Source organism: Mus pahari, chromosome 2 (genome assembly GCF_900095145.1).
Source record: "Mus pahari chromosome 2, PAHARI_EIJ_v1.1, whole genome shotgun sequence".
NCBI classification, from domain to species: Eukaryota; Metazoa; Chordata; class Mammalia; order Rodentia; family Muridae; genus Mus; species Mus pahari.
The window spans coordinates 29,280,799-29,347,494 of NC_034591.1; the positions used below are offsets into that span (position 1 = coordinate 29,280,799).

At 39.7% G+C, this 66,696-nt stretch overlaps 1 protein-coding gene, 1 non-coding gene and 1 pseudogene across 2 annotated transcripts; 2 read left to right on the forward strand and 1 right to left on the reverse strand.

Annotated features, from left to right (window-relative positions):
* Window positions 1–17,746: 17,746 nt before the first annotated feature.
* Window positions 17,747–18,357, reverse strand: LOC110316217 (annotated as a pseudogene).
* Window positions 18,358–21,726: 3,369 nt separating this feature from the next.
* Window positions 21,727–48,709, forward strand: C1galt1 (core 1 synthase, glycoprotein-N-acetylgalactosamine 3-beta-galactosyltransferase 1). Its single transcript, XM_021190521.2, has 4 exons — window positions 21,727–22,274; window positions 38,855–39,091; window positions 42,974–43,641; window positions 47,713–48,709. The coding sequence occupies exons 2-4, from the start codon at window positions 38,872–38,874 to the stop codon at window positions 47,914–47,916; spliced, it is 1,092 nt and encodes a 363-aa protein (XP_021046180.1). The 5' UTR covers window positions 21,727–22,274; window positions 38,855–38,871; the 3' UTR covers window positions 47,917–48,709.
* Window positions 48,710–56,306: 7,597 nt separating this feature from the next.
* Window positions 56,307–56,435, forward strand: LOC115063470. Its single transcript, XR_003843344.1, has one exon. It is a non-coding gene; the product is annotated as a small nucleolar RNA SNORA3/SNORA45 family (small nucleolar RNA).
* The last annotated feature ends 10,261 nt before the right edge of the window (window positions 56,436–66,696 follow it).

The following is a 66,696-nucleotide window of genomic DNA, read 5'->3' on the forward strand; positions in this document are numbered from 1 at the left end:
CCTACTAAGATGGCATTATCTTATCCATCTCATTACTAATAAGAGTGCCCCACAGAGAGGTCATGTAAGAGAACCTAGCCACAAAGCCAGTCACAAGTTCTAAGATTTGATCTCACATTCACCTAAATTCCAAACCTTGCTTATTCTACTTGATGCTCTTCTTCTATAACACATATGTAATTGAGCATGGTACTGAGAGCCTGGACCTGATGTGCAACAGTAATGAGTTCTTAGTTGGAGATTACAAAACTAGTATCAAGAAACAACAGCAACAATGAAGACAGTCACCGATCGGACACCAAGCCAGAGGAGAATACAAGGAAGCAGTTCAAGAGTCTATCAAAATGGTGTTGACCAGTCTTCTAAGAGCAGAGAGAACCCTAGCTGGACACTTCCCTATTCACAAAGTTCCTTCAAGAAACAATGGGATCTTTCCCATCCAGGGAATAGAGTAGAAGAAAAGAGTAAGTCACCATCTGTGAGTGACACTGGTGAGACCCGCTGCACAATCACCTGCAGAGTTTTAAGTAAATAATGTGACCTCTCCATATTTCTTCTCGGATCACAGTAATAACAATAATAACCCCAGCAGCAGTGACAACATAGCAGCCAATCAGTGCTGAGACATAGAGAATCTGCACTAAGTACTTGGCAGTGTTACATCGTTTGATCAAAGTGCTCCTTCAAGGTCAACGCTCTTGATAGTCTTATTTTATAAATAAGAAAGTCATGCCTGTGGAGCAATATGATTTAAGAAATTCAACTATTCTGCTGTTGATCTTAATTTTATTTAGCAGTGTTCTCATCAATTAGGAGATTTCTACTTTCATGGCTTTCTCATCAAATAACACTCTAGCTACTAGGCAATGATCTGTTACCTTTTAGATGTTTCGGATTCTTGTCCCAGCAGTGATGCAAAAATGTAATAACCAATTTTAAGTCTGCAAAACACAATGATGTCTGAGAAAGAAGCAAATCATGGAGACCATATGCAAAGAATTAAAAACACACACACACACACACACACAGTTGAATGCCTAAAGGGACATTTTGTTAAGCCATATGGTCATTTAGAGCTAAATTTTAATTGGGTGAAATGTAAGTAGTATTTTTTTGTGATTAATGATTTCCCTTTATCATGCTTGATATAATGTAGACTGGAGAAAGGAAGGCTCTACCAATTCAGGTCCCAAATAAGGGGCTTGGCAGCTCCTAGTGGCTTCTCTAGTCTTTTTCATCACTAGTCGTGAAAGAAAGACCTTTCTTCTCCAGAGGCAGACCCCACTGTTGCATCTCCATAAGAAGGCAGGCCTGCATGAGAACCTTGTGTATATAATACATTCATGTCACATTTTCCTGCTCATAGCAACTGTCTTCTTAGCATTCATCCTTTCTCGCTCTCACCCTTGTTTCTCCTCTCTTTCTTTTCCACTCAAGGGAAAAAAAAATCTATATCCAGATTATGTGAAGCTTGGTGAGACTGCAACTGATCATTTTGGCAAGTCTAAACTTATGCTAATATGTCATCCAAATCCTAAGTTCAATTAGAGACAGATAAGAGAGGGTTACCTAAAACTGCTTTAAACAGGAGCCTCAAGACAATAAAACACACAGGAACATACAAAGTTCCATTTCTATTGATATAAAATCTGTTTTGAGGTCTCTGTATATAATACAGTATTTTATTGATAATGAAAGATGACCATGACATACGTTGTAAAAAACAAACAAACAAAAAGACTGCAAAACTATATGTCATATAATTCTACTTTTGTTTTGAACATGAATATATAGCTGTTCAAAGATAGAAAAGTCATTGAAGATATGTTTAAAATTGATACTAGTTTTTTTCTAGAGCATCGGACTATAAGTAATCGATCTTATTTTTAAAGTTTCTCTAAACATAAGTTTTCTCTAGACATAAGTTGCTGCAAATTTTAAGTAAATGAAATGATTTTATGTTGTATTTGATACAAGGAATAGGGTTTTTTGTTTATTGGGGGGGGGATAAGAAATGATACTTAAATGTTATTGAATAAGCTTTTAAAGCAAACTTCAACAAGCACCAAAAAAACTCTAGATCAACTTTCTGGCTCAGCTACCATCATATGTACATCTTAGTTAGCTACAACACTCTGAAACAGTTTTCCTCTTAGCTTTAAGTTTTTTCTCTAAAAAAGTAACATTCTTTCACCACATTCTCAGTTCTGTGGTGGCCAGTGACAATGTGCTGGATTTCTTTTCCTTTCTATCTATATCTTGAAATGCGTTAACTTCCTTCCACTTATAAATTCATTTATCTGTATTTGGTCGAATATTTTTTACCTGTCAGCAGGCTCTTCTGTGTCTGCAGCACAGTCAGAGCCTCTCCGATGGCCTTTCCAAGGAAGCAGCTCTCCAGGGTAGTTTTCTCGGGGAATTACAGGCTGCATTCACAACAACTTTGATTTTTATGCAATTTATACTCTAAATAGTTCATGTATAAGAACCATGGCTTCATATTTTTCTTTACCATCATAAGCACGTTGTCTCACTATTTTATGAGAAAAAGAAGTCAGATGTTAGTATGATTTATTTATTTTTATAGTGGCAGTCTTGAATGCCTAAATATACATAGAGGTTTTGTTTGTTTGGTTGGGGTTTTCTTGGTTTTTTTGTTTTTGTTTTTAATTGTTCATGTATGTCTCAGCACTGAACATCCTGGATTCACACTTTCCATTGTCAGTTGTGATCTTGTGATACATCTGCGCTACTTTATTTCACAAGGCACTTGGTATTTCAATTGAGAGAAAAAGGGAAACATTTTATGCTTTGTTCTTTGCTTCCGTTTTGCCCCTTCCACTGTAAGTTCCACACAGCCCAGGCTTCCTCTTCCCATCTTTTATGTCACCTCTCCTCTTGAGGTTTATTTATTTATACTTCTCTTTAAAATGAATTTCAAAAGACTTTCCTCTGGTGATTGTAGAGTAGGTTGCTTAAGAACAACGTGAAAGTATTGAGAACACAAGCAGTGTGAGTTTTTAGGGCCAGGTTTCAGAAGAAGAAGGACAAGGGTTCATTGTTTTTACTCTTGAGACACTTGCCTACTTGAAAACAATAAACGAAAGGGGAAGAAATTGAAAAGAACATTGGAAGGATTCAAGAAGCCGAGAGAAAATTCAGGTTCTGCTTAACCCAGGGAAGAGGGGGTCCATAAAACACCCTGGTATTTCAATTGGGAGAAAAAGGGAAATATTGTATGCATCAGGGAAACTGAAACTGTAAGACCCCCAACTCAATGTGTTTTCTTAAAAACAAAACAAAACAAAACAAAACACCTTAGAAACAAAGCTCAGCATAGAGTTCTCTGTTCTTTCGCCTTCAGCCTGAGACACCGGTGACCACTAAAGCTGGCTCATCCCAATTGACCCACCCTGGTGCCTGACTCATTGTGTAAGGGACTAAGAATGTTTGCCAAAAGATAGCTTGTAACTCTTCCATAGGAGATGAGTTGTAATACATCATCCCCATTCTTATGATGTTTACTTAGTTTCCCCACCAAGAATGTTTGCCAAAGATAGCCTGTAACTCTTCCGTAAGAAATGAGCTGAAATGTTTACTCAGCTTCCTCATTCTTTGTGACCTTACCGCCCCCCACCTTTTCCTTGTTTTTTTGTTTTTTTTGTTTTTTTCCTTTAAAAGCTCTCAACTGCAACTGCTAGGGTTGATCTCCTATGAGCTTGACCTCAGCATGCTGATTTTTCCCTATTAAACCTCATGCACATTGCATCAAGAATGGTTTCTCTCGAGTTATTGGGGTATCGTCTCATCCCGGGACTTGAGCGAGGATCTCCCCGGGAACGGGGATCTTTCAAAACAAGTCCATAACACAGTGAGTGACTCAATCCAGTTCTGAAATCTGGCAATCCCTGATTGAGGTTTACCCCCCACATGTGCTGTGCTTTGAGAGTTTCTGTTGTTTGCTTCCTTTTTAGATCACGTTGTTACATTAGTTTTCACTTGATTTTTTTTTTTAATTTCTCCAATATCTGTAGTTTCATTGTTTTGTTTTGGGTTTTTTTTGGGGGGGGAGTGGGGGGAGATGCTGGCCAGCATATGTCTTTGCTAGTCTACCACATCTGTATTGGATACATTTCCTTTTTTGTTACTGGGATCAAATACTAGACAAAAGCAACTTAGGAAGGGTTAATTTGGTCTCATAGTTTGAAGGTGCCATCTGCAGTGGTGGAGGGACAGATGCGGCAGCTGGAGTGTGATGCAGTTGTTCATCTTGCATCCACACCCAGGAAGCAGAGTCACATAAATGCTAACATGCAGCTTGCTTGTCCTTGGTGATTCTCTCCTTGACACTGAAGATTAGCAATCACAAAAACCTTTTCTACTGTGTATAAACAAAATCAGGTGTGCTACACAGTTACGAAAGGGTTTCCTTAAGATGGACTGGGAGGCACCTCGGAGGGTGTTGTTGTTGTTGTTGTTGCTGCTAACACAAAGTAGGTAGGTAGGTTGATTGATCAATAGATGGGCTTCATACAGACCTAGATGCACTTTTTGTGAAGTGATACTCAGTTTCAGCGATCTGCCTCCGCTGGACTCCTCCCTCTGCCTCTGCTCAACTCCTCTCTCCGTCTCCCAACACTGTCTTCCTTCCCTTACAGGTCTGTGTTCACCTGGTATTTTTCATAACACAGGATAACAATAGCATTTCCACAATAAAGAGGTTTAGTTGGATTTTTCTGAGGATTTCTTTGAGTACTTAAACCACCCCACTATTTACTGGTCACTGTAGTTGCTCAGTGTCTGACTGAGAACTTTTAAATTCCATTCACCTGTATATTGGGGCTTGGAGCCATTTCCTGTCCAGTAATGTTCCCACAATAGTTGCTGAGACCCTCAGAGTAAGGTCCTCTCCGATTTAACTATTCGTTGGCAATTTCCATACTTCACTGTTCACACAACTCCGTTCTTCCCTCTCTGTCCAGAGGCTAACCCTATTGTGCACCCTGTATAGATTCAATGGTTGCCTGCGGTCTGGGCAGGCAAAAGCCTCTGGCATTCTGACAGTCATGGGGATATTTTTTTTTTCCAGTTAGTTTTCTGGAGAATGTGGTGATTATGGTTTTTGCTATTTTAGTTATTCACCGTGTTTTTAGGAGCACATTTGGGGTAATTTGTGATTTTGTCTCCACCTAAAGATGAGCTTTTTTTTTTTTTTTTTTTTTTTTTTTTTGGTTTTTCGAGACAGGGTTTCTCTGTGTAGCCCTGGCTGTCCTGGAACTAGATGAGCTTATTTTTAAACCTAGCAATCCAGTCCAAGTGGTCTCTGATACTGCACCATTCTATAATCCCGATTGTGCTTGTAATGCAGTTCTGGTTCTCTTAGCTAAGTGTTTATCATTTTCTATAATGGAAAGACTTTTTGTTATTTTGTTTTATTTTTTAAGAATAGTAAGCCCCTTTCTTGGAGTTCCCATATTTTGATATTACTTTCCTTTTCTTCCCCAACCTTTATCAAGTTTTGCCTTTCTTCGTTAGCTACCCTTAGTTAAGACTATTGAAGAAATTTCTTCAATCAGTGAGATTCTTCTTCCTTTAAAATCAGTTCATTTGGGAAATGCCTTAATGCTCAAAGTGCTCCTCTTAGGCACGATTCCTATTGCTCTCTATATTCCAGGAGTCCCAGCCAGAATGCCTCTTTTAATGTTCAGAAGACTTGATAAATTGGAAATGGTGTCCATGTGTTACTATTGAATTAACTTCATAGCACATTCCTTTCAAATGAAAATTGGAATATTCAAGCCAGTTACTCTCTCCCTGCTAGAGCTGAAGAGTGAAGTTTTTATAGTTCTCCAAAAAATGTAAAGCTTTTCCACTCTTTAGAATGCACGAATGACATCTTTTCTCTAAAGTCAGAAAATTTAAAATTTAAATGGGAGGCTAGAGTGAGGTTAGAGGAGCCATCTCTGACCTCCAGTGATTTACTGCAGAGCACTGTACTCGACTCTGATTAGTTTAATTAAGTCAGCATCCCAACACTCCATGAGTGTATGCCACAATTTGTGTTGCATGAAGGCAAATAAGTAATCGTCCTCCCAGGTGCACTAGACATAGCTCTAAGCTTAATTTTTTTTGTAATTATAAAAATTATAGAGGTACAGGTGTGTGTGGGGGGGGCATGCCTGAGCCAGTGTTTACCACATGAGGGCATATGTCTGTAGAAGCCAAAGAGGGCCAGATTCCCTGGAACTATAGTTACAATTTATAGAAGATATATAAGCCTGCTGTGGGTACTAGGAACCAAAGTCAGGTCTTCTAGAAGAGCAATGAGAGATCTTTATTACTGGGACATATTTCCAGCTCCTTAACTTTACTGTTTTACTGCTTCATAGCAGGTGGACTGAGCCGGCTAGTCAATCTACCTGCATCTCAATTTCCATATATGAGTGCAATAGTTCCTACATACTACAGCTGTGGTGAAAACTCTGTATCTAATATTGTAGATACCTTATGTTATATACACATATAAATGCATACACATATGTATAAGCTATATTTGTATGTAGTGACCCTTCTATATCTTTGGGTTCTATGACCATGGATTTAACTGACCATGTATCAAAAAATATATATTTTAGATTTTATTATTTTGTGTTAGTATGTATGTATGTATGAATGAATGGTATGTGTGTGTGAGCACACATGTCTAGAGGTTAGAGGACCATTTTTGGGAGTTGGGTGTCTTCTTCCACAGTAGATCCAGGAATTGAACTCAGGTAGGCAGCCCTACACATAAGCACCCTTATCTTATGACCCATCTTGCTGATCTTCCAAATATTTTAAAGTTCAAATGTACCACAGTTTGGGAGTAGGGAGATTGTTTTTACCTCTCTGTGTTGATTCGTCCTCGGAATGGATTTTCTGAGAGGTAAGGGTATATCTGTAAGATGATATGCTAGGTGCAGCCGTCACAGTTCCTTGAAAGAGCAACGAGTCCTATTTCTAAAAACTTTCACTGTAGCCCCTCCTATAGTTTGACATTGAGAATAATGGCATCTGTTGAGATTAAATGCCCTCTGTGTGTGTGACACCTGATTAGTGGATAAATCAGTTGTTAAGAATGCCATCCAGAGGTCTTGCAAACTTTATATGACCCAGCACAAGGGAAGGCCTGGGCCAAGTAGTGGGAGTGGGTGGGTAGGGGAGCAGGGGTGGGGTGGGGAGTATAGGGAACTTTCGGGGTAACATTTGTAATGTAAATAAAGAAAAAATAAAGAATGCCATCCAGAGACTGCCCCACCTAGGGGTCCACCCCATCTGCAGACACCAAACCCAGACACTATTGCTGAAGCCAAGAAGCGCTTGCTGACAGGAACCTGGTATGACTGACCCTTGAGAGGCTCTGCCAAGGCCTGACCAATACAGATGCGGATGCTCACAGCTAATCATCAGACTGAGCATGGGGATTCCAATAGAGGAGTTAGGGAAAGAACTGAAGGAGCTGAAAGAGTTTTCAACCCCATAGGAAGGACAATAACAACCAACCAGACCCTCAGAGCTTCCAGGGACTAAATCACCAACCAAAGAGTACACATGGAGGGACCCATGGCCCCAGCTGCTGATGTAGCATAGGATTGCCTTGTCTGACATCAGTGGGAGGGGAGGTCCTCGATCCTGTGGACACTCAATGCCCCAGTGTAAGGGAATGCTAGGACATTGAAATGGGAGTCGGGTGGGTGGGTGAGCTCCCTCACAGAAGCAGTGGGGAGGGGAAGGGGTTGGGGGTTTGTGGAGAGGAAACCAGGAAGGAGGATAACATTTGAAATGTAAATAAAATAACCAATTATATATATTATAATTTTTAAAATAATTTAAAAAATATATTATAATTATATGTTAAATATATATAATTTAAAATATATATTAGATAAAAATTTGCAATATATGTTATATATAGTATATAATATATATAATTTTTTTAAAAGAATGCTATATTGCAGTCTGGCATTACGGCACATACCTGTAATATCAACTACATAGCCAGATGTATCAACATCAAAACAGCAACAAAAATATATTTTACTGCATATTACATATACATTTAGTCTTAAATTATAGATAAAAATTTAAGATTAAGATTATAGGAAATAATAGAGTCTCCTTTGCTCATTCCCTAAAGAGGCCTGTTAAAACCGGGAAATTATTAACATCGTATTCTATTCAGACAAGATGCCATTTCCTAGAATTATGCAGGCTTGCAGTCCTCCATCAATTCACTGGCAGGGTCCAAACAGGAAGTGCGTTTGGAATGTCAGCATCTTCAGTATTACTTGCCTTCACAGGCGCAAGGGTCTAGAGCATGGCCCTTAGCTGGTACTGCTATTTTAGAAGGAACCAAAAAACTTTAGCATAGTGGTTCTCAATGTGTGGGCTGGGACCCTCCTGTGGGGGCACGACCTTTTCTCAGGAGTCATCTCTGACCGTCAGAAACCACAGATGTTTACATTATTATAACAGAAGCAAAATTGCAGTTAGAAGGGAGCAATGAAAAATTTATGGCTGAGGGTCACCATATCATGAGGATCGCATAAAGGATCACTGCACTAGGAAGACTGAGAACCACTGCTTTAGAAGGAAAGGACAAGCTAAAGGAACAGGTTACTGGAGAATGATTTGTTTTTAATAAAAAAAAAATTCTCTCACAATTTCACACATACATGTATATACATATTTACATATACATACACATACGCACACATATATATCATCTCATATCTCTCTTCCAGACCAAATAACCCTCCTCTTCTTTAACAACCTCTTCTACTTCACTGTGGGACTGTTGCTTCATTTAACTGGTATTGCCTACATAAACATGAGTGGGGGATTTGAGTAAAGGCAACTTACTAGTGGACGTACCACTAAAGAATATGACTGCCCCTCCCCTAGGAAGCTTTCACTGCTCCTCAGAATGGATTTGGGTCTTGTGAGCGGCCTGCCCATCTGTGGTAAGTACAGCAATGATGGCTGCAATCTTGAGCAGGTCTTGTACAGGTAATTACAACTGCGGGGTATGTGGGTACGACAGCTCCATCACGCCTAGAAGGCAGCAGCCGTCCGCAGCACTCCTTCCCAAGCTCTGGCTCTGCAGTCTTCTGAACTTTCTTCTGCAGAGTTCCCTGAGTTTTGGAAGGGTGACAGGGCTGAGCACTCCATGGTCACTCCTATCATCTCCGTGGCCCATTAGAAGTTTGCTTTCACGGTGAGGGGGCAGTGGTACTGAGGGCTCTATTTTGTTCCTGAATTCCTGGCTGACTAGAGGTAAGCAACCCCATTCTAACTTGCTTTCCAGTCATGGTGTACCACCTCATCTCAGACCCAGAAAAACAGACCCAGCTTCCTGTGAAACGAAATCTCTGTAACCGCGATCTACAAGAATCCATTCACCCCTTAAGCTTGTCGTGTCAGGTCAGTATTTCATCACAGCAACCAAATGCCCAACACACCACATTTTGTCTGTTTAGCTATCATTTGCTGGGCACTTAGGTCAGTTCTACCTTTGACCTTTTATGAGTACTGTCAGTGTGAACATTCATGGACAGATAGATCATCTTGCCCCTGCTTTCACTTTTTAGGAATTAATTAATATAATTAATTATTTAATGCTTTCACCTTTTAACACTTACCTTAAAATAAGAATTAGTGGATTGTATGGTGCTGTGCTCTGAACGTTTTAGTATCCATCTAACAGTGCACTTTTATTTTTTTAAAGATTTATTTATTTATTATATGTAAGTACACTGTAGCTGTCTTCAGACACTCCAGAAGAGGGCGTCAGATCTTGTTATGGATGGTTATGAGCCACCATGTGGTTTCTGGGATTTGAACTCCGGACCTTTGGAAGAGCAGTCAGGTGCTCTTACCCACTGAGCCATCTCACCAGCCCAACAGTGCACTTTTACAATACAGTGGAAAGTATATCCTAAACTTTGAAAAGTGGGGCCCAGTAGGCAGATGTAAGTCACTGGGGACAGCCTTTGAAAGTTGTACTGGCTCCCAGTTCATTCCTCACCTTTGTGCCTGATCCACTATGGGTGTGCTCTCCACCAGTCCCCACTGCCCTCCACTGAGGACTGAAACTTCTGAAATCAAGAGACAAAGGAACTTCCGACACCTTTAAGGTGTTAATGTCAGGTAGAACTTGTCACAGATAACACACAGAAGCAGACATGCTTCCGGTGTCCATTGGTTAGCTCTTATTCATTTTACACAGTGTCTAGACCACTGTATGTTCCTCCTAGTGACATACAAGTATTCCAACTTCTCCACTTCCTTGTTAAGCTTGTTGTTTTGTATATTTTTCCCTTATAGCTCTTTAGGGTGAAATAGTACCTCCTTTTTGTCTTTGATTTATATTAATTCAATGACTAAGGACACTGCGTATCTTTGCTGTGCTTATTGACTGTCTTTCCTCTTTGGAGGATGGTCTACTGTAGTCCCCTGCCCACTGATTGCTCAGGCTGCTCATGTTTTAACTCTCGGATCCAGTTTATCCATGCTTTGTTGGGGATTTTCCCTTAATATCCCATAAAGGATACTTGTATTTATAATCTCTTTTATAGGTTCTATTATAAGTTCATTGGATTATATTAGGTTGAATCTTTGCTGTCATTCACTCCATGGGTTTGGAGAGTTGTGTAACACATTATAGTATCATAAAGAATAGATTCCCTGCCCTGTTCCAAATCTTTTATATGCTACCTATTCATGTCACCTTCCTTTCCAACTCCCAGTGACCTTTGGTCACTCTGGATAGATTTTCCTTTTCTAGAAAATCATCTGGTTGTAATCATACAGCACGTAGTCTTTTGAGATTTTTCTTTTTACTTAATAGATTAAAGATTAAAGATTCCATTATGTCTTTTAGTATCTTGGCACCTTATTTCTTTTTACTGTTGAATAGCATTTGTACTAATACTGATATCATTTCTCTGACCAAGTGACCAACAGAAACAACCTAAGAAAGGAAAGGTTTATTTGGACTCATGGTCCCAGGGAAATTTCAGTCCATTGTGATAAAGCAGGGTGGCAGAATCCATTTGTGGGGATGGCAGGATATAGTAGGGACTCCTCACATGATGGTAGACCATAAAACATAGAAAAAAAAAAAAAAGGTCAAAACCAGGGTGGTCCTAACCTTCAAAGGCCTACCCCTGTGGTGAAAGACCTGCGTGGGGAGCCCTCCCCATTCCAGTCTCGAGAAGGTGGCACCCAAAAAACACGAATAAACCATCTTGATGTAAAAACACGAGGTAGTTTATTGGCGGAGCTCCGGGCCCATGCGTACCTCATGCAGGAGGTAGAGGCATTGACCATGTGGCTTGAAAACTAGGGGTTTTTATAGGGAGAGGGTGGGGGCTAGCAGGAATTGGTGCGGTTACACACAATTGGCTCATTTAAACACCAACACATTTGCAGAATGGTACACGTGTAAGTCAGCAGAACACCTGGTTCACATATGACTCCAGACTATCATCCCCAGGAATGTTTTTACAACGGCCTGCCTGGGCGTGCCCAGGCCTGTTTTACTGTGTCCTCTGCCTCAGGCTTCTAAGCTCACAAAACAACTCTCTGAACATAAGTTACATGAATCCCAGGCCTTAAATTTCATTTTAAATTTCATTTCCCTTCAGTGGTTAACTTGTATTAGGAGGTCCCACCTCCTAATGACCACATTAACTTGAGAAGGAAGTCTGTTTTATGCCTTCTGGAACGTTGTCCCAGAAGAAGCAGAGTTGCCACGGCTTTAAGACTGTTGCCTCTTTGTGTCTGACTCGCTGCCACCGGGTCAGCCTGTGGAGGAGAACACACGGGAAGGCAGTGAGATTAGCAGTCCTAAGGAAGCTCCCTTAGGGCTTTCAACGGCCTGGCTGGCTGCTGCGAAGAAGTCTGGACTGTTTGCTAGGGCTTCCACAAACCTGGCTTACCAGTCCCCAGCTTTCTGCTGTTTGTTTCTGCAGTCGAACAAGGCCCGGAAGCTTCCTCCTGTGCTGCTTGGTTGCCTTTAAGCTTCCAAGTTCTTCCTAAGCCTGTATTGTTCCTTAAACCAATGCTTTCTACTTCATGTCTCACATACGTTACGAAGAACTACTAACATTCCCTCCTAAATAAGGTGATTAGATATATGATTATATATTTTTTCATTTAAATAAAAATTTGTCAAGTTTTTTTTTGTTTAACTTATTTATGTTTATTGAGAAAGGATCGTCATGCAGAACCCAGGCTGGATCCCAACTCTCTCAATTCCTCTGCTTTCCCCTTCTGAGTACTTTTGACTACAGGAGTGATTTACTGTTCCTGGCAAAATATATGTGGAAGAATGGAAAAAAATCTATTCTAATTAATTTAACAAGAACAAACAAATTTTAAAATATATGCCTACTAGGGAAATGCAAGTAGGAAGAAAGTCTTCTTTATGGACGTGACCAATGTGCCCAACTTGTAGGAAAAACTTAGAGAAGAAGAGCTGAGGAATGGGGTACTTCTCAATGGAGGCAGAGAAACCCCAAAAGATACCTACTACAGGGCTGGATAAATGTCTTTGTGGGTAAAGGTGTTCCCTCCCAAGCCAGATACGCAGTGGAAAAAAGAGAAATGAGTCTTGCAAGTTGCCCTCAGACCCCCACATATATGACATGGCACATGGATGCTACCACACTAAAGCATACACAAGTGAAATCAATGTAATTAAATAAATGTGATAAAGTAAAGTCGTCTACTACAGTCCCTCTTTATATCTAAAAACACAAACTAAAAAGGAAACACAGTCCCCATGCTATGCATTGAAATTTGTGAGACTGTGTCAAGAGCAGAACCAGTCAGTTAGGCACATTATTGTTTCGCTTTCAAAACAGGATTTGAAGCACACAAAGTTCAGTGTCACCTGTTCCATTTACAGCAAACACATTCTGCTTCTGGTGAGCTACCAATGAAAACAGCCAAGGATTACCGCGGTTCTTATTCCAGGAAGCTAGACAATACAGCATAATGTCAGGGAGCCTGACCTGAGGAACAGAGGACACTGAGACTACGCGAGTTCCTGGTGCACTCGTGGCAGACTTGGCTTTCAAGCTAACACGTGAGTCATTGTCAGACAGCTGCCGGTGAGGGTGAAAGTATTTTCTGGACGATTTAGTCTACCTGGCCCACTGCCCTGTTCTCCACATGAGCCCCTCCTGTGTCAGTCCCTTCAGAAAGTGCACCAGCCTTTCTGATGCCAAGATTTTCTCAATGCCTTGGTAGATTTCTGAAGGCGTGGCTCTTACGAATTAAGATCATTTAGAACTTTCCAGAGGGGAGGGGGTGCTCTGTTGGAAGGATTCTGTCCCTGCACCTTGGTTTCCTCAACTTCATCTTTTGTTTCTGATTTTGATATTGCAAAGGGATACTGACGTTCTGTCTCTTTCTTAAAATGCATCTTCCTAGGCACAGATCACCCACAGCCACAAAAACAATCCAATGTTTAGTTGAGGCAGTAGTTAGATTTGCTGCTAAACGGATAGCTGAAAGGCAGAAGGCAAGAAATAAGAATAAAAGCCCGGGCTATACAGAGAAACCCTGTCTCTAAAATATTAAAAAATAAACAAACAAACAAACAAAAACAATAAAATAACTTTCTTTTACTCATTTCATGGTGGTGGGGCCTTCCTCATCTCTTCTCAGATATGGCCCCAAATTATTCGTGCAGATTCCCAGAAATAAGTTATTAAAATGTTCTGCTTGTGCATCATCCTAATTAGCATGATGAAATCTCATCCCGCTCCATCTTTATCTAGCACATCAGCAGTGTGCAAGCCACTTGCCCACTACACACTTTACAGCTATCATGTCTGTCAGATCACCACCACACGCACACTGCTCATCTTGAAGGAACCCTTTTTGTATTTAACGGTAGCTTCAGAATGCAAGGATAATGATGCTAACTCCATGGCTGCTCCTTTAAACGAGAGGTGGAAGTTCTTAGTAAGAGCAGAGACTTGCGTGCTGAGGTTTCTAAGGTACCATAAAATCGTGGGATGAAGACCAACTTTTAATAGCATGCTATTATAATTATTCTATTTTATTAGTTATTATTAATCTCTTACTATGCCTACTTTATAAATTAAAATTTATCATGACTATTTGTGGAAGAAACAGTATGCATATAGGGCTTGGTACTGTGTGCCATTTCTGCTGGGCACTGAAGGTCCTGAAACTTATTTTTTGTTGATAAGGGGAGTCACCTATTGAACAAAGCCAGGGAGACTGCAGAATTAATCCACTGAAAAAGAAGAACTTATATCATATCTGAAGGTTTTAGCTTACTCATTCTGAGGCTGTTACTTCTTACTCATGCCGATGCCAGGCACTTGGGGCTCAAAACCCGCCACCTTAACATTATTTTATCCCAAAAGAAAATAGGGAGTAAAACTTGGAGTAGGGAAACAGGTTTATTTGTAGTTTGGCCCAGAACCAGGGAGAAACGTTCTTAAAGAGTCCCTCCACTTTTCCCTATAGCAGCCACAATTTCACAGAAGCATGAAACAGAAGCTGGGACACCTGCATCTTTTGATTGATAAGATGCTCTCAGAACAGCGTGAAATCTCTTTCTGGGAGGGGGTGGTTCCTCCTCTGGCACCAGTGCTTTAGCTTCTCCTAGGGAAATCTAAACTCTTGGTATGTGTGGGGCTGTTGACTCCCGGTCCCTGGTGTATTATCACAATGCTACAGCACTGAGGACAGTCAACTGCATCAACTCCACCTAAACTGCATCAACACGTACATGCCTCTTTTCTTTTATTGGGTGCAGCTCTGTTCCAGAATGAACTCTTCAGACGGCTTAAATGTTTGTTTATGACTAGGAATATGTACACACCACTGTACAGCAAAGAAAGGCAGACACAGGACCTAGTTACAAATTAATTCTTGAAAAGAAAAAGCAGCCAGTCATAATTAGGTATTCTTTTTAAAGCACAATAAATTTTCAACAGGCTAATAAAGTGAAGTCTGCCACATAATAAATCATCATCCTGCCACCCAATTAAATCCAACCTGCTAGTTATGAATAGTTGTACAATTTGTACCAGTAAGTAAGATGCTTCCTCTTCAGGGAAAATCTCCATGTTATTCACGCACATAATATTTAATGATGATTTATTTTTTAAAAAGTCAACTTAATATACACTTGTAAAAGGAATTTATTTTGCTAATTTATTTTATGTGTTTGTTTGCTTGTCCGTACATCCAGCATATGCAGTCTCAGGTTGTTGTCACCAGTGAAAGGACAGGAAAAAAAAATGAGATTAAGGAGGGTTAGATTACTCAGGTAAAAGCATATACGTTTCAAGGATTGTATATACTATTTGCCGTATATTCAAGTCTGTGAATACCAGATCTCACTGAGGTTCTCACTTGATTTCTATGGGTTTATTTAAAAAAATTATAGAATGTAGATGCTAGGGAATCAAAGATAGTATGAGTATTGTAGAGAATGAGTATTGTATATCTACAGTATGGTAGATATACTCTACATCATTCAATGGCTTAGCCATTCAAGCAAATGACTAAACACTTGCATATATCCCAAGATTGTAGTAGATGCTACTACACCCAGCTCTTATGTACCTACTGTTGGACAACAAGTCATCCCAGCTTAGTGGTGTAAAACAACTATTTAAACATGGATTATCCCAGTTATTGTGGGGTAGAAATTTGGGAGCAACTTAGTTGGGTGATTCATAGTTCAGATGTTGGCTAGGGACATTAAATGACATGTGTCCAGTCATTTGAGGGTTTACTAGGACTGGTAGATCTGCTTTTAAGATTATTTCTATGGTTGTTGACTGTTATCCTTAATAACTTGATTACTAACTGAGGTGGCCTCTCAGTAAGTTGCCTCAGAAGTTTTATAACTATCATATGACAGTCTCTTTCCCCGGCAAGTGACTCAAGAAGAAGAACAGGAAGAATGCTGGCCTTCGTTGTTTAAACTCAGAGCTCTGAGCACTTATACAAGTCAGTAAGCACAGTCCAATGTAAGGGAAAAGGGATGTAGCCACACCCGTGGAAGACACATTATAGAATTTGAGGATGTATTTTACAGTTTCCTCATGAGTGGCTGTAAGTTAACTTAAGTATTACAAAATCATTTCTTAATCTATTTATTTTTATTTACTTACTTACTTACTTACTTACTCACTCATGTATTTTTTTGAGAGAAGGTCTTACTATGAAGCCCTGGCTGGCCAGGAGCTCTCTCTGTAGGTCAGGCTGGCCTTGAAGTCACAGAGATCCATCTGCCTTTGCCTCTTGAGTACTGGGATTAAGTGTGTGCCATCATCTCTGGCCGGGTTAATATGTTTAATATTGGGGTAAATTAAAAGTAAGTCTGTAGAGAATGCTGTACTGTTGTTTATCTACATTGTATGGTTCTTATTTTCATCTGGAATCTCTATGCAAAAATTCTCTTTATAGTGATGAATGAACGATGACCTATCTTTTTTTTTTTTTTTTTTTTTTTGGTTTTTTCGAGACAGGGTTTCTCTGTATAGCCCTGGCTGTCCTGGAACTCACTTTGTAGGCCAGGCTGGCCTTGAACTCAGAAATCCGCCTGCCTCTGCCTCCCGAGTGCTGGGATTAAAGGCGTGNGCNACCACTCCTGGCCCGACCTATCTTATTATATCAAGTAGAAACTGCATCCAACGTTTCTAACACAAACCCAATTAACAAAACTTTTGATAGTTGAGACTTGTTTTCCCTTGTGTAACAACAGTCCACAAGGAGGCAGGCCAGACCTGGAAAGGTGGCTCTCCAAAGCAAAAAATGAACCCATGTACCTTCCTTCCACTTCCAACAGCAATAATGGTGTCAGAAACTTTAATTATTATGTTGGAAAGATGGTTGCATCGATCTTTACATTGTCTGAAATACTTACTTTTTTGTTGCTATCACATAATACATGACAGAAATAACCTAAAGGAGAAAATATTGCCGGGCATGGTGGCACATGCCTTTAATCCCAGCACTTGGGAGGCAGAGGCAGGCGGATTTCTGAGTTCGAGACCAGCCTGGTCTACAAAGTGAGCTCCAGGACAGCCAGGGCTATACAGAGAAACCCTGTCTCGAAAAACAAACAAACAAACAAACAAACAAACAAAAAAAGGAATAAATATTACTTTGGCTTATGACTTTAGAGAGTTTGGTCTATGGTTGTCTGTTGCCTGGCCTCGTGTGCTTTACAACAGGACTGTACATTAGAGAATATTCTTTTTTTTTTTTTTTTTTGGATTATGGAAAGTACAGCGCAGAGGACGGGGTCAGGGAGACTTATGTCCCTCAAAGACACCCTCCAGCATCCCACTTCTTAAAAGGTGCTACTGCCTGCTTCCTACCACCTCACCATAATGCCTTATGTAATATTATAAATCCATAGAAGGAGTAGAACCTTCAGGATCTCATCACCTAAGGAAATGACTTCAAAGATGCACCCAAGAGTATGCTCCAGTAATTTCATGGTGTTCCTTTGAAAAACAAAACAAAACAAAAATATAAAAACAGAATTTATTTGGTGAATATACTTGCAGAGATCCCAACAGCTGCAACGGGCCATCAGCTAAAACCACATTTTTCTAGATGACAAAAAATGCTGCAATCACAAATTCTAGTTGTGGGTTCTGCACCATCATGAGGGTGGACTTGTACCCTACAAATGAGACTAGAATGTGGGTTCTTTTTTTTTTTTTTTAAATTTGACTTTTGATCTTTATAGTCCTTTCTGTCAGCCTCAAACTTGACAAGCCCATGCTGGCAGACATTCAAGAGCTCGACCAGGCCTTTCTGAACTGGCTCAACAGCCGGAAGTGCACCCGTGTCTGAATTCGCAAATTGATTTTGCTCTCTGAAGAACAGTGTGTAATTGCAAATTCCACTTCTGGGTTCCTCATGTTTAAGTACTGCAGACAGTTTCCTAGGGTATGGTCCTCCTTGCACAGTACAAATGTCACACACTATCTGTCCCAGCTGCCTCCGTCCACTTCCAGGGCTGTCTTCCTCTCGCCTTAAGCCATAGGGGTCTTCAATCATGATACTTTTCTCTACAGCTCCAGATCCTCTTCCACAGCAAGGAGCAGCTACAGGAAGCCCTCAGGTAGCACCGAAAAGGAGATTCTTCCCCAAGTCATGGGAGGGGGAGTGGGGGAGGGGATAAGGCCGGAAGAAAGAATCTTAAGTGTTCCTTAATCTAATCAAGCTGATCATCAAAGTTACCATCACAGCACCCCTGTTTGAGAAAGGGGATACATGTAGGTCAGCGTGCTTAAAGGACATTTCTTCCATAGAACTTTTTCTTATGTTCACTGAGGAACACATGGAAGACCATCAGTCACAACAGTCGGAAGAAGTAAACAAATTTAGCTGTATACATGGGCACCCTGCAAATAATCCCGGCTGCGCTAGAAAGGTAAAAAGGGTATTATTCAGACAACTAATAGCATCTGTCTTCTTATTCCAAGGAGCTTTGACATGCATTGAAATACTTTTTTGAGACATTAAATACCAGACAGACAACAACAATACTAGCTGGGATTTAATCTATGTTTTAAATAGCATAATCCAGTCAGCTTTTAGCCCCGAATATGAAGTGTATTTTCAAAAGTAATCATCTTTTCTAGTTGATAGTACTGAAAAATTAGCTGACATGAGTGTCATTTCTACCTTCAAGGAGATAACTACATGGTTGTACAAAGATAAGTTCATCAAGGAATTGTTTATATCAGTAAGGACTTGGGATATATCCTTTCATGAGAAAAGAATATGTGTCAAATATGCAATTTATGAACTAGTATGTGCTCTTGTGAGGTGTTTTTTATTTTACTTTTAGAGAAATGTCTAAAAGAAGACAAGACAGAATATTTTGATTATGACATTATTTCATCTTATATCTGTATAACTTATCTGCATTTTTGTTTGGCTTACATGCTTTGAATCTGTTTGCATATGCATGTATTGTTTTCATAAAACAGTGGCTCTTTAAAAAAAAAACACACCAAAAACTTAAGGAAGGGAGTGGTCATTTGACCACATTTGACCAATATTGTTTCTATTTCCATTCCTTTGTGCCTGTGATTTTGCTAAATAGGACTATGCCTAAACTTAGAACTTATCCTTGGGGGGGTGTTTCTTATCTTTGCTGAAATGATGCTATTCTTTAGTCATTATAACTCTTAATAGAATTCAGGACTCATAGAATTCTGAGGTTGGTTTTATATTTAGAACACTTGGACTTCCAGGCATTTATGCATGGCAAAAATTTTGTTTGTCTGTGTGTGGTGGAGTGTTAAGGTTGAGCAGGATCTGAGGAAGGGAGAAGGATAGAGCTAAGGATGCAGGAAGAGAAGTTGGAGGGCTGTAGTGGCTATTCCTGGTTGTCAACTTGACTATATTTGAAATGAACTACAATCCAGAATTGGAAGGCTCACCAGTGAACCTAATCTGGAGACTGGGAGATAGAAGTTTCTGATCTGGATCTTGATATGGAGATCTTGAGACACAGTGGTGATTGAATCCAGAAGATTAAGGCAGGGAGATCTCCGAGTCCAAGATCATCTGGGATTAAAGGTGTGGTGGCACACACCTTTAATCTGGGCTACACCTTCTGCTGAGGACCATATAAGGACATTGGAAGAAGGGAGTCTGGCTCTCGCTCTTTCGCCTTCTTGCTGTGTGGGACTCAGCAACTGCTAGATCCTTGGACTTCCATTCACAGCTACTACTGAACCATTGTTGGGATATGGACTGCAGACTGTAAGTCATCAATAAATTCCTTTACTATATAGAGACTATCTGCAAGTTCTGTGACTCTAGAGAACCCTGACTAATACAAGGGCCTTGGACCAGAGAAAGGGCACACTCACCTGCTCTTCTTTTCTGGCCTGGCCTGTCAGTTTCTCATTCTTTCCTCAATTTTCTCATCTGAAAAGACTACCTTTGGATTCAAATCACTAACTTTGTTTCAAGTTTTAAACTTCCTTTGGAAGAATGGGGGTGGGGGTGGGGAGTCGGGATTTATTGGTGTCGTTCAGTAGCTTCCTAAAATTACACAAGGAATGGTCATCACCTAGAACCCAGCCTACTATGGTTGGAATGTGGCTTTTCTTTCCCAAGACCCTGATCTCTATTATTATGTGTTAGAGGGCGAGGCTAAGTAAAAGTGTTGATTGTGTTAGGACTTTCCCCTTACTTACCCAACGGCTCAATTCATTTTTGTGACTAATGGATTAAAGAATGAATGGGCTATTCAGTGACTGCTATAAAATCGAATTCGGCTAGGTCTCCAATATACTGTTTCCTGCCGTGATATCTGGCTGGTTCAGGACTTGATAAACAAAAATCACCACATGCAGCTCCTTGTCTACAATCATAACGAAAACATACCTGTTCTTTACAACTTAGCACCTATAATATTAGAGGCAGAAAGTGGATTCAGATAAAGCTTAAGTGTCTTATTTCAAAACCTTCACTCTTTTTTTGTTTTTGTTTTTGTTTTTGTTTTTTATTTTTTTTGAGACAGGGTTTCTCTGTATAGCCCTGACTGTCCTGGAACTCACTCTGTAGACCAGGCTGCCCTCGAACTCAGAAGCCCACCTGCCTCTGCCTCCCAAGTGCTGGAAAACCCTCACTTTTAATAGCTATGCTGTGGTGTGCTCAGAACTGCCTAGTTTGAACATTTATCAAGAAGGGCCCAGTGTTTCCATCCCGGGGCCTGGCCTTGCAGATGATGGTTAAGGTCAGTGGTCTCTAGATCTTCCCTTCCCTGCTGCCTCAACAGGTGGCAACCCACTTCTGTTGCCGCAAAGATAGCTTCCTGGTACACAGGACCTTTGCCAAAGCAGGGCAGACGAGTTTGCAAAGCTCTTAAGTATTTGCCCAGTGCAGAACAGAAGTAAACACATTCCTCCAAGGGGCTTTCCATTATCACTATCTGGTTACACAGCACTCTTCATTACGCCAAATCTCTTGTTATTAAGGATAGAGGGATGCTGTGAGGGGAAAAGAAGCAAAAAAAAAAAAAAAAAAAGAGGCTAAGATTGGGTTAGGGTCTGCGTGACGGGAAGGTTTGTTCCACAGACCACAGATTAAAAGGCAGCTCTCTACTTGTAGACCCTGCCAATTTCGCTCTCTGCTTTCCTGAGAGAATTAGAACATCCAACCTCTTTTTTTTTTTTTTTTTTTTTTTAGGTTTTTTTCGACACAGGGTTTCTCTGTGTAGCCCTGGCTGTCCTGGAACTCACTTGGTAGACCAGGCTAGCCTCGAACTCAAAAATCCGCCTGCCTCTGCCTCCCGAGTGCTGGGATTAAAGGCGTGCGCCACCAAACCTCACCAGAAGGGGGCTGAAAAACCTTCGGCTCCGGGAAGCCCGGACTTCCCTCCGCAGGAGGGCGGGGCAAACGCCCGGCGACCAATCCCCGCATCTGCACGTCGCGGTGTCCCCGCCCACTCTGCCCAGGCCCCGCCCTTCCCCGGGGCTGCTGCCGCTGCCGCTGCCGCTGCTGCAGCCGCGACGTCAGCATCTCCGAGACCCCTGGGTGGCGGCTGCGCTGTAGGCGGGCCGTGGCCCAGGCGGCGCGGCGGGGAGGGGCGGAGCGAGCGGCGGGAGCGAGCGGCGGGAGCGCGCGCCGGGCCCGCCTCGGCCGCCGGCGCCGGGAGATGAGCTGGGCGGCCGCGGGCGGCCCAGGCTAGCGGCCCCTGCCCGTGCTGCGGCGGGCCAGGGCAGCGAAGGTCGCGGGGTTAGGGGGAGGTCGTCCTCCTCCCCGCCTCCGGGAGGGGCGAGAGGGAGCCGCGGCTGATGTCAGGGACGACGGGCGGAGGCGCCCGAGGGCTGCGGGTCCCGGGGCTCGGCTGCCGGCGGCGGGGCGACTGAGGGTACGGGAACGCCGTCCGCGTCCGCGCCGGCGCGGCCAAACAGGTGTCTCGGGCGGCGGGCGAGCGGCCGCCTTCGCGCTCTCCGCGGCCCGGCGTGTCCGGCCCGAGGCGCCCGGGGCGGGCCAGCGCCTAGCGGTCCTGCCCGCCGCCCCGCCCCGGCCTCCGCGCGCCCGGCGCCCGCCAGCTGTCTGCACTCAGGTGCGGGCACCTTCCGGCCGCTCCAGTCCCGAGTGCCTGCCGCCGTTGGACCGTCAGCTTGGTCGATTTGGTCGATTATGGTTGGAACTTTCCCTGCCCTTCGTTGATTGAGTGAACCAGCCAGGTGTGTTGGGGGCTTGCTACGCGCAGGAAAAAAAAAATTTTTTTTTTAAAATGTGGTTTGTTTATTTTTCTTTCCCCTTTGGTAACAAAGTGTGATGGCTTTCCTAGATGTTGGCTAGTTAAACTGCTTTGACTTTAGATACTCTTCTAAATTAACTAATTTAAGAGTGAGGATCGGGGATTAATGCTTTTGAGCTCGGTCCACACTCTTCTTACAAGTGGCGTGGAACTTAGGATATTCTAAGATCCCTCACTTTCTGGATTTTTTCTTTCTTTTTTTTTTTTTTTTTGCCAATCTAGATCTTTGTATTCACGGTATTGCCTTTTAGTACATACTGACTAAAAACGTATTCTGAATTTAAAAGTTACAAAGTTAGAACTAAAGTGCTTCAGACTGAGTAGGCAATGTGAAAGGGACAGAAATATAGGAATTTGCAGGAAGTTGAGGATAGACCACAGTTAGCTCAGCCTGGATGCCAAGAAAAAATGCTGTGCACACTACAAGTTGTTTGATTCTGGCGGAAGTTTGGATTTGGAAGTGGAAACTTGAGTTTTTAGAAAGTATTTAAACGGTAGTTTTCCAGTCCCATATCAGATAAATGTCAAATGAGCCTTGTGCACACGTTGCTGTGTGCTGTAAGCATTGTATAGCATTTCTGCCAGCCTTAGTATATATTTTTGTCCAGTTTAAATGAATATAAAGTTTGAAGTTACCAAACAGTTAACTCTTTTCACCATATGTTAAGTAAAACTGACTTAGGAAGGCAAGTATGACTCACTGAAAATTCAGCATTAGTGGAGAACTAACTTCAGTGTCTCAGATTTGCTTCAAATTTATGTTTTCCTCTATCTTTTTACTCAGGACTCAGCAGTTTACAAATGCTTTGTGGCCACTTCCCACTTAAACTCCCTCTCCCTGCATTGTGCTCTTAAAAAAAAATCAGCCTACAGTTGTGAATAACTTTAATAGCAAGCAGTTTAAAAGTAATGAGTTAATGTTTGGCTAATTGTATTCAAAAGTATGTGCTGTATATTGCTTGTGTGTTGATTTTGCTGAAATGAAAATTGTGTTATGCAGCTTAACTATAACCCATGATAATATAAAGTCAAATCTTTGGTGAAAGTAGTGGTTGGAATTTTGTTGCAATTTATGAATCAAATGTGAGTTGAAATTGTTACCTTAATGCTCCTGTTTACCTATTACATTCAAAAGTTGGCTTTTCAGTCCAGATATTTTAAAAGGACTTTGAGATTTTAACAGCTAGTTTAAAATAAAAGAAAGATACATGTTTTTAATTACCAAATCTGGTGGGATTAAGGTCTTTTTAAAAATTAAAAATTTAAATTAACATGCCAAGTGGTGAGATCCATATACGTGTTTGTCATTACACTTTGTTTTTATTCGCTTAAAGAAAAACAAGACTTGCTGCATAAAATGTGAAGTTGGCCTTTTATCTTTCAATCCAATAAGAAACAAATGACAAAGTGTACTTAATTTTTTGCATCTAATTGAAATGTCACTCCCCACCTGGTGTTGGGGGTGAGCCTGAGCCGCTGTAAGTCACTCAGCTGCAACTGTTTTCTCTGTTAGGTGTGAAGCAGGAAGCTGTTCTTAATGAATCAGGGAGTCCCATTCGAAGGTGGGGACACCAAGCAGAAACTTCAAACAAATTACCTTGCACCTGCAGTGTGAAGTGGAGTAAGGGCCTGGGGAGGCAGTATTGAGAGATTCAGAATTTGGAAACCTGACTATTTTACAGTGAAAGCTGTCTGCTGACGCACATCTTGGCTATGGAATTGAAATATATAGAGCTCCCTGTGGTCACTTGTTTACTGTGTTAGTTTTCTCAGGCTACCAACAAAGGCCCATTTGAGACGCTGGCAAAGCTGTGTTCCAGAGGTTCTAGAATCTACTGTTACTGTAAGCTCCTGTGTCTAAGGTTGTCCTTTGCTTTCTTTTACAACCACTCCAGCCTCTGCCCCTGTGATCACAAGGCATCGTCCCTGTGTAGCTCTGCAACCAGGGAACTTGTGAGAGATGCACATTTTCAAACTCCTCTGGATTGGGGATGGGATGCTTTGCTCTTAGGTGGGAAACAAGGGAAGTGAAAAACTGAGGCTGCTCAAGGGCCAGCTGGAGGTCAGAGTCTGATGTACAGTGGTTCTTGACTAAAGCTGACGTACTCCTCCAAAGAGGACTTTGATCCTCGTCCAGATAGAACTTTGATTGACATGACTAGAAGAAATGCTACTGTCATCTAGTAAATACAGGCTTTGAAGCTTCTAAATATCTGTAGAGTTAATAGGACAGCCCCCACAACAGTGCCACAAGCTAGCTCACACTGCTACTTGTACCAAGATTAAGAAAATGTGACTTAAGAGCACTTACTGAGGTGAGAACGCGAGGCGTGGAGGAAGTAGGGCATTTTAGTCAGATGGCACAGGAGAGCTATGGAGCTGACTAAACTAGGATGTTTAAGAATCTGTTGACAGTCAGGAGTATTGATTGGCTTAGTGAAAGGTGAGATTGGAATGTAGACACAGTCATCCAGGAGAGGCTTTATATTAAGGACACTTCATTTCACATGTGTAGGCTGTAGAGTTCTGTGAGGATTCGTGGAGTGGCATGGCCACTTTTTCATGCTAGAGATCATTCTGGTAAAGTAGAAACAAGTTGAAAAAGAGTGGCACATTTGGAGGGAAGCAGGTTCTATGTCTCAGGACTTTACAGTTGACAGTGAAGTAACAGAGTAGACAGGGAAGAGGGTAGATTAGAAGTTGGAACTTGGGCTTGAGTGAGAGTAGGTGAAACATTAGGAATGTCTGTGGGGCGTTTCTGGTAGTGTGTCTGCTTAGCGTGTATAAGGCCCTGGGTTTGATCCACAACAATCCCCATATACACACTGTTTGCCCCCCTGATTACTAGTTTCAGTAATCAGATGAATCTTAGTGAAAGAGGCGCACACTGCTGGTAACTTAATTACCTGTATTAAGGTCAGGTATTTAAGGAAGGTATTGACTTGCTTTGGGGCCTGTTGAGTTTGAGTTGCCTGTATTTGAGTTCATGTGACTTTGAATCTTGGAGTTCTGAGAAGGGTCAAGAGAAGAAATGGGGAGGGGGATGCATGTTTTTATTTTTACTCTCTAGATAAATAAATATCTTTAATTTTTGTAGGAAAAGTAAAAACCTTTTTTGTTTTACATATACAGACGTGTGTGTGTGTGTGTGTGTGTGTGTGTGTGTCTCCTTAGGGGGTTTGTTCCCTTTCATTCTCTTTGTTTTGTTTTGTTTTCATGCTCTACTTCTACAAAACAACCTATTAGCAATTAAAAATGTTAGCCACAGGTGCAAATATTTTCTTCACCAACACATGTAGGTTATTGTTCTTACCAGCTGCAGTGCATAATACTCTGTGAACTAACATCTGAACATATGGCTCTCATGAACATCTTGGAAGGCGTCTATGAATTTATCCATAAGTTAAATTTTTGATCATGAAATGATTGTTCAAAATATATTCAGTTAAGCTTCTAAGATAATTGCCAAATATTCTTTGAAACGACAGTAAAAGTATGTTGTAAGGAAGATTGTATGGTGCCATTTAATAAATACTGTATGTTAACAAACCAGAAATTCTGCCAGTATGCCAGCTTAGGAACAGACTCTCTTCATTTGATTTGCCTTTCCTTAATTGTTGATGAAATTGAATAACCTTGACTACATACAGTGCTTGTATTCCTCTGAGTCTTTTGTGTTCGTTTTTGTGTGTTGTTAATCACTTGTGTCTTTATGCCATATACGTTTTAAAGCATGTTATAAGGAAACATTGCCTTGCCTCCAGGACTTGCCCACTGAAGAAACTGTTTTTCAGTGGACCCAGCTTCTGAGTTTTAGGAAGTTCTCAGTTCACCATAAAAATATGCAAAAAGATGTTTTCTCCTAGCCTGTTTTTAAAATATTGAAATCTTAGAAGTTGTAATTGTTAATTATTAGCAAAGGACCCAGCTGGTTGCTTTTGTGGTTTCCAAAGGATTATTTTCATAGGCTGCCTTGAATAAGCCATCCCTTCCTTGATGTCCAGTGCTGTGTGGAGTATGTAGTACACATTCACATACACCTTTTTCCCACAAACCATTTCAGTCTGATGAAAACTACCTCATTGCCTGTCTGGTGGTGGACGAGGCTAGGGTGATTGGTTTGCTGCTGCAGTGAAGAAGACTGTACAGCTGGGGAAATAGGAGATTTCACTGAAGAAGACATCAGTACTGTAAGGTTTTGGAGAAGGCTGGTGTTGAGGCAAAAATCTACTGTTGCAGTATTTAATAGTTTTAAAACTACAGAGTCTGGGTGTCAAAAGGTTAAACATCTGGCCTGGTGTTTGGAGAACACGAAGATAAGATAGTTGTGGAATGTTATTCCTGTATACCCTTATCTGACACTCCATTGGAAACTGAGGTTGTTTTGGATGCATAATGATCAGTCATCCATGCAAGAAGTGGAAGACCTGTCTCACTGATGGCATTTGAAATGATGTCGTTTCTAGCAGTCTGTAGTCTGAGTTGCTCAGCTAATCTGTTATTAATAGACATGCTTTAAAACACACTGTGGCCTGTCCGTCTCAACATTAAATTGTTAAATCATTTCAGTTCACCTCTGATGTGTTTGTTTTGTGTTTTGATTTGGTTATGAAAAAGAGAACGTATGTGTATTTGAGGTAAGGTAGCCCAGGCTGACCGTAGGCAGGCCTTCAAGTCCCACCCCTTCGTGTTCAGCTCCCAAGTGCTGAGATTATTTGTGTGTACCACTACACGTTGATGTAAATGTTTTAATATGCATTGTGTTTTAACCACCAGCCATTCACCATTCAAGAATTACCCACTCCCTGGTCAGGCATGGTGACATAGACCTTTACTTCCAGCGCTTATGAGAGTTCAGGGCCAGGACAGCCAGGCATACATAGTGACATGATCTAATAAAAACTTTGCACTCACTCATTTTTCCAGGCCTGGTTGGTCTACATTACAGGTCCCAGGACAGTCAGGGAGGGCTACATAGTGATGTGATCCAAATAAATAAATAAATAAATACATAAAAATTTTTGTACTCATTAATTTTTTTCCAAGCTTTTAGAATACTTTTTACACAGTTATTTAACTTCTAAAACTCTGTGTTTGGGGTGGGATCACATTATACACACAAATTGATCTGTAGAAGACTGTCACCTGGTGTGTGTGTGTGTGTGCATGTGTGTGATAAAACACCCCTAAGATGCTAATCCTACCCAGTTTTAACTGTACAGTTCAGTTCAGTGGTGGTTGCATTTCTATTCTGATGCACCCATCATCATTGTCCGACTCTAGAGCCGTGCATCCGATGAAGCTGAAACTCACTACCATTTAAACAAGTCCCATTCTACCTCCCCATAACCTCTGTCAGCCAGAATTCTTCTGTTACTGAGTTTTACTTAAAGTAAGGGAAACCATACATTGCCTTCCTCCTATTTTTTTTAAGATTGTCAATAAATCCTTTATATATTTACTAATTCATTTACCTGTCAAAAGATGTGTCCCGCACCCTTACTCCATTTTAACACTGCTGTGAATACCAGTGTGGGGGAAATACCTCTTTGGGACTCTGTTTTCAAGTCCTTAGGGTATGTACCTCAAAGTGGAATTAGTGGGTCATGTGACAGTTACCTGCTGGCCCCCTTTTCAAGATCTAGTCTCACTGTATAACTGCTGGCCTGAAACTCAGTCTGTGGACCAGACTGACCTTGAGCAAGCGGGCAGATATATGCCTGCTTCTCCCAAGTGTTGGGATTAATGTTGAGCCTCACCACACCCAGTGATTATTAGAGTTAAATTCTGTGGGCCTGCTGTACTGAACCGCAGCAGTACTGTTTTATTCTTCTACTGGCACGTACACAGATTCCAATTTCTTTATGTTCTTGCCAACACATGTTACCTTTGATTGTTGGTAGTAGCAATCATTATGAGTTATGAACTGGCATTTAACTAATGATAGACATATGAGGGATTGTTTTACTTATTGATTGTTGTGTATCTTCTGGAGAACTATTCACGTCACATGTCCATTTTGGGTTGGATTGATTTTGTTTTAGTTGATTTTTTTAGGACTTCCTCACATAACTTTTGCCCGATCAATCCAAATTATATATATGATTTGTGTTTTGTTCAGTCACTTGTTTTTTGTTTTTTTTTTTAACTGTTGATAAAGTATTTCGATGCAAAAAGCTTTGTGTTTTTTTGGGTGTTTGGGCTGCTAAACTCAATACTATTTTGACTACTTAAGACCTCTCAAGATTCCATATCAATTTATAAAACATTGGGATTTTACTAAAAATTTTATTGAATTTGTATATTATCTTGTTAAGAACTGTAGTTCAACACTATCTCAACAGTGTGAAGTTTTACGGTTTTTGAACATGAAATATATTTATACTTTTTGCTTTATGTTTTAGTGATCAATTATTAGAGACATAATTGTTTTATGTCGCTCTTCTCTTGGTTACTGTCAGCATGCAGTGTCTCTTTTCTATACTTTTACTTTCAAACTATTTGTCTTTGGGTCTAAAGTTAGTCTCACAGTTACAACATAGTTGGTCTTGTTTACTCATTCTACCTATTTGTGCCTCGTGATTAGAGTTTAATCTATTTTCATTTAGAGTCGTTACCAGGAGGGGCTCCTGTCCTAGTTTTCCAGCCCCCTTTTCCTGGGTCCTTTCCCTTTGAGGATGTTGTTTAGCTGGTAATTAGGAGAGTTATACTTGGTATCTTTAAGCTACAGCACTCTAGCTTGAGTTCATGCTGGTTAACCTCAATAGCATACAAAATGCCTTTCTTCTAGAACTCCTCCAGTTCACTGGTTGACAATTACATCTTTAAGCATTGTGTGTCAAAACTATACTAATGCCTGTCTCTTAAATTTATGGAAACCAAGTGTAGAGCTAAAACCACAGTTATACTAGTATAAGGTGTTCTGTTTACCCGTGTATTTAATTTTTATTTACTTTGTCACTGTACTTTTCTAATATTCTGCATTTCTTGCAGAGTGGGTCTGTAGTAATCAACTGCTTTGGGAGTGTTTACACAAAATGTCTTAAGTTCCCTTTTACTTTAAAAGGAAAAAAAATGTCAAATGTAGGATTCATGGTTGACACTTTTTTCTTTTTAGCACTTTGAATATACCAGCCTACTACCTTCTGTCCTCCAAAGTTTCTGATGAGAAATATGATAATCATACCGACAGTCACTTGTAGGCCATGAATCACATTTTCGTGGTTTCAGAATTGTCTCCTGGGCCTCCAGTTTGATGAGACGTATTTTGGTATAGTGTTGAGTACGTTCTCCCTGGAGTCTCGTCTGCCTCTTGGGTGCTAAGACTGTGATCTTGTATTGGATCTGGGGAGTGCTGGTGGGTTTTGGCTATCCCCCTCCAGTCTCTGCTGGACTCCTTCACTGTGACCCAGACCTCGGTCGCCTTCACATCCATCTCTCTCTGTTCCACTCCTCAGACTCAGTTCTGTTTTCAGGTTTGGCATTTCTCTCTTTATCCTGCCTGCTCAGATTTGGGTTTATTCTGTCTAGTAGATTTTAAATTTAGTTAATAATGCTGTTATGGTTTAGAGTTTCTTTTTTAGGGCTTCTGTTTCTTCAAGGTCTTTATTTAATAAATGACTGCCTGGTCCATCTTAAAAGATAGTTAAGTTTTTCTTCCTTGTTGCTTTGAATGAATCATTTTCTCATTTATGTGCCCTGTGTTGTTTAAAAACAAAACAAAACAGATGTTTCCATTTAATAATGTGATCATGAAATCAGATTGTCCCATTCCCTGGTGTTTGGTGTTTTGTTCTTTGCTTGTTGTTGTTGGATTTGGGAGGGGTAGTTGTTTGGTTTTTTTGTTTGGTTGGTTGTTATTGTTGTTTTGGTTGCTGTCGTCTGACTCTGTGTCAAGGATAAGTCTAGCAGAGGTGTTTCTGAGCTTCACGTTATCTGGTCCTACACACCGGCTTTGTCACTGTCCTTGAGCATGCAGTGTTGTAGGCAGCCATTTCTGGCATTCAGAAGACAGGCTTCTTCCTGCCCACCTTTGTTCCCAGAACCTTTAAACTATTTCACAAATACGTGCTCTGCAAGCAGCTGCCTACCAAGCAGACCTAGGACAGAGCAAGGTCGGTAGTTACTTCTAAGAGGTGAAATTAACTGAAATCACCTATATTTACATTACTTTCCAAGTCTTTCACAGGACATTTGGAGCCTTTGATAGGTTTTCAGAGTTCTAAAAAGTTAACATCAGATTCTACCTGTGTAATGTCCTAACACCAGTATACCCTTTTCCCAGAAGCTGTTGTTGACTGCTCATGCGTCAAACTGTTGTGCTTTTCCACTTAATGAATTTTTATTTTTCATCCTTTAGTGGGATTATATTTCCCTTTATGTAGAGTTTGTACATTTAAAGTGATAGTTATTCTTTGTTACCTATAGCTTTTTTGGTTTCTATTATAATTATTTTCTATATAATTACTTATTTTTTGGATATAAAAATATGATTCACTTCACAAATAGCCACTTTTAAATGATTTCTTTTAAGTGTTTCCAACTCTTCACAGTTGGCCAAATTATCAATTACCATGATGGTTTTGACACCTTCTTAAATACATATACCTGTTATTTTCTTGTACAGTTGCACTGGTATGTGCTTCTGGAAGACTTGACTCTAGACAGGAGAAAATTCCTGAGTGATTATGTTTCTATGGTAGAACAAATGGTCGGTCTCCAACTTGTTGTCTTTATGATGAGCTTATCAGAACATAACCTCATGGAGAGTCAATGAGTACCAGGATTTTGTTTAATGATAATACAGAACTTTAAGGAAATTGTTATGGTATGTGGTGTGTGAATATGGGTCTGCAGTAATTGCAGTACATGCGTGGCGGTCCAGAGGACGATTTTCAGGAGTCAGTTCTCCCTTCCTTTGGGAGTTCTTCCATGGTCTGGCTTGTGCAACAAGCACTTTACCCACTGAGCCATCCCTGCATCTGGATTTTAAAGAGTTCAATGTGGTTTTCATATTTTATGATGTGTTTATCAGAGTATTAAATAAATTTTCTCCTTACTCAAATAGTTTCAACTTACAGTGGGTTTATTGGACTATAACTCCATTATAGGTTGAACACCTGTCTTAGGGTTTCTGTTGCTGTGATGAAACATGAACAAAAGCAATTTGGGAAGGAAAGGGTCTATTTCATTTACTCTTTTATATCACAGTTCATGGTTGAAGGCAGTCAGGGCAGGAGCTTGAACAAGCCAGGAACCTGGAGGCAGGAGCTGATGCAGTGATCCTGGAAAGATGCTGCTTACTGGCTCGTTCCTAGGGTGAACCGTGGACTTGTGATTCTTAGGTTCATTAGTTACGTAGCGTTTTCCTTTAAATGTCAGCTAATGCATATTTTGGGCCTAATCACCAATGGGCCTCAATTGTAAGATGATCTACTGTGTCATTCCCTGTGGGAATTCCACAGTACAAATCCAAAATAGTTTTTAACCTTTCACTTCCCCAGAATCATGGTAGCAGATGATTCATGGTAGCCTTGTTCAGAGGCCTTCACCCTGATCCTTAGCTCCTGGTACTCAGTCCCAACATCTAGTTCCTCCTGTTTTGTGTGGGATGTAGCTGCCCTCACTGTGTCTGCAGCTGAATTGCCACTGTAAGTGCTGTAGAAGTTATTATCACATTCTCTTCCTTCCTAAGGCTGATTCTGAGGAGTGATCAAGTGCTGCCTTGAGGAAATGAGTTAAATAAATGCCCCTCCATGTTACCCCTAGCTTCCTTCCTTAAAAGTTTTTTCCCAGAGAATATTTTGGTTGACTCTTAAGATACATTAGGGTACAAAATGGTTAAGGAAGAGCGTTTATTTGGGTTGCTTCAATATGAACTAAGCTGACACAGACTGAAATGTGATCATAGGTCATAGACATTTCAAACAAGTTTGAAAGACAAAATCCCACGGAGGTGGAGGAATCACATCAGTTGTTTGCCAGAAGATTTGAGCTGACATAGAAGCACTGTCTTGTAAGGATGAGATTGGATAATTTAAAGAAAATTTAAAAGAACGAAAAAGAAAGAAAGGGGGATGGGTGAGAAACAAAAAGAAAACACTCGGGGTAGGGGTGCTACATGTACCCTCAGCACTTGGGAGTGGAGATGAGAGTATTGGGAGTGATCCTCAGCTACTGAGGTAGCCAGTGTGAGGCCAGCCTGCCCTATGCAAGACCTTATTAACAAGCAAACAGAAAGGAACTTTCAAGAAAAAGTTCTTGGCATCTTCACTCAGTTGAAGAGGGAGAGGGAGTTTAACAAGGCTACCAGGCTACTGGGTTACTGGGCTACATGACCTCTCGTGGGCAAAGGTGGGGGCACAGGACTCTGTGCCCTGGGACATGCAGACCCAAAGCAGGATGAGGAACCATCCTAGTTTTGCCGATCTTAGGATACATTTCTGGGGATTGGACACAACTTAACTCCACTCTGGCTCTGAGCCTGCTCCACCCCCCACCCTCCTAGTCCCATGACTCCCCAACCCCATACATTATCAGCTGTATTGATGAATATTCTGAATCCTATGTTGTTATGTGAGTAGTGTTCACTGTGTCTTCATCTGGATTTGTTTCCATCACTAGAAACTCTTTGCCCTTCTGTAAGAAACACTTCTCAGTCATTAAAATTTTATGATGAAACTGTAGTCACTTAGTCACATAGTCAAACTGCATTTCCAGTCCTAACATGCAATTTAAGCAGCTACAGTCTACACTTCTAGTTCTCTTGCTATTCCTACCCCACCTTCAGATGCTGCCTCCACTGGTTCTGAATTCCTTGGAATTACCAGAGTATTCAAATCAGCTTTTATAAGATGCCTCCCACAAATCTCAGATGCGCATGTTTACATGGAGAATGTTGAATCCTTGGTCCTTTCCAAGTGGCTTCAGTTTCCTTTGGCAAGACTCATCAGGAAGAACACCGTCTAAAGCTGATACATTCTTTTAAAAGCTGTATTTCTTAAATAAGATTTGGAGCTTCTCATTGATCCACAGGCTTCAGAATGGATGCTGTGTTAGGTGTGCCAACAGCATTAAGCTTGTTCTATATCTCCAGCAAGTCCTGGGAAGCTAGGCACAGTGGCAATGAATGGTAATATCTTTAAAAGAAGGCTTTTTTTCCTAAGTAGCAGGTACTTCCTTAAGCCACGATTAAGGAAGTACTGCCAACCAGGTTTTGTTATTTCAATTACACAGCACAGGGAGAGTACATTTGGTATAATTATAAAGATAATTTGGGGGAAATACTTTTGAGGTTGTTAAATGCCATCAGCTGCATTCACCCCTAATAAGATAATCAGGCCTATTCTGTGACACTTTGAAGCCAGGATTGTCATCTCCTCTCCATCTATGAAAGTCTTAGGTGACAGCTTTCTCTAGTAGAAGGCTGTTTCATATACACTGAAAATGCTGTCACTTAGCCACTTGCAGCATTGTCTGTAGCTTGGTCATCTGGATAAGTCCTACACCAGCGTTTCCTGCTCCATGTCACACTGTCTCTAGGCCCAATGAACCAACCTCTGCTAGCTTTATATTTTTCTTGTGTACCTTACTCACTTCTGGCCTTTTTAGAATTAAGTTAGGGCCTTGCTCTAAATTAGACTTTGGCTTAGTGAATACCACAGTGAATCTTCTAACCAGTCCACCATTTCATACTAGCAATATAACTTAAATTCTCTTGTCAGTCATGTATACACAGTGGTAGGAATGTCAGTTTGCTTCGAGAACCTTTCCTTTGGTTTTACTTCTTAGCTAGCTGTAGAAGAATCCTGGTTTGACATGACTTTTTTACTAAGTATATTTATTTCCAATTTTTAATTTAAACTGGTGTGTGCAAGAGTTTGTTTCATTTGAACCCTAAGGATCCTAGGGAAGGGCGGGAAGGGAGGAAATGGAGAACAAGAAGTTAGTGAATCATTCAGAACATGAAGAACCTTTATTGGGTTCACGGCCTGTACAGGAGTGTTTCATGGTGTCCCAAGACACTACTAATACTGAAAGCAAAGATCACTGATTACAGATCACCGTAATATGTAATAACAATGAGTCAGGCCTGTAACCCTATCTGTTTGGAATGCAAGACAACTGGATTACATGTTCAGGATATAGGAGGAGTTCCAGACCAGCCTAAACTACTGAGTAAAACTGTCTCAAAATAAGTGAAAGTCTTGCCCGGCATGCATAAGACCTTTAGCTAGGTTCCTAGCACTGCTCCTGCAATTCTAGTCCCCAGAATTGGGCACATCACTGAATTGTGACAGTGATAGAAAGTGAGCAGGTGCTTTTGAAAAAATAGACTTGTTCAGTACAGGACCATCACAGCCTTCAATTTATCAGAAATACACAATGTTTGAAAAGGTGGTAATACATGATACAACTGCGTCTACAGAAAGCAAAAATAAGAAACTTCTACAAGGGGTAAATACTTGTGTAGTACCCATATGAGAAGACTGTGGTGTAATTATAATATCTACAAAATTTGGAGGAAAAAAGTATACTGTATCAAGTTGTACTTTCTCTATGAAGTCAATAACAGGCATTCTTGAGCCTGCAGGAATTGCAGTGTAGTACCAGTTGGCACTGGCACAACTAGCTGCTGAGTTCTGGATGGTGACATGTGACAACAGTGAGAAAAGCTCTGATAAAATGACTGGTGATGAACTTGGAGTCCACTTTCATAGATCCAAGATGTGGCAATGGAACAATCACAGTTAAAAACAAACACCAAATAAAACTAAGAAAGTCAAGTGTGAGCAGAGTGTACATATGGGTTTTCATATTTCTCCCAGCAAAAACATGCTGCCTATAATTCAAGTACAAAAAACAAAACTATGTTTTTGATAATTTCTCTATCTTCAAAAAGAATCATTTATTTAGAGAAAGATCCTTCTAAATATTTAACTTCTTTAGATTAATTTCATTTTCTTTTTTCTTATAAGTTCAAAGAATTAGAATTCACAGTGTTAAATCTTTGAAATTGTATGACTAGTGTAATCTCAATTCTTTAAAACTATAACAAAGCAGTTAAGAGTCAGAAATCTTAATTCAGTTTGCTAGTGTGGTATACAATGCTACTGAACTGTCTGCATTCATCTGTAAAATGCAAATAAGTTCATCAGTTTTTCCATATAAAGCTCTTAGTACATTTTTGTACTTAACTCATGTGTGTGCATTCACACGTACATGTGTACCATGCCCTGGATGTGGGGGTCAGAGGACGATTTGCAAGAGTCATTTTTCCTCTTCCAGTACGCAGGTCTCTGGTCTTGACAGCAAGTACTTTACTCTCTGAGCCATTTTGCCTTCCTCTATATGTAGTTGTTATTGTATAATATTTTTGACATTTGCCATAGTTATCTTTTCTCTTACCTCCTACTATTCATAGTTTTAGATCTTAGCAAATGTGTTAATAGTGATTATTTTGGAGTAGTGAGCTTTGGGTTGTTTCCTCCTTTACACAAATCTTTATTGGTTGAATTTTTTTCTTCACAACAGCAATATAAAGCCCTTTCTTTAAAATCCAAATGATTTTTAATTTTCTTAGTCCTTTTTTGCATCTGAGGTCACAGTTCCAAGCCTAAAGATCTGTATTTTTAAAATGTTCCTCATGTAATTCTCATTATATATATAGGGCTTCGAAAGCACTTCAGATAGCTAACTCTCTCCCATCCAAGCAAGCATGTCATCCATAATGAATGTGTCACATGGCCGAATGATGTCTTCCAGTCTAGTCTACTGCATGCATGCAGCATGAAGACTGAGAGGTGGACATGCTCTTATCAGAAATCCAGCTGGGCTTTGGGGATACATTCTACCTGCTTTATTGCAGGGACAGGAAAGAAAATAGGAGTCCTTGAAATAGGAAAGGGAGGAGCCTTCATATGCTCTGAGAACAGTAAGTGTGAATGGCAGCATTAGACAGCATCCCAAAGTATTTTAAAATTAGAAACACATTATAAAACACAGAGTATTTCTTTGCATCTCTCCTGGAAAGATGCCAACCTTGAGTTTTGCTTAGTGTTACTGCCACCTCAACTGTTTTTCTAAATCAGTAGTCAGCCTTCTGTATCCATTCATTCCATATCCATAAATTGAGCCAACCATAGATTAAAGCTATTGGAGAAGTGCATGTGTAATAAACATATACAATCATTTTCCTTGTCCTTTTTTCTAAGTAATAAAGTATAAAATCTATAAAACATCATTTATATTGTATACAATATTATGGGTTCTTTAACTATACTGAGTATATGTAGGAGACTTGTATATTTTCTATAGAAGATTTGGCCATCTGTGGCCTTGCTTATTCTGGAGGGACCCTAGGACCAATTTGCCACTGAGAGTGAAGAACAACCTAACTGTCCAGAGTAGAACTGGGCCAAGTACTTGGTTCACCTCTCCTGACTACGTTCTTCTTCCCCTCACTAGTTATCACTGTCTCACTATTTTACTGCTATCTTCACAGTCTGTTATACTTTGTCCATCTTTTCTCATTTGCATTGATGACAAATACAGGTGAACCCAGTGAAGCATTCCATAAATATAGTGGTAGAGCTTTCTCAGTTTTGTGGCTGTGATAGTGGTGATTATTGACTTTTTCCAATAATCTTTTAAGTTCTTCTTCCTGACTCCCTACATGCATGTTGTCCTTTCTGTTTAATGGTGATTGCTTGTAAACAAAGAATGTAATGAATGAAACATTGACATTTCTTAAGCAGGTAGACAGGAGTGCAAATCTCTGCTTTGTAATTGTGCTAACCATTTATGTAACATGGGAAGATGTTAGGTGTTACATGCAAATACCTTTCTATCATATCTTTACATTACTTATACTGCCTAATATAGCTATACTATATTGTATTGGAAATAGTGTCATGGAAAAGTCTGTATTACCTGTTGACTTTTAAAGATTTATTTTGCGTGTGTGTGTGTGTGTGTGTGTGTGTGTGTGTGTGTACGTGTAGATGATGATTGAATGAAGACCAGGAAAGGCCATCAGACCCCTTCAGTCAGAATTATAGGCTCTTGTGGTCAAAATTGCGAAAATTTTGTTGGTGGCAAATTGGTTCTAGGGCTCCTCCAGAATAGCTCAGTCCACAGATGGCCAAATCCTTTTTAGGAAAGGAAAGGTACTTGCATATAACAAGTTACATGGGTGCTAGTGTCTACACTTTGATCTTCATAATGAACTATTTCCCCAGCTTCACTTTTTAAACATTTGTTTCCTTGTTTGTAAAATGCACGTTATGAGAATGGAAAGGGAACTAGCATATGGCAGGTGCTTAGCATTTTGGAACTTCTCCTAGAGAAGTATATACTTAAGGCCTTCTCATAGGGGTTTATAACTGCCGTGTGGTTGATTGTTAACACACTGTTAAAAAGAGAGTAACTTGGTTGTGACATAGTCAGCAAGTATTCTTCGAGCCCCCACTGTTCCGGGCACCATACTGAATCTGATGACAGACAGATGCACTGGGGATTTGGAAGCCAGTATGTTAGCAGTGAGAGCCTTGAGCATCCAGAGTCTACATCCAGAATTGCTACAAAACAGGGATTTGGACTAGGAGCTAGCAAAGGGCTAGGTGAAGCTTTGTTGGACAGTTTACTTCTGTTGTAGTTATTCAGCGCTGATTTGTAACCAGGCACAGCCATCATACACAGGAATGGACATGGGTGTTCTTAAGTAAAACTAGATTTGCAAAAACAAGAACCTATATCCCAGAATTTCACTGACTCTGCCCATCCCCTACCCATTAATTACCTCCATGTTGTAGGGTTTTCATCTTATGCGGCTCAATTTGTTTGTGCAAACGTTCCGTCTCCTTTTCATGCTGCTCGAGCTCATCTTCATGGTGTTTCTTCAGGACATCCAGCTGTTCTGTAGTCTTCTCTCAGAAGTACAGATCCTCTGAGGTGGAGCTGGAGCTGGTGTCAGGCCCTCGCACTCTGAGAGAGATGTAACTTGGACACTTTGAAAGACCAGAGACAGTCTGTAGCTGACAGAGCCTGAAGCACTTTAGTTCTAGTTCCTGTCAGGGTTTGCTCACTCCTCATTGAAGAGTAGAGTAAGTAGTGATTGACACAGAAGTGAAGACACTAGAGTTGACGGCCAGGAAGGAATAGAAGTTGTCCTGGCAAACAAGCTTGGCTCATGGAGGATCCTGGTGAGAGGAAGGTCCCAGGCTCTGGGCCAATAATAGCGAGTCCATCTTCCATTTGCTTGTAATTGTCCACAAAGGGCTATTAAAACAACACAAAGAGGTAAACTTATAAGTGAGGAGAAGTTAGTACTATTTAGATATATTGTCTTACAGAAGGGATTAACTTATAACGGAAATTAAACCTCAGAATACTTCTTCATGATAATGTAGATCACTTAGTAATTTTATAACCAAGTACTAATTATAAAATTGTTTGTTTTATTATTAATTATTTTATAATTATTACAATTTTTCTTTTTTACAGAAATACATTCCCAGGAAATGGCCTCTAAATCTTGGCTGAATTTTTTAGTCTTCCTCTGTGGATCAGCAATAGGATTTTTTTTATGTTCTCAACTCTTGAGTATTTTGTTGCGAGAAGAGGCGGAGATTCAGCATAACATTCTTCATAATGATCCCCATGCAAGACATTCAGATGACAATGGGCACAGTCACCTCAAAGGACAAATGAACTTCAATGCAGATTCTAGCCAGCATAAAGGTATGCTCTGTGTTACTAAGAAGGATTTAGTTGTTGAGTATGTTGAAATCTTGTTGCTCTCTATACCAATAGACTAAAATGACCCCTATGTGTTAGATATGAAGATTTTTAAAATTTATTTGCCTTGGGAGAAAAACCCATGATTTGTTTAAGAAGTTAATAATTTAAAATTAAGTTCTAAATGGAAATGGTTCATAAACCATGACACTAGAGAAAGACATGAGCTTGAAGAAATTTTTCTTTAGGGTCGGTTTTGTGAGGATTTATTTAAACTGTTTCGTTTTTGTTTAGTACTGTTACCATAAAGAAACATTAAGATGTATATTTAAGTTTTAATTTGCATTTTTGTCAGTAATTGATCATTTTTGTTTTGAGGGTCAAAGAGGTACAGAGGTAAAAAAGTAAGTGCATGTAACGATGACTTCATTTTCTCCTGGTTCTTATCACTGAAGCCAGACTTCTCCCGGTGGCAGCTTAGTCTTCTGTGTATCCTTGAATGTAGGTTTCTCTAAGTGTCTGTCCTTTACCTTTGGCTGTGTGATGTCACCAACTCTTGAAACTTTGACTTCTGCCTTTTCCTTACTGAGTTTATCTTCATCTATTTCCAAACATTGGGAAAAGACATTTATTAACATAATACAAACATCTCTGCAAATTGATTTGGCAGAACAGAACACATGTAGCCTAGAAATAATTGAAATTGCAAAATGGAAAAGCTCCCTTCAGTTAAGAGTTGATTCTTTTATCTTCATGCAGAGAGTGAGGGTTAGGCTATGAAAATCTGATTGTGTGTTACCAACTAGCACACATGTGTAGTGTAGCCAGTTATCATGTTGCATGACAGTTTTTGCACAGTAGTTCAGCGGTGCCCTGTGTTCTTACAGAGCAGGTCACTTGCCCAATCCTTACTCTACTGCAGAGCGCCAATCTTATGCATTACTGAGAAGCTTGCGGGACCTCACTTTATCAAATATATGTGCATACACATATTTGATAAATATTTGTTACCTTCACGAACCACTTGTGGATTATGCTAAAAATTACCCCACTCTCAAAATGTATAAATTAAACTCCTTTTTCTCCCTACTCCTAGAACATTATTCTCCTCACTTTCTCATTTTTATCCAGCAACCATCCATGTAAACTGGGAACTATGAAACTGGAGACTTTTTTTTTAACATTCCAGTTGCTACTGAGTTGTAACAATTCTACATTGCCATACATCTTCCAAGATCTCTTAGTCTCACATCTGTTTTTCCTGTGTTAGACTGGCAGCTCCCTGCATACAGCTGCATTCTGTTACATTTGTCCATGCATCTTCTTGCTCTTTCTTTTAGTGAAATTTTCCTGAAGACCCATGTTCTACATCATCTTTCTGGTGGCTGTATTTCTCCCTTTTCTGTTCTGCTCAAGTTCTTGGGACTCTCATGTAATACTCCCACACTTCCTTTTCCTTCAGCATACAGAACCCTTTCAACATTCATCTGTTAGATTGGATGGAGAGATGGCTTAGTGCTAAAGAGCACTAGCTGTTTTTTTTCAGAGGACCTGGGTTTGATTTTCAGCACCTACATTGCGGCCTACAACAGGTTCCCCAATTCCAGAGCAATCATTTAGCCTCTGTGGGCACTGCATGCCGTGTGGTTTACAGTCATATATGCAGGCTAAAAACCCACACACTTGAAATAAATAAATCTATTTTAACAATCCTCCTGCACTTCTTACTATGCAACAATTCCTGGTTTACTTGTCAAGTTCCCTGCTAAACTGGAGTTTGTTCTGGTAAGAAATGTGTCTTGTTCATATTTCACAGCTAGTACAAAGTAACTAATAAGTGAAAGTGAAAGAAAATGAGAATATAGTGTTCTGGGAAGTGGGGAGAAGAAAAAGGAGTTCAGCTTAGAGAGTAGGATGAGTAATTTTTAGCATTACCCACATCTTGTGGTCCATAAAGGTAACAAATATTTATCAAATATATGTGCACACAGTGAGAGGATCAGTCAGACCCCAACTGTGTGGATAAAGCTGTCCTGTTTCCCTCCATGTACTATACCATTTTTTGCTGTTCATCCAGGGTGTGATGTGTCTGTGCGATGTGTCTGTGTGGCTAAAATTGATTCCTTAATCCCATGAGCAGTGGATGCTTCCTAACTGCAGATTGCAGCTCTTCTTCTGCACTGAGTTCCTGGTACTCCATGGCTTGAAAATTCTTTCATGCCCTTCCTCCCCTTCTGTTCTCTTTCAGTCAGTTAACTACTTAACTATACCTCATTGTTAATCTTTTACAGGACCAAGGCTTCAACAACTAGTTGACCATTACATTTAAAAGTGTTGTACCTTAGGATTAACTAGAGCTTTCTTATCAAGTGTTGCTTATAGGTTATGTTGTTCTGTGATTAAGTAAGTTGGAATCGGGAATAAAACTCTAATTTGCAAAGTAATTTTGTATAGATAGAAAAATAGAGATGCAGGGCTTGTATATATTCCAAAGCTGAATGCTTTCTAATGATTTATAGACATATAGGTAGGCCTCTAGCAATTGAAAATAAATAATGTTCCTTCACCATATATATATTTAAAAGCCTTGGTATAGGACCACAGATTTATGACATATGAGTAGTACTAACTGGACTTGAGTTATTAATGACAATAAAAACACTAAAGAGGAGCCGGTCAGTGGTGGGACATACAGTTAACCCCAGCACGTAGAAGGCTGAGACATGCAGATCTCTGTGAGTTCAAGGCCAACCTGGTCTACAGAGCAAGTTCCAGGACAGCTAGGAATACACAATGAAGTTCTGCTTTGGGGGAAAAGAGGGCATGAAGTTATGAAGTTGGGACAAAAGAGGTATAAAACTAGGAGGGATTGGAAGAACATAGTGATCAATAGGGATGACCAATATACATTATATAAATGCATACAACTCTCAAAGAAGAAAAGTGTGTTTTTAAAAAGCACTGGTCTAGATCTTTTGGTTGTACCTTCCTCTAAACCAGTGCTGATCGTATTGTGGGCCTGATAGCTTGAGCGTTGTTTATACCCAGGTAAGGAGCTTTTGACCAGGTTTCAGGCCCTAAGCTTACTATTGTGTTTAGGAACCATTTTCATCAAACCTGGTTGGTATTCTACTTTATATTCTGACACGAGCCTCCTATTTCTTTACAAACTGGTAGCTTACAGAAACACCGTTCTAATCTCAGGAATCCAACCTCTACCCATTGCTCTGTACTCTTTCTAACTGTTGGGCTTGAGTTTTAGAATGAGGTGTATACAGTATTGTCCCAGAACGCTCAACTCTACAGTAACTCCTTTGCTTTGAACTGAAACTGATGTTATTGTGAAAGTCTTCAAGAACACCTTAGGGTATTTGTACAAATTCATAACAGTTGGCTCATGGATTTCAAAAACAATGAACTGACTTGAGCAGCATGGTTTTCTTGTTCTGTTTCCCTTTTTATTCTTTTGTCTTTTAGAAACATATTCACAACAGTGAGACATTCCCAGGGATACTGGGAAGTACTACTTTGTAGTCTTAAGTAGCAAGGGGAGACAATGGGAGGTGGCATGTGAGTCTGAATTGCTAGGCCTGAGGTGGGGCCTGCTAGCCACCTCACTGCTAATGGGCTTCCCAGATATTATTGATACTCTCAGTCCATTCAGGTAGTAAGCACTTAGGAGCTGGTGATGTTTTAGAGATCTGTGGATAATATTGACAGGAAATTAGTGTGTCAGGTCACATTAACTTGTGCCCATTTCTCAAAGTCATTAATAATGATGGGTAAATAGAGTCTTGGAAATTATTTATGAAAAGTTTCTTTGGTGTGATGTATTTGGGTTTTACATCTGTGTAAAGGTAACTTTTAAAAATGTTTGTTTGATAGATGAGAACATAGACGTTGCTGAGAACCTCTATCAGAAAGTTAAAATTCTTTGTTGGGTTATGACAAGCCCTCAAAATCTAGAGAAAAAGACCAAACATGTCAAAGCTACGTGGGCCCAGCGTTGTAATAAAGTGTTATTTATGAGTTCGGAAGAAAATCAAGACTTCCCTACCGTGGGATTGAAAACCAAAGAAGGCAGAGAACAACTATATTGGAAAACAATCAAAGCTTTTCAGTATGTACATGACCATTATTTAGAAGATGCTGACTGGTTTATGAAAGCAGATGACGACACATATGTCATCGTGGACAATCTGAGGTGGCTTCTATCAAAGTATAACCCTGAACAACCCATTTACTTTGGGCGAAGATTTAAGCCCTATGTGAAGCAGGGATACATGAGTGGAGGAGCGGGATATGTCCTAAGCAAGGAAGCCTTGAGAAGATTTGTTAATGCATTTAAAACAGAAAAGTGTACACATAGTTCCTCCATCGAAGACTTAGCCCTGGGAAGGTGCATGGAAATTATAAATGTAGAAGCTGGAGATTCCAGAGATACCGTTGGGAAAGAAACCTTCCACCCATTTGTACCAGAACACCACTTAATCAAAGGTTATCTACCCAAAACATTTTGGTACTGGAATTACAACTATTATCCTCCCATAGAGGTAAGTCTACTAGAAGTTATTAGTATTATATAAATACTTGGGACTGACTTTTGTTTACCTGAAATTGTTTTTAAAAGGCTAGTTAATATGTACATGTTTTGTTAGTACCAATAACCAGAGCTTTTCTTATGTATGCACTGACAGTGTAACACAGCAGGTGAGAACAGAGGCCAGTCATTTAGTAGCTAGCTATTGAGACCTCTGTAGGCCAGCCACTAGCATACTGTCACTGGCAGATAAAAGTTAATACAGTCATCTTAGTTTTCTTATGCTCTCTATAAGGAGGCACAAGGTAAATAGGCATACTTAGAAAGAAGCGACTTGAGAGAATGGCAGGTGCTCTAAACCTGTGGGTCATGACTCCTTTGGCAAACCTCTTAAATGCAAAAATATTTACATTATAATTCATAACTGGCAAAATTACATTTACCAATTAGCAACCAAAATACTTTTAGGCTTAGGGATCACCACAGTGTGGTAAAAGGCTGCTAATTAAGGGTGAAGTCTACCATTGACCCGGGAGTCTCTGAGGCTCGGTGCAGAATGGAAGAGACCCATCATTAGTTGGACTTCTCCTTCCTTGGCCTTGTCTGGGGAATTCTAAGTCCAGCACATGCCTCTCCTGAGAAATACCACGTAGCCTCAGTTAGATTATAGAGTCAACTTCCTGTCTCCTGATACAGAACCGCTCAGGTAGCACCTGAGATTCCTGAAATGCTTCCCCATGGTAATACGGCCTTCAGTAGCCTAAGCCTTCAGCCTGTCCTGGATGTTTCTACCCACCATCCCCTAAAACTTTATAAGCCTGGAATCACCCAAAGTAAAATTGATAGGACTCCCCGCAGCTGGGCCAGGTGTGTGTTATTCACCATACCTACTCACAGGACTTCCAAACGCCCCTTCCCTGGTTAGCCTTTGCCCATGTGGACTGTATCAGCCAATGATCCTCAAGGGAAGGGAGAACCATACTCTACAACATTAGGAACTGTATTAAAGAGTTGGGCATTAGGAAGGAGAACCATTGTTCTAAAGAAAACCATGAAGACAGTGTGACTTTAGGTGGGATAGTCTACCATGGTTTTAGTGATTAAGGAGGTGACATTGGACAACTTTGGGTAAGGCTAGATATCTGTGTGAAGATCTAGACTATGAGTTTTATTATCAGGGAAAAAATAAGGTTCAGAAAGACTAGATTCTGTAGTTGGATGATCTTAAAATACAAGATCTGGCTTATCTTTGAGCCTCAGTTTCTTCATGTGTAAAATGGGTGCCATCTGTCTCTCTCATTTTACTTTTAATTGCACTGTAGTATATCCCAGGACAGTATTTAAAGACAAGCTTGTCTCTAGTTCTTGTCTTAATGTACATTAAATCAGAACTGAGAGAGTTGCCTTATCTATAAACTATCTCAGAAGAATATATCTAACTTTCCCAAGTATAAAACTATGGACACATTTGCCTCAGATATTCTCAGAATAAAAGTGTTATAGACAGTTAAGGCCCATGTGCCCTTATATCTAGTTCTCTTATCTTTTTCCTCTAACCACTACTACCAGGAATTAAATGTTACTCATTACCATTGCAAGCTTTTATATTTTCCTGAAAGTTGATATGTGCATAAATAAGTCAGCATTGTTTCTTAGATTTTAAGATCAAATTATACCTTACACATCTTACAAATTTCTATGTTTACACATTGAATTTTATTAACATTGATATAATTCTGCTTCATTCATCTGAGTTCTAAGTGATAATTTAATATATGAATATGCTGTAATTAATTCATTTTGCTGCTGACTCAAGAAAATCTATATGCCTACCATAGTAAATTACTCAAAGGATTATAAAACATAGCTTCTCAGACTCTGTTATTGATTAGTAATGCTTTTAGACAAGTTACTAGTTCTTTATGCCACCTTTTTCTGGCCCTAACGTACTACTAATACACTTCAGGGCACCACTCCAAGCCAGTGCTTCATTTTCTGTCTAAGAAAATTTTGATGTTTTTTCTTAAGTTCTAAACCCCTTACCATATAAAAATATATTCAAATTCATCATTATAAATCATCTAATGCATATATACCCAGATACATATAATATTTTATAAAGAGTGTAAGATATTCCAGGCATGTACAACAGTAGCAAAAGTATGCTTGCCATTTTATCAGCAGTGTCTTTCCTTCTTTTAAAGAGTGCTTTATAAAAAGGTTGCATTTAGCAATGCCTTATATGAATAAAATAGATACAGTGTCTTCTACTTGAATCATAGTGGCTTTTAAATGGATGGCAAAATTTTGTCGCCCTTATAAAAAACATATTCTAATAGGTTGAAGATTCTAAAAATGAAAGTATTCAAGTTGCATAAATCTTTTAAAATTACCCATTCTTTATCAGAAAAACGAAACCAAAATTCCATTATTCATTTATCATTCAATAATTCTTTTCTTTGCAGTATGAATTATTGTCTTCAAAGAGTTTCTAAATATACATATTTTTCTCTGTAATCATCACTGAGAATATAGATCTTGGTCTTGTTTTGGAGTCTTTGGGTGTATTTGTTTTGTTTTGATTGTTGTTCTTTTTTGTGAGACAAGAGGCTGCCCTTGAACCTCTATTGATCATCCAACCTCTGAGTACCCATGATTCCAGGCTTTGCCATTACACCTGGTTACAAAAGTGTTTAGGTAGCAAGTTAGGGTATAAGATAGTCAGAATGATCAAAATTGTGTAGCTCAGAATGACAAAGTCTAATTTATTCTTCATTTCAGATAAATTTTTTGCATTAATTTTAGTCTGAAACTGCATAGTTTAGATGGAGATTTTTCCAAATTGTTGTAGTTTCAGTTCTTAGACTCTTTATAGTGCAACTTCATTGTATACCGAGAGCATCACCTATAGGAAGGTCAGGGTCTGGGATTTTAATTCTGTGTGGTGGTTCTCTTTGGATTTGGCCCACATTGTTTTGAACCTTTTACCTTTAAAATGTTTTTAAACTGATAAGGATGTATTGATCTCCTTCCTTTTCTTTCTCAAAGTGTTTTGGCAACTGTTGTGTCTCTTTCTTTTGTGTATAGCTCATTAGTTTAGTGAAAATGATATCTTTACCCAAGAAGTTTTAAGAGTCCTTGGTGAAATTTTACAGTTTCCCTTAGATCATTGTATGTTATTGTTCATTGTTTTTGATTTAATTATTTTACTTTGTGTGAGTGTTTTGCCTGTGTGTATGCCTGGTACCTTGAGAAGATCAGAAGAGGGGGTATTGGATCCCTGTACTGAAGTTACAGATGGTTGTGAGCCACCATGTATGAAGGTGCTTGGACCTAAACCCCAGGTCCTATGCCAGAAAACAAGTGCTCTTAATGCTGAGCCATCTTTCCATATCCAGATGGTTACGTCTCTTTTAAATATTCCCCTACATAGTCAGTATATTTGGTACTATCTTGCTTGGCCTTTTACTCTTCTTAACTGGCATATATGAGAATATACATAGTTTGCTTTCAATACTGAACCTAAGGCCTCAGACATGCTAATGTGCTGTATCCCAGCCCTTTGAGAACTGTTAAATGTAACTTTGCATCTGATTGTTACAACAGTTGTATATCTGAGGATTTTCTTTTGACTTGAAACTTGAAGTCTTCTAGTAATTTATAGTCACCCACAAAGTGCTGCTTTGTTTTCTTAACAACAACTATAGGTCTTGTTTAATGAATGCATTTTATTTATAGAATACAGTTAAGAATGATATTTTAGGCATCTACCAAAACTGTCAGACAAAGCTTTATTCTTTTAATATCTTCCCCTTTAATTTGAAAAAATCAAAATGTTTAAATGGTTAAGCAATACAAAATTATATAAGAAAATACAGCTTCATTTGCTGTGGCAGTTGCAGGTTTGGTTTTAGCTTCTTAGGGACTGAAAGAACTGTTGGCCTCTTACACCATCTGATGGGTTAGATACCTTGGCCTTCTCAAGCTTTGACTCTTCGGTATTTTGAAACTAGTGTGAATATATGACATGTGGGCTATGGGCCACTTACTAACAGTTTCTTTCCCCTTCTGTTGTTTTTTTTAGGGTCCTGGTTGCTGTTCTGATATTGCAGTTTCTTTTCACTATGTTGATTCTACAACTATGTATGAATTAGAATACCTCGTTTATCATCTTCGTCCATATGGTTATTCATATAGATATCAACCTGCCTTACCTGAGAATATACTAAAAGAAATTAATCAAGTAAGCAAAAAGGAAGATACAAAAATAAAATTAGGCAACCCTTGAAAGCAGCCCATGAGTGGACTGAGGTTAAATGGTCTACACTGTACTGAAGGACTCTTGCCTTTCTGACGGAACACTGAAATCCCAGTGAGGAACTCATCTGAAGTGAACATTCCATATAGAAATCTTCAAATGGATGACTATAAACAAGCATTTAAAGAGCTGTGAAGTTTGCTAAAATGTGTTTTGATACAGTAATATATAAATATATATATATGAAGAATTTGTGTTTTTAAATGGTGACAGAAGAGCTAGAAAGACTCTGTTTCTGACTGTTCCCGACAGTGTATGTTGTTATCACTACAGTTGGAGTGGTTAGTTTAGAATCACCTTCTGCACCACACCTGTTAGAACACAATGCTGAACAGATCTGCCTTAACAAAGAAAGAAATACTGTTGCTCAGCGTTGTTTCTCAGCTAATATGTATATGCTACAAACCAGCCTTCCAGTTGCCGAATGAAAACTTTCCTGTGATTATATTATTTATAATTGGCAATGTTTCCTCAAGAAGAATAAGAATGGCACTCACCCCAAAGTGCACTAATTAACCACATTTCCAATTATTATGGGCCTTGACTACATTACATACTGAGTTCTATAGATAATCAGCCCTATACCAAGTCCCCATTGCCTCCTTTCGAAATGGTTGACCCTGAATACCATTTTCACTATTAATGCTAATTTACTCAAAGCGTTGGCAGCATTCTGTAAATCATGCATTTTCAAATATTTTGTTCCCAGACTCACTCATTGTTAATTATAGGTAACAGTTAAATTTAATGCTGTTTGGACAAACTTTTCTTGTATCTGGTACCTCTCTCAGGAATTATTATTTAGAAGTCTTTACCAACTATATAATTGTTCCTTTTATTTTCCATCCTGTGGAGATGAGACTTGTTTGTGCCTTTCATAACTTGTTTAAAGCACTTTTAAAATTAATTTTTATGTCTGATGTGGCAGGTAACACTGGCAAATATTTTTGAATGCAGCTTTTGGCCAGAATTAATCTAAAGCACGATCAAGTAAAGGATACTTAAACAAGCTAAAATGTCATATAAATAACGGCATATTTCCTGCTGACTTTTTACTTGGGGATATGCCTTGCCAGCAGTAATTCCAACAGAACAGAACCCCAGTCAGGCTGCCATCAGAAGCAACCTGCATCACTCTAATGTCACCGGCTGCTTAAAGAGTTTCTGAAAGGATAGAACCTTGTTTTGGTCATCATCAATACTGAATGTAGAGCAGAATATTTTACAAATTTCCCATGAAATTATTTTTAATTGTTAATGATTTACATTTCATTATGCTAATTTTGCCTGATTAGTACACCATTGACTCTATAGCTTGGCTGAATAATAAATATAAATAATTTATACTTACTGTGCCAAAACCATAACCTTTATAGATGATATATTTGACAGGATATTTATTTCATTGGCTAGTATGGATCACTCTGTCCCTGTAATTAAAATACAAAGTCAAATTTACAAATTTAATTTGGTTTAGGTTCTTATGGTGGTGCCATCCACCAACATCCCAGGCTTTCTGTCTGTGTTTTGTACAGCTCTTTCCCGTGGTTTGGACATGAGTCTGTCTCTATTCCGTATGTGCTACTCTTCTCTCCTAGCAGAGGAAATGATTTCTCCTAACCATCCAGAGTCCTCAACATCTGTTCATAGGAAATGAACACTGCAGTGAACCTGGACTGTCAGGCCAGGCAGCCTGGCTTTTAAGTTCCTCCTCCATCACTGTTTATGTAACCTTGAACAATTTACTTAGTTTCTCTGTGCCTCCATTTCCTCATCTATAAATTAGGAATAATGATACTACCTACCTCACAAGATTTTAATGAGGATTATAGAAATGAATATACATAAGGTCATTAGAACACTGTCTGGCTCAGAAAAGGGCATGATTTAAGTATAAGGTTTTATTCTGTTACCTTAGAGGATAATAATAATGTAGATGAATGAAATTATCAAATCAAATCTGAAGGAAGTGTCTCGCACCTTTCCTATAGTAAAGAATATGTGGTATTCATCTAGTGCCTGCTGTATGCCAGCTAATGCTCTTATGCTGCACACTTGTGTTAATCCTCAGAAATTGGGTGTTAGTCCCATAATATAGGTGAGGAGACTGAGGCTATTCAAGTAATGTTTCCACTGTCACAAAGCTAGTAAGTAAGAAGGCTGGGATCTATAATCAAAACCTGTGTGTTGTTTGTATTATGTTAGCCTTAGGGTTAGTCGTATGAATATATGAATATGTGGAATAATTACACACACATGTATGAATAGTACGTTACTTCTGGAACTACTGGCCAGTAATAGTCAAAATTGGTCAAACAGCTAAATGGGTATGTTTGCTGTTAAATTGTGATTCTCGTACTCCAGCTAGAAGTCTATTGAGATGGAGATCTCAAGGTTTGATTTTTAGCATGGGCCCAGAGTATGTGTTCTTCTCAGCTACCTTCTAGTGACTAAACGCAGCACTGCTGAGAGCTTGTGGGAGCTTGTTCTTGTCTTCAGCCCAGCCTGGACCTTTGTCAGAAACTCCGAGACAGGGCCTAGCGGTTTGCTTTGAAAAAGTCATTTTACTAGTCCTATGTCGAGAACCATTGCCTGTTTACCTACATGATTTTGGTGCCAATAGTCTTTGGAACACACTCAGGATTTCTGCCCAGGAGAGAGGCATTTTTCAAAGACTCTGAAACATGTTTTAAATTAGTGTAGTCCAGGATCATACTATATTAAAAATAAAATCTTGTAAAGTTTAAAGGTCTGTGCATCATTGGTTTTGGCAAAATTCTTTACTTCTCTATAATGGCTATTACCAAGACCTTAAAAGTCTGTAGTTCTACAAGTTTATTCATTTCACACTGAGTAGCAAGGCTTCAGTGAGTACTAATATGTACATATGAATTCATTAAAACATATGTAAATGAATGTCATGAAAATTTCCACTAGTTACTGAAATTTGCAATAGAAATAAAAAAATGCTACTTTACAATATGCCAAGTATTTTCTGCTAATTTATACTATCAGTCTAAGTTTTGTCACCTATCCTATGACCTAATGAAGCAAATAATTTCTCCCAAATATTTGGTAGAGCACATTAAACAAGATTTTATGGTGAAATGATTAATTCACTATCTTAAAGATCTCTGTCATGAATAATTGATTGTAGTGTGGTTTCAAGTCCAGACTTTTAATAAAGTCTTATGTTATCTATTAATATGTTTGTGTTTTTCTAGTGGGAAGTTCATAGATACAAAGCAGGTTTTTGCCCCAGAGTTTGGACTGTTTGAACATATCTAAATTTCAGAGATAGTTTGTTACTATAAAATGATTCAAAAATAAATCATTGACTACTTCATTCTATGTCTTGAAGGTGGTAATTGGGATTGAGCATTACAGTGTTTGCTAACTGGTTATTTTCATAGTTGTTTCTTGAGGTTTGTTTTTTGTTTTGTTTCTACACCCTTAGCCTGTCAAACTGTATTGCTATTTTGAGGCCCTGTTATACTTGAAAGACATCCCCACTTGGTTTGTCAGATCCTACCTAGCTGGGCTCTTGCACTTTCCGCTTCATTCTGGTTTTGATCGTTCTTTTTGCTTAACTTCCAGCTGCTTGGAGTACTGTCTTCTTGCGGTTGATTTGGGTGATCAGAATGTTTATCACTTATGGTCGTTTCATACCTAGCACAGGTTTCCCATGAGACTAAAAATACAATAGTCTGCTTGCTTTCAGGCTACTTGCCCTAATTGGAATGTACAACCTAAAACAATTCTACATCTATAATTAAGAAAGCAAAGTTATTTTCCCTCCTCTTAAAAGCAAAAGGCAAACACATTGCCTTCATTTCTATTGTTTTGTATTAGGACTTACAAAAACATCATGAAAAATATGGGAGGCAAGCTGTGGTAACCTCTATTGGTTAAAGATGGCGTACAGTTACATATCAGAGCTATATCAAAAATCTTACCATGAATGGAAATGAGAACTTCGTACAGATTCTCTCTAGAGAAGTAACTGTAAAAGAGCATCTGAGTTACATGTACTTTATTTCAACTCCCTTACCTCTTTTGAGTCTTCAGTTACATTAATTAAGTTTGAGTAACTTTGCAGGGCGCTATAAATTAATGATCTACATGAAGTGTATTATTAGAGGGAAACTAATCTTACTGCTAAGCAGTGTGTTGTATTATACAGTGAATGTTTGTGGTTTGGAATTTAAAAATAATTTAAAGTAATTGTGTCAATGAAGGGTTTAAAATATCTGGTGACTTGCTTATTTTAAGTGATCACCATTAAGTCAGAAAAAAAAATGTATTTTTAAATGTTTTTTAAAGTGCCTTTTGAGAATTTTTAAACAATTGATTCAAACAACTACATAAAATAAATTACCATGTTCAAAAATTGCTTCATTGTGTATTTTTTTAACTGTTATAAGGGGATAGTTTGGGGTATTTTTTTTTTTAACAAAGCCTTTTCTGTTTGTATAAGCTTTCATAATTGTTCTAGAATATATTTTATATAAAGCAACAAAGTATCCCACATGTGACTTAGAATGATGCATGTTTAAAATTAGAATACCTACTCACTACAGTCCTACAGAGAAAGCTAATGGAGGGAGTGGAGGCATAATGAGAGACATCAAGGAGAAAGAGAAGAAAGATTGCTGTCTTGTTATTTTTATCTTTCCCATAAACTGAGGAATCTGTTTATTCAATAAATAATTGTGCCAAGCATCAGCTAGAAATACAGTAGCAAGCAGGACTGTCGTCCAGTTTGTCATTCTAGAGCCAGGAAATTAGTAGAGTAAACATTTAACAAGGGAAGTGATATTAGGAAAATAAAGTCCTATAAAACAGCAATTTTCTGAATGGTACCTCAAAGAACTATGAAAAGAGAACCTCGAATGATGGACATTTGGTGAATTTCCGAAGTCATTCATGCCTTTGAAGTTCTCTATTCTTGGTATATAAAAACAGGCTGCGATATTTGCTTCAGCATGCTTCGGGCACGTGTATGAGCTCACTGAAATCTGATGGTGGGCTGGGATACTTGCCATTTGTAGTCTTAATTCACCTGGTGCTCAGGTCTGGCAATATTAGATTGATTTGGTATATTTAGGATATAAATCAAAGTTGACAATATTTTTCCTAGGTAGTTGATACAAATGAACAACTGAACTCATAAAGCATGGAAATTGGCTTCTGGTTTCAGAGGGTTAGGGTCTGTGCTGGTGGAACAAGTCATGGTGGCAGGAACAGCCAAGTCCTCACATTTTAATCCGAATGTAGAAGACAGAACACAGAATGGCACACATCTTTTAAAACCTCAGAGCTCGCCCCTAGTGACATATCAACTGCCAACAAAACCATACCTAGTTACTCCCAAAAAGTTCTACCAACTGGGAACCAATATTTGAAACATGAGCCAGTGGGGGCAATTTTCATTCATACTTCTACATAAAGCTGGCTGGAGTCCATAAAGGCAGAGAGCAAAAGGATGATAACAGGGACAGTAGAAAACTCACATCTTAATCTACAACCATGAGGTTAGAGACCAAATCTTTTGGCCTTCTTTAGACTAAATATAAACCGCTTTCTCAATGAGGTGAAAGTATGTGCTTAGAATTGGTCACAGAGATGACTTCTGGCTTTAGAAACCTGCGTGCCCAGTTGAATTCCTCTGCCCTTTGCCTTTTGATTTCTGCTCCCTTGAACCTATTTCCACTTCCAACCATACCACTGTTGTCTTCCCATTGCTAATAGTTCTTTATATACTTGTTTCTACATTTGGAAAACTGTTTTAAAATTATAACTTATTGGGCATAATTCAGTTCTCAGCTAACCTGAGCCACTTTCCTATATATCACTGAAAGAAGACGACTAAAAATACACGTTAAGGTAAAAAAATTAAAATAAAAAAATTTTAAAAACACATGTTAACGTGACCTAGAGTTTTTTTTTCTTCTCTACACAAATGTTTCTAAAACTCACCTAGTAAAATTTCTATATGTAAATTCATACTACCCAGTGAGATAAACTTAATTTACAACTACAATTGATACCATCTTCATTGACATAACAGGCACTTGAGATTTGGAATGGTACTGTCCAAAGGGAACTCTTAATAACATAATCAAACATGCTTTCCCACTTACTTGAAACAATGAGGCTGAATATCTTATGGTCTGTTGTAGGTAAGTTTACCCCATACTGGGAAATAATGCTTAGCATTCTATAACGGGTGTCTCGGGAAGGTGACATTCCCTGCCACACAGCCAGCAGCCTTTGACATCCAAAACTTCAATTCCTGTTATTTTGAGAAGCAGTTGTTTCCTAGCTGTAATGATGAATAACTTGCTCCTTCAGATACAGGCTAGGAAGGTGACAAGAAGCCTGGAGTTGTCTCCTGGGTATTACAAAGGGCATTGTAACGGCATTGATTTAATCCCAAGTGGGTTGAGGAATATAGAGGCGAAGCACTGGGAAGGGATACGTGAAGTTACTCAAAAGAAGCAGATTCAAAATCTAGTATTAGCCCAAAGTCTTAAAGAGCTATGTATTGGTTAAATTGGCTCAGCTATATTTCTTTTAATTAGCACACTGTCATCTCTTTGAGATGCTTGGACCTTTAACATCATGGAGCAACTGAGGTTTAATCTTTTTTTTTTTTTTTTAGATTTATTTCTTTATTATATGTAAGTACACTGTAGCTGTCTTCAGACACTCCAGAAGAGGGCATCAGATCCCATTACAGATGGTTGTGAGCCACCATGTGGTTGCTGGGATTTGAACTCAGGACCTTCGGAAGAGCAGTCGGGTGCTCTTACCGGCTGAGCCATCTCACCAGCCCGAGGTTTAATCTTTAATCTTATTTGGAGAATTGCCAAATAAGGAAATATATTTCACAGAGTGAAACATCTCTTGGTCTAAAGGACAGAAATAAGGCATGTATTGTAATCCACCTCAGTTGGGAGAAAAACACCTTTGTAGACAAAAGACGCTTCAGTACTCAGTATTAAAGTAGTCTACCACACAAAAATTCATTGCTGTATTCCTTCATCTTATTTTCACTGTAGATTGAGCCTAGATCCCACTACCTATAAGTTCTGAAATTGAACTACATTCCCAAATCACCTCTCCTTAAAATTTTGAGATGGGCTATGTTGACCAGGAGTTAGGGGTGTGCGCGCGTGTGTGTGTGTGTGTGTGTGTGTGTGTGTGTGTGTGTGTGTGTATGTATGTATGTATGTATGTATGTATGTTGGAATATTTCAATACTGAATACTGAAATGTCTTTTGTCTACAAAGGTGTTTTTCTCCCAACTGAGGTGGATTACAATACATGCATTATTTTTGTCCTTTATACCAAGAAATGTTTCACTCTGTGTGTGTGTGTGTGTGTGTGTGTGTATCTGTAGTCTCGACAGGGTTTCAATTTGTGCTCTCCTGTCCCAGTCTCCCAAGTTGCTAGAATTACAAGCTTGTGTGACCAGGCCCAGCTCCATTACCACCTCTTGAATCTCAGTGCATTTTAAGGTTTTGTGATCCTCCACAGCCTGATCTATCACTAGCCCCTTATTATTTACTGATACTTACTAACCAAATATTTAACCACACACAAATTCAACTTCCAGCCAAACACTTTAACAAGTATTTGAGTGCCTACTTCAAATAAAACACTGAGCTGTATAATAGGTAAATGAGGTTTTTTGATTGGTCTCAGAGTTCTCACTTTTTATGAGGTATAAAATGAAAATAAATTAAAGGTAGTTAAATATACTATGATTATATACATCAAGGTGGTGAATGTGCTGGCTACTTTACACTGTATTATTCTGTTGTGATTTTTTTTTTTTTAAATCATAATCTTGGCAGTGGCTAGAACCTGTTTATAGATGAAGTCATCTATCCTAGTCTATATGAATGACTCATAGCAGGATCAACATTTCAACATGTTAGTAAAATAGGTCAGTTATCACTACTGTATTCTGTAAGGGTTAAAGATGAACAACAAGGAAAAATAACTCTTGGCCAGTTGAGCATGTTTTGTATTCTTTTTTTCCTGGTAAGTTCTGGGCAATGACTGCGTACTTTTATAGTATTCCTTAATGAACCGGAACTCTTCCATAGAGCCATCCAGGATCTGTACGGTCAGAAGTTTATTCCTTCTCAGCACTGTTCTATAGCACTGCTAAAGTCTAGTGGTTGGTGAAAATATTTTTGTCCATTTTTTTGTTTCACTGTACTTTATGTGTGTGTACATTTATGCTTACATATGTGTGATATGACCTTGGTACATCAGTACTTGGAAAGTCAACATATAGGATCTAAACCACTTTACTAATAAAATGCTGCATCAAAACTTTACTCTTGCCAAAACTAGAATCTCACTCTGGTACAGCATATGTCCTGATGAACTAGAGTTTGCTGAGAGAATCTGCTGTCCTTGGTACACAGGTAGAGGCACCCAGTGCCTCGTAGTGCCCAAGGTAGAAAAGTCCCCTACTTCACCCAACAGAGAATTGATAACATACTTAATTATATTCTAAGTCCTTTAAAAATAAAAATAAAATCACCCTCAGTTGTGTGAAATTTAGTCATAGCTTCAGGTTTGTCTCTCACGGATGATCTCACAGAATAGTTTGTAACTCCTAACTCATGCGGTGATCTCTTGAGCCCAGATTTTACACCCTGCCATGCCTAAAATAAGGTGTTTTCTAGATGACCACAGAATACAGAAGAGAAAGTTTGTACAGATATTGCAAACAACTGAGCAGAAGCCCACAAGTTTGAGCGCTCTAAGAACACAGGGAGGGTAGTGGTTGGACATCAAGACATTTGGGTTCTTCATCCAATGATAGGAAAACATCTTAGAAATTTATCAACAGTGGTAGTTTCCTCTACTGTATTTCCTCAGTTGGAAATGAGACTTAGTAAAGCATCTTGGGGACCAGAACTGAGTATTTTCTTTGCTAACTGGGGAAAGCACTTCAGAAGGGGAAACTGAAAGAACCAGATGCTGTACAGGAAAGACAAAAACAGAGTATAAGACCCTTGAGCAGCATCCCCAGAGTCCCTCTTGCCCATACCCAGCCATAAGTGTGACAACCCTCCCTCTGTGGCGCTCGGTGTCTTTTATACCATAAACTCATACCGCCAAGAAAGCATTATCTTACCCCGAATCTGGATGCCCAGAGTGGGGGATTCTGCCCCATCAGCCCATCCAAGCTATCAAGACTGAGACGTGAAGTCTGTCTAAGAAATGTTTTCCTTTAAAATATTTTAAATGCTTCCATCTCCTTTGTGTTAGTTTTCTCAAAACACAGAAAAGTGTAAATCAAGAAATTAGCCATCACCCCAAAAGTAAATTGTGTTACCCTTTACATATTCCCTGGTAGCTTTTTCCTCCCCAATGGACCAGTAAGTCTATTTAGTAATTGTTGAGGTCAATTATTTAAAAAAAAAAAAAGTTAGACATTGAGGTTCAAGACATAAAATTCAAGCAACAGAACTCTAAATTTTACTATTTAAAACTAGTTTCAGATCTATTATGCATACATAATAGTAGACTAGTAGTCTAAATGTATAGGTAACACTATTTTACTTTTTGATTTTGTCTTTTGTTTTCTCGAGACAGGGTTTCTCTGTATAGCCCTGGCTGTCCTGGAACTCACTTTGTAGACCAGGCTGGCCTCAAACTCAGAAATCGGCCTGCCTCTGCCGATACTTTGATACATATATTTAAAATAGAGTTCTTGAGAACCTGAAGATTGACCTGGAGAGCAGATGGACTGGGATCTAACAGTAACAGATCCAAGTCTCATCTACTGAAGGAAGGAGTGGATGGAGTAATAACAGATTGCCTTTCGACCCTGATATAGTGGCCTCTTGTGAGGCTATGCCAGTGCCTGGCAAACACAGAAGTGGATGCTCACAGTCAGCTATTGGATGGAACACAGGGCCCCCAGTGGAAGAGCTGAAGGAGGCTGCAACCCTATAGGTGGAACAACAATATGAACTAACCAGAACCCCCAGAGCTTGTGTCTCTAGCTGCACATGTAGCAGAAGATGGCCTAGTCAGCCATCATTGGGAAGAGAGGCCCCTTGGTTTTGCAAACTTTATATGACCCAGCACAGGGGAATGCCAGGGCCAAGAAGTGGGAGTGGATGGGTAAGGGAGCAGGGGCGGGGGAGGGTATAGGGAACTTTCAGGATAGCATTTGAAATGTAAATAAAGAAAATATCTAATTAAAAAAACAAAAACAAAAACAAAATAAACCAGATTGCCTTTCAAGATCTCCAGAACAACATCCTGAGGAAAGCCAAACTAGATCCCAAACCTAAAGGCAAACAAGAAGAGTCGGGAAATGTGACTGTGAAAACCAGTTGATGATGCCTGTTTAAAACAAGAGGAGTGGACAAATGCCAAAAGAGTGTGTGCTGATTGTCCCTTTATTTCAGTACAAAATTAAGAGAGCAGAACGGAATTATAAATCTTGACTTAAAGAGAGAGAGAGAGAGAGACAGAGAGAGAGAGAGAGAGAGAGAGAGAGAGAGAGAGAGAGAGAGAATTAAAGATGGAGAAGAAGGCCCTAATTGGTTTGAGCTTTCAGAAGTTAGAAAATTTTTGAAGTACATCTCTCAAGAAAGAGGAAGTGAATATGCTAAATAAATGGTCATAAAATTACGAAACCAACTAAAAAGTATAAGCCTGCTAACTACTAAAATGCAATCATAAAGATAACACAGGCCATGGAACAAAAGATAACAAATGTAAAAGGGAAAGTGTAACTTGACTACAGAATTCAGACACATGGAAATACACACATACACACATGTGTGCACCCCTCCCACACACATGGGTGGTATTAGAATTAGTAGGGGATTAATTGTTATGTTTTAAAGTTTTTGTGCTGTTTTGTTTTTTATTATGTTTGAGAAAGGCGCTCCTGGCCCTCAGTCATGGTAGAGAGTAGCCACAAACACGTTTTAAAATTTATTTATTCGCTTTACATTGAAATATCAGTACCCCCTCTCCTCCCACAACCCCCTCACCCAGACCCTCCCTGCATCTCCTCTCCCAGCCAGTTTCCTCCCCCCCATTTACTTCTTACATCTATTTTGCTTTCCCTTCTAAGGAAGATTCAACCATCCTCCCTTGGGCCCTCCTTGTCATTTGGCTTCATTGGGTCTGTTGATTATGGTGTGGTTATCCTTTACTTTATGACTAATATTCACTTATAAATGAGTATATACCATGCATGTATGCATCCTTTTGGGTCTGGATTTTCTCACTCAGGATGATATTTTCTAGTTCCATCCATTTGCTGGAGGTATTTAACTAAGGTTCTCAAAATGAGTTAATTCTTATGTCCCTCAAGAGAGGAGAGGACAGTGTCACACTGATAAGAACAGTGAAGGCCATATATGCACAGAGTCCAAAGTGAAGATAAGCTCCCACAAGCCAAGGAGTGCTAAGAGCCACTAGATGCCAGAAGAGGCATTTGGAGACAATGTGACCATGCCAACACATTAATGTCATGTTTTCGAATTCCAGAACTATGAGCAAATACATTTCTGTTGTTTTAGGTCTCCAAGTTTGTGGTAAGTTTCTACAGCAGCTGAAAATAAATAGTGCGTATTGCAAAAGGTCTGGAAAGTGGCCATTAAAGGGTTCAATTTGAGGCATGTGGCTCCCAAGCCCTCGGGAATGGTAAAGAACATTCTGTGCAGTGGCTGCCCTTCCTGGCTGACTCGGTTCAGCCTAGAAACCCCGTCTTGTTGACTCTTGTCTCCTTTCAGAATCCGTTCTTCTTCAGCACACTGCTCTGCTCTCTTCTACAGACTTCCTTTGTCAGTACTCAGGGAAAAAAATTAAGTGATAGTCTTTTAAATTATATAGGGGAGGTTGTTGTGCCCTGTGTGGGTGAGATATGGATGTCTTATTTTCCATTTTGTATGATAAATCATATGAAATAAGTATATATAATATGGAATATATATATATATGCATAGAAATGAACGGTGAGATCCCGTCACTCTAAGGAAAGTTTTAAGGCTAATGTATAATCGCTACTTTAGTCTCTTCCAAATTTATGGAGTTGTCTAGCCCAAATAGCTTCTTTATGGGTGAAGTGACCCCCTCAAACAGGTTTTCTACTTCAAAAAATTTAGATTTGAGCTTCCACACACCACATCACCAGGCAAAAAGCCTTGCATTTATATTAAGAGAATATAGAAAAGAAAAAGGGGAGGTGAGACACTATAGCTGATGCCACCATACACTCTAGACACAAGATTTGAAGGGATCTAGCTGGTGCTGACCCCCAGGGAGCCTCCTCCCTGAGGTCTATCTCCCTTAGCACCAGAAGGTGCTATCCAAACTGCCAAGATAAAAAACAAAAAAAACCATCAGTAGTCCTACCCAGCTTTTAAGCCTGTGAACCACAGCAATGACCAGCTAGGTAAGATATCCCCAGTGGTGCAATAATGGTGCTTATTTTTTGAGGGGAACCAACATCTGTCTAATAGAACTTAGAACTACCCAGTACAGTTCAGACCTGGTACTGTAAACCTAGATAGGTTTGCCAATTCCAAGTGCTCTTAAAACAGCCAACATAAAATGGACTCAGTAGGTTGTATACAAATGTAACAGTAATTAGAGGAGAGGTCATGAATCAATCCTAGGGCAGTGGAGGGCGTGGGAGGGCAATGGATGAAAATTGTAGAAATCAGTGTACTTACGAATGGAATTCTCAGAAAAGCAATTCTCGTGTTTCCTTCCATTACTCATAGGTATTTGATTAATATGTTTATATTTTTCTTCCTCTCTTCTAAACTTAGGAAATTTAGGGAAAAGATTTTAGAAAGTGGCAAACTTATTTCTCTCAAAAGATTTTATTAGTCAGTTTTTCAAAATTTATTTTAAAGCACTAGTATCATATATGACTTTATTTTTAAGAGTTTATGTGAAGTATATTCTGCTGTTCCCTGCCTATTTCTTCTGTAATACCACACTGTTTTTATACTCATGACAGCAGTTGTCAGATAATTTTGTACAGGCAATATACACGACCGTGTCATATACTGTGACATTCCCTGAACTCTTTACAGTATTCCTACCAAAAGACACCACCAAACGTGTTGCCCCGAGAAAGTTCCAGTGTCATCCGCACCCAGACAGACGTTGCTATCTCACCTAGCTCCCAGGTTGCCCTTCCAGTAACAGCCACACGGATGTCGTGCCGGCTTCAACCGGCGACTTTATCCTATATCTTGCTTGCCCCTGGGGAAAACCCATTTTTCCAGACAATTCCAGAAAGTGGAGAGAAGAGTCCAGAGACCCCCTTATGAGAGTCACCAAGCATTCTGCCCCAGGTTCATTCCCAGGTTTCTTTGCCATCTGTTTCCAGAGCGCCAGATTGTTTGAGTAGCTGCTCATCTGTCTCGCTACAGGTACCACAGTCCCTGCAGGTACCACATCTTCGGATGCTGAGCTAATTGGCCACTAAGTGCACACAAGATGTCCTCTCATCCCGCCCCTCATTCCTGTGGACCATCTGACCTCACCCCGGGAGGCCAACAGCGAAAACATTTGCTATTTCAGAGAAACGCGCTCCGCAGTCTGGATCTATGTTCCCTATGGGAAAAAAAGAAAAATCTCCCAGCTACCTGACCATTTAAATGTCATAAAGCTTGTGTCTCACTGGAGTGGACAAAACCATGCCCAGCTCCAGCTCACTGCTCCCCCCCAACTCCACTACACACACACACACACACACACACACACACACACACACACACACACACATACATTAAAAAGTAAAAGGGGAAAAGTTAGTTGCAAACATGAGTGAAATCACTCTTTTAAAGTGAGCATAAGTTAGACACAGGACCGTCAATTTCTGAGATAAACGGTCGTCTTCTGTGTGAAAAATCACCAGGTTTACCGTTAGCCCCTAAGTCCATGTGTGTTTTTATGCTTAGACCCTATCAGTCATCTTGGACAAATCCTCCCACAAACCTGCCCCATGGGAAAGATGACCCCCAGATGCTGGGAGAATCACTGAGAGCCATGGTGCAGGATGAAGGGAAGAAATTTAACCTGAGTCTGAGGTTTCAAAATAAAGCAAAATCCAGTCTTCTCAGGGCGTGGGGGAGGGGGAGAACCTATATAAAGTTGGGGAGTGGGACATCATCAAAAACTGCTTCGTGATTTTATATTGCAATGTGCAATCACAAATGACTTCACCCGTAGCCCATTCCCTTGCGGTAATGCAAATCAGTAGTTTAACATAAATTTCACTCTATGGTAAGCAATGGAAATCGGTTTACTTGGGTTCTCACCAACTCCGTAGTCTACAAACACCAGGCTCTCAGAGGGGTTTCTAAATGTGTGTTCTGATTCTTCTAGGTTACTGTTTGGAAGGTTTTGGAGTTTGTTTTGTTTCGTTTTGTTTTTAAATCACTCATCGGCTTACCCTTTTTTTTTTCCATTTTAAATTTAAGATTTTGATGCCGAATTACACAAACTCACTGTTTCTACTGAAACCAAAGAAGTGAAGCCAAGGAAAGAGGAGTCTGCAGAAAACATTAGGAGTGACTTTTACCCAGCAGCACTGTTGATAGTGCCAGTGAGATCATCAATTTTTAATATGTGGGTTTTTTGTTTTTTGTTTTTTTTTGAAGTAGGAGCTTCCTTTGAACTGACACAGCTTTCCCCCAGACTCTGTATTATGTGACAGGATGCTAAATCATTTTCTCTTTAAAGAACTAAAGATTAACTTCACGCATGGTCTGACATGTTGACATCACAGGGTATTAGTGTTGCTGTCTCTTTAGACTCTCAACAGTAATTTGACCCAAGATTCACCCCAAAAATCCAAATACCACAGGTTAGCAAACATTTGCTTCATTTTGTCAGCTTCAGTGTAGGTCAAAGCCGCACCCAGGAGACAGGGGTGTGGAATGCATACTGCAAGAGTTGCTTCTTTGATGTCCTTCCCACCAATCTCAGGTTCCCCCTGCTTTTCAGCTATAATTCTTATGTCCATATAAATGGCTGGTTCCTTCCCCTGGGAAATCTCCCCTCCTGGGGTTGAAAAACGGAGAGAAAGACAGAAAGGGTTCAGGTCCCAAGAGCTCCATGCCCAGAGATGAGTCCTCCAACTCACAGAGAGAATTAAACAGCCTGAATAATTAGGGCCAGGGCTCAGAAGTAAAGAAGTTCCAAGATGAAAACTCCTCACTCTCCCTAAGGGAGGCCAGGCAGTGACTTGTCATGGGGTTTTCCTGGCAAAGCTTGCCTACTGTAAAGTCCTTTTTGAGTTCTTGGTTTCTTTTTTCAAAATTTTAAGCATAGAAATACCATTTGGGTACTTAAAAAAAAATATCTTCAGGTCTCTGCTGATATTTGTCCTAATTTTTATTTCCTTAAAAAATGTTAACCATAAGCATAGAATGCGTGCAAATGATGTTATTATCTGGTTCTTTTATTGCTCTGCGTCTCTTGTCTTTTATTTCTTTGGGTACTGATTTGTATTTCCTTATCTTATTTGGGGTTAATGCCGTCTTTGGCAGAAATATGATACTTCTCAGAAGCCTTTTGATTAGAAAAAAAAAAAAAGAACCCATGGCCTACCTTACAGAGGCCATAATATGTGCTTTCCATAATACATGACACTTCAAAGTCCTGTGGCCATGGTGTGATATGACTGACAGCCCGAGATCTCTACTGACTTTTGGCTAACCAATTTCATAGTGAAATCAGAGAGAACTCAGCAAAGAGTTGTCCTTGCAGCAACAAATGAAGTAAAAGCAAGGCCCCGGTCTTCTTCTTGCAGTATGGAGAACATTCACTTACCTTGGTTAGTATTCAGCCCAGGAAAAATCCTTCACACTTTTAAACAATTGGGGATGAGCTGAACTCTATGGTCTTAAGAGGGAGGCTAAACATACATTTAATTTCTAAGCAGTCATACTTCAGTGGACTTCGGAATTAAATTGAGAGCATGAGGGCTGAGAAAGGATAATATTGTTCATTCTTGAGCATAGCTGTGTCCTACCAAGAGCTTCAATTGCATACTTAATTGACCTAAATGCACAGAAAGCCACAGATGAGAAAAACCGCAACTCTTCACTTGGTAAAGACAAAGAGTGGAATCCTGTATACTTCCAGACGGGTCCCAGTCAGTAAAATCAGTCTTAAAACGCAGACCAGAGAGCGAGGCTCAGCTTGAATCTTGAGGTTTCAGAGAACCGTCCAAAACAGCTAATGTACCAGGACAGTGCCATGTAAGTAAATCAGCAGAGCAGGCCATGTTACGTGTGGAGCACAAGCATAACCATTGTGAATGGATTCACTTCAATTTGTATTAGGGCCACAAGCCTGGTGGGATTTTAGCTTTGCCGTCAAAGTGGCCTATAACAGTCCGGGTTACCGTCCAACACCCTGGTCTTAAGCACAGAGCTTGGACATGATTTTAAAACAAGAAAATAAAATGACTAGTTGGAATTTTATGAGCATTTCATTAAATGACTTCCAGGAGACAATGTTCATGAAGAATAAAAACAGAGAATTAGAAGTTAAGTGACATACTGTTGAGAACTAAGTGACATTTTGGATTCACAGAGGAAAAGAACTTGTTTCATTCATCTTTATATTCTCCCCACACATTTATGAAGACAGGTCGTCCATAAATATTTGTTCAAATAAAGAGGTCTCAGGCCATTTCTTGAACTTTATATTTGTATGCTTTAACTACAACTCAAGGGGGGTTGATTAGAACTCTCTATAAAAGTCATTCTAGATGATTTTACTAGAGATAATATGAAGCTTCAGGTTAGAAGCATTGATGTGTGTGTGAAGTGGGTGTGGCCATGGCTGCAGCCTTGTGAGCCAAGACGGCACCCTGGATCACTGCCAAGTCCCGTGATTCCCTGCTTGATTACCAAAAACCTGATTATGCGCACCTGAGTGATTACGCACTGCTCGGCTGACTTATAGCGTCATATTGACCTATCAACACCCACCCTGTCTGCGTGCATAGCTCTCGTATAGAGCATGCTGAATGCTGATTGGATGATGAGTGATGAGAACCGAGTGCAGAGGGTGGAAGGGGATAAATTGGGCGATCCCAGAATAAAGCAGGAGAAGCTGAGAAGCAGAGGGAGAAGGTGAACTGCTGTAGAGAGCTGGGGTGAGCTGTAGAGAGAATAAAGGAAGCTGCAGTGGGAAGCTGTGAAAGCTGCTCAAACCCTGCCTTGGCCTAAGTGTCGTCTTTGCCCCACCTCTGTGGGACGGAGGTGGGGGGGCGCTGCAGATGTGTGCTATACAGTCTGTTGTTTTCCATATTTGCTTACAATTGTAACAGTTTATATAATATTTGTCATGCTAAAGAATAATGTTTTAACTCATGAGGACATGCTTTACTTAGTACTTTGTATTTAAAGAGTCTAAATTTTATCCAAAATGTGCATCACTGAAGATCAGAAACATTGCACTCATCTTTCTTGTACAGCTGGCTCCAAGATATCCCATGATGCTTGGGAGCACTTTGTGACCTAACTATTTAAGACTGGGCTTTTCTCAAGCTATGACAATTTCCATGAAAATCAAGGATTTTTGGAGACCTAAAAAAAAAAAAAAAATCTATGGGCTTGCACTTCTGCTCATAAGCCAGGCATGGACAAGTGTCTCTTCCTCAGGGGATTCCTGGTGTCATATTCTTTATGCACCATTTATCTCCTAGGATGTTTCTGATACTGCCTTAAAGTCAACATGCCAATTACTATCAAATTAATATTTTGAACCATCTTGAGTGGAGGTCAAGGATGAGGATCCCTGCTGGTCTACAGAGAGACCCAGCATGTCCCAAGAGTAGTTCTCCTCCAGATTGCCTTCTCGGGCCACAGTCCTACCCACCCCACTGGTCAGATAAAGCTTGTGGATGCATTATGGAGGAATATTTCCCTTGAACTACTGTTTTAAAGGTAGTAGAAAGTTGTTATTTGTTATTAATTTGAATTTTGAAATGGCTCCATTATTTTATAAATGCCATGTACCACATAACTCTGTATGATAACCTACCCCTCCTCTTAAATGTAATCCAAGCACAGTATGCTTAGTGCATTGCTGAAGGAAACGTGTCAGATGTATTCATGGCCTCTGGGAAGTTTTTAACTTTCAATCATTTCTTTTTTGATATCTCCTGGGAATGAAATTATACTGCATGATGGGATTTTCAAATCCTCCCTCCTAAAATGTATCTTCTACGTTTTTTTGAATTTATTTATTATTATTTTCGTTATTTACATTTCAAATGCTATCCCGAAAGTTCCCTATAACCCACCCCCGCGCCTGCTCCCCTACCCACCCACTCCCACTTCTTGGCCCTGGCATTCCCCTGTGCTGGGTCATAAAAAGTTTGCAAGACCAAGGGGCCTCTCTTCCCAGTGATGGCCGATTAGGCCATCTTCTGCTACATATGCAGCTAGAGACTCAAGCTCAGGGGGTACTGGTTAGTTCATATTGTTCCACCTACAGGGTTGCAGACCTCTTCAGCTCCTTGGGTACTTTATGTAGCTCCTCCATTGGGGGCCCTGTGTTCCATCCAATAGCTGACTGTGAGCATCCACTTCTGTGTATGCCAGGCACTGGCATAGCCTCACAAAAGGCTGCTATATCAGGGTCCCTTCAGCAGAATNTTGCTGGCATGTACATTAGTATCTGGGTTTGGTGGCTGATGATGGGATGGATTCCCA

Excerpts from the sequence above, each read along its gene's own strand:
- C1galt1 (XM_021190521.2), top strand. The coding sequence starts at position 38,872 with ATGGCCTCTAAATCTTGGCTGAATTTTTTAGTCTTCCTCTGTGGATCA. Across the intron at positions 39,092-42,973 it reads AGATTCTAGCCAGCATAAAG|ATGAGAACATAGACGTTGCT; the intron begins GTATGCTCTGTG and ends TTTGTTTGATAG. Across the intron at positions 43,642-47,712 it reads ACTATTATCCTCCCATAGAG|GGTCCTGGTTGCTGTTCTGA; the intron begins GTAAGTCTACTA and ends TGTTTTTTTTAG.